This window comes from Triticum urartu, chromosome 1A, assembly GCF_056163025.1.
Source record: "Triticum urartu cultivar PI428250 chromosome 1A, HENAU_Tu73, whole genome shotgun sequence".
Classification (NCBI taxonomy): Eukaryota; Viridiplantae; Streptophyta; class Magnoliopsida; order Poales; family Poaceae; genus Triticum; species Triticum urartu.
The window spans coordinates 499,887,636-499,959,724 of NC_141873.1; positions in this window are offsets into that span (position 1 = coordinate 499,887,636).

The following is a 72,089-nucleotide window of genomic DNA, read 5'->3' on the forward strand; positions in this document are numbered from 1 at the left end:
GTCCTAAAGAGGAACAAGTTCAGAAAGAAAAGCAAATGAGACACAAGACAAACAGCAAGAATTGAAGAACTGCAAGTACAGCAAGAGAAGCTTACTCTTCTTCTTCTTCTTCCTCGTCGGAGCTGAACGCGGAGAAGTCGAAGTCCCGCGTGCGCCCGGCGCGAGGAGGCGGAGGAGAAGCTTCCCTTGGCCTCTTGGCGGGAGCAGTGGTGGCGGTCCGAGACGACTCCTCCCCGGCTGCCGACGCGGCGTGAGCAGCGGCAGGGACTGAAGCGGTGGTCTGGCTAGACCCCGCTCCAGTTGCCGTCGCAGCATGGGGCGCTCCCGCGGCAATGGTGCTTTCCGCGGTGGAGCGTGTCACGCGGCGTGGCGACTGTTGACCCGCTTGCCGCTCCGCCATGTCACCGGCCTTGCGGAGACGCCTTCTTAGCGGAGATGGAGGCCCTGCTTGCGGCGAGCTGTCTGAAGACGAGGTGGAAGAGGAGTTGATTTCCAGCGAGCCACTCGTGTCCTTGGCGGGCTTGCTCGGCTCGGCATCACGCCCGACAAGTTCCTTCTTGCCGGCGGGCTCCCCTCGCTCGGCACGGCTTGCCGCTTCTGCTGCATCTGCCTCCTCCACGGTGAATCCAAACTCGCCCGCGGCTGCGGCTGCGGCTGCCTCTTCCAGCCTAGTGGCGATGAGCGCTATCTCTGCATCGGTGGTGTCGCGGGTGAGGCTGTCCTTCTCGTCGGAGCGGATCGGCACTTCCACCGAGTCATCGAAGAACTGCTGCACGACGTCGTCTGCAGGCTCCTGCCAAGTTGGCACAATTCCATGCGAGTCGCACTCCGGCATCATTGCACGGATGCGGTCGAGCGCGGAATTGTTGCACAACGGAACAACACCCCCCGGCAACCTGAAGACTTCGGGATGTTGGGGGTCATACTTGAAGAGCTCCTGAAGCATCGCGTTGAGCTCCAGGACTGTGAAGTTGAAGTTGAGGCCCGGCCGCAGCCTCATGATGTCTGCCGCATTCTTGAACTCCCAAGTGGGCCTCCCCCGTTCCTGCAGGGGGGCGATGCGGCGGCGAAGGAAATCCGCGCCAACAGCGCCTACAGTGAGCCCGGCAAGCCTGAGGCGCAGGATCCGGGTGACAGCAATCTTCAGCCTGTCGTCTTCCGGGGCCACGTCACTCCAATCGCTGCCGCGTGCTACTGGGGTTTGGCGCCGGGTGGTGAATGGCTGTGGGTTCTCCTCGTCAATCCAGCATCAGTCTGCTCTCCACTCCTCCCACTTGCCGCGGAATTCTCCCTCCAGATACGTTTCCTTCTTGCCGGCCCTTGAGATCCAGGCGATTCCGCCGGATAGAGGCCCTCCTCTCTCTACTCGGGGTATGAAGAAATGGCGAAAGAGGGCTACGCTGGGGTGGACTCCGACAAAGTTTTCGCAGAGATGTGCGAAAACTGCCATGGTCAGAACGGCGTTGGGGGTGAAGTCAAGGAGGTGGAAACCGTAGGTATTTATGATGTCGCAGAAGAATTCAGAGAAAGGCGGGCAGAGCCCGCAGTAGAAGAACAATGCGAAGAAGGGGTATCCATTTGGGGCCTTCTTCCAAGCGGCGGCGGGGAGTACCTTCGTGCGCGGGTGCGCTCGCGTCTCCGTCGACCAGAAGAGGTAGTAGTTCTCCCTCAGCTCCTTCATGGCAAGCTTGGGGGGGAAGACCGCTCGCTTCTTCCGCAGCGCCGCAAGCCGCTGCGCCTCGGTCGACTTCACGACCTTCCCCTTGTCGGCTTTTGGAGCCATGGCGGAAGTAGTGGAGGAGGTCGACGGCGTTGGTGGGGCTGGAGGCGATGGGGGGCGGAGCGCTGCTCTCTGTCTTTCGGCTTTGGGAAGACAAGGGAGCGGCGAAGATTTCTGAGATTGGAACAGCAACGGACGAATGGGCAAACTGCCCCTGTTTCCCCTGCTTATAAAGAGGGAGGGGGTGGACGTTCCGCATTTCCAAATAAAGTAACCACCCACGATCTCTCCCACGACGCCGCATTCAACACGTGCCGTTCGGGGAGGGCGCGGTGGATACGGAGAGAGATACGGCGTAACCTAGGCCGCGCGTGCCCGTGCCCTGTTTTGGGCCTGGCCCAACAGCGCTCGGCACCGTGTATGGCCCAGGCCCGGGGGCTCCTGTCGGTGTACTAGAGTAGGGGTACCCTAGTATCCCGAACTTGTGCACGGGCAGTCGCAGCGTCCCGTGGCAAGGCTTGCCGGGTGACCGCCAAGGTCCTCCGTGGTTCCTTTGCAGCCATTCAAGAACAAAGTATCCAAGTCAAGGAGACAAGACCCCGGCAAGAGGAGCTTGCCGGGAAGGCCAACAAAGGCATCTCAAGACCCCGGCAAGAGGAGCTTGCCGGGAAGGCCTACCAAGGCACTTCAAGGAACTTGCCGCGGCACGTCGCGTGCCCCGGCAAGGCCCGGTGAGCGACAAGCTCCCGGGCGCGACAAGACAACAACCGTGGCAAGGCGCTTGCCGTGGCAAGACACCACTGTGTCCGCGCTCCAGCACATCCACCAACGTGTCGCTCTGGGACCCCTCCAGGCGTACGTGGCGGGAGGCTGTGTAGCTCGCGGTGCGCGGTGGCAAGCGGCGCTGACAAGATCGCCATCGTGGCGAGCGGTGGCGTCCCAGACGGTCCCTTTTGCACTGTTTAGGCGACACAGACGGGCATTTAATACCCTTGTCCCCTGCCGTCAGGGTTAGGTATGATACACTGTAACAGGTAGCTGTACCTACCACAGCACCTTTCCACTTTTACCCTTGTCTATGTTGCCACCTGTCGGTGACCCCTTGAGCATATAAAAGGAGGCCCATGTGCAACGTAGAGGGGGTTAGCTAGCTCAGAAAACACTCACGCTCGGTCCTGTTAGCTGCTGGTGTGTACTGTAGCACTCCGTGCTCCCGAGCAATAACTCAATACAAACCACAAGGCAGGAGTAGGGTTTTACGCATCCGTGCGGCCCGAACCTGGGTAAACCGCTCGCGTGCTTCGCCTCGATCCGCTCTTTGCACGATCTCCGCCCCCGCCGAACCGAAAGGGACCCGGTCCGCCGGTCCCATAGGTGCTCGTGGATCAGTACCCCGGCAATCACCATGATCTTGCGTGTGCGTAGGAATTTTTTTTAAATTACTACGTTCTCCAACATAACAAAGCCATAAATGTTGCACACAAGTAAGATGAGGGTACAACCTATCGGGCTGCCATCCATAGGAGTGAGCATCATGTGCTGACTTGTCGATGGCCCTGCAGTTGTTGTGGCTGTGCATGTCGGGCACGCGCATTCAATGCAGGGAACTGTTGAGTGAGGACTATAGCTCCCTTCTGGTGTATGCTTCCCTTGTTGGAGCAGCTGCGGTGAGTCCGAAGACGGTGTGTCTGAAGATGCAGATAACGCATAATGTTAAGAACGACATATCTCTTTGATCTGAAGAAATACACTAAGAGATCAACAGCAAGGTACGAGAGTGGTCACACGTCTGTTGACTGAAGACTAAATTGGGGTAACACGATTTTATTTTATTTTGGTACTATCCGATCTACGCCGGATGGCATGCCATCTTGTGCCTCCCGGCCGACACTGTTCGGAATCTTCCCCGAAGAGCCAGCGACCAACGGCAGAGCAGCCTGCCTCCGCCGTTCGTGGCCCCGGCCAAAACCCCGCTCCCCGCCCCACCGCACTACCGTGGTTGCGCCGCCCCCGGGCCAATCCACAAAGACTCCCCGTCATCCAGATCCGGCGACGGCAGTACCTTCAACCCATACAACTCTAAAAGATAGCCATCTAAGCGCTTCTTCCGCGGCGAACTTGCGGCCCCGCACCCTTACATTAGACACCAGCCAACCGGCAGCCTAGGAGCTCTGCCGCCTCGTGGGGTGCTGCTTCCCATTGCAAATCGATTGGCCCAGAATAAAAATTCAGACAACTGACGCCTAAATAAAGTGATTTGAGATGAGGGTGCGACCTATCTGGCGGCATGGTGAAGTAGGCAGGTCCAGCTGCCAAGTCGGTGAGGCCGGCGCGGTTGCGGTGGTGACCGACGGCAGGGAAAGAGCGATGGCGCGACGGTCGACGGCTACGCCAAAGCAGCGCCAGGACTCTGGATGGATCCGAAGTTGGAGCCGCTCCGGCGTCGTGAACAACGACGGGGGTGAATCGGCTCCGGTACGGTTCATGTGGCCGTCGTCGAGGCAGCACCCGCAGCACGGAGTAAGAGGCACACGGCCCAGTGCACGACGGCAAATGGATAGCGTCTCCGGCATTAGGGAGGAGGGCAGCTGTGAAATTGGTGCAGTGGGGGGCGCCATGGAGGTGGGCCTGAGGTTTCGTGGCCCGGGAGAAGGGAGCTTCCCAGGGAGAAGGTGATTTGGCGCCCACGAGGTATGAATGGGGGCGGGCGGGGGGGGGGGGGGGAATTGGGAGGGGAGTGGAACCATGTCTTACGGACGCATTTGTCTGAAATGTGAGGGGGAGTTATAGTTCTACCCTTGCCTATAGGCTTCTCGGCTTGGGTCTGTGTACTGAGGGTGGGGATAGTAGAGTAACTTTGCTTCTCCCCAAATAGTGGGCGGGAGCGATTTCGGGCGAGGAGGGCGTTTTTTGAACTATAGTGGGCGCGAGCGATTTCGGGCGTGGAGAGCGTGTTTTGAAATAGTGGGCGCGAGCTATTTCAGGTGAGGAGAGCGTGTTTTGCCGACCATGGTTTATGAATTATTCGGCACATGTCATTTCGGTCGAGGAGAAGGCGCGCTTGGATGAAGTTACGAACCTACCCTCGATGTACAACGGGCCAATTGATGCGTGTCCCACATAGGACGGTAATTTCGCGTCTCCCATTTATTTGCTCGGGCGAATTCCACCGAGCAGAGAGGATGTTTAACGGTTCGTTCAAATTTTGGGAGAACGAGCATCCACCTCTACCTTACCAAGTCGATTCGGATCAAATTTTGAAATATTAGCTTTCCACTTCTTGTTTAGGTGGAGAGATGATGCTCGGGAGTAATGTGTTTTTACATGCTCGTTGCTAGCGATTTACTATATGACAAATAGTTGACCCACTCAAAAATGCGAATCAAACCCAAAATGAAATATCTCGATTCAATGAAATAGCTCGTTCAGTAGGTCAAAATAGTGAACTAAATCCAAAATTGAACACCTCAATCGAGTAGCATGTTGTACAGTATTATAGTACTCCATGAACATGTTGAAAGTCAAATTAATGAACTTGTTTGATATATGCATATATCCGTTCATGTGTGGATTGCAGACAACATGTTCTCCAATTTAAATATTTGAATGCAAGTTTATATCGAAACATGGTATATATCAGTCTTTCATGCATAAAACGCGACCTCCCCCTCTCCCGGACTCCTGTTCTCTCTCTCTGTCTCTCTCGCCGACAATCTTCAATTCTGTCGCACGCATCCGACACAAAAACCTTGTTGGTCCCTCTCCCTTTCTCTCCATCTCTCTCTCTCTCCCTCTCTTTGTGTGTGTGTGGGGGGGAGGGTCTTTCTAGTTCGCATGCATATATACACCATCTATAGGTCTCTCTCGCACACTATGTATGATACTCTAGCTAGTCCAAGCTAGATATCTTGGGTGCACTCATCGTACGCACACAGATTCCTTGGCTCTTTGCCTGTAACTCTCTCACGCACCTCTATGTCGTCTCGGAGCTCTTCCCCCCTCTCTCAAACTCTCCATCCACCTGGGTCACACATACACATGCATATCTCACTCGCACTCGATAGGCCCATCTAAAACTCTATCTCTCCTCCTCGTTCTCTCTCCATCTCACACGCGCACACACACAATCTCATGCCCAGCTAGCCAAGTATGATGGTCTCTCACTCAATTGTAGGCACACGCAGTCCCCCCTATATGTATATGACTAGCTAATCTTAGTCTCCACCACAAACATGTGCATGGTCTATCTCGATTTCTCTAGGGGCATCTTTCTATCGCGCACGCACTCCCTCGATCTCCCACCCATATAGTCCCCTCATGATCTCGACGGGATCTCTCTATCACAAACACACCCTCTCTCCCTCCCCATGCGTCCATGCCATCCATGTGTCCCTCTCGACCTTTGTTCCTTGTTGGCCACACCTCTATTAGACATGTGCTACAGGGGTGTCTCTCTCCGTTGCAAACAATCACACACTAGCTATCTTCGTGTATCTCCTCGCCTCGCTTTTCCATCTCGGAGATGCATGCGTGATATGTTCGCATAAGAAACGAAAAAACACTCTCTCTTTCTAATTTATCGTTTGTTGTCACTTTCTATTTCACACGCATACTCTTTTTGCACACTTACTCATTCTCCTTCACAAGCACTTGATCTGTCTCGACTGAGGCACTCTCCTCCGTCCACAGCATACAGATTTATTGAAAAGTCAAACATCAGAAAGTTTGACCATGTACGTGGAGAAAAAGAATTACATCTAGTACGGCAAACATATACCATTAGATTCACCATGAGATGTAGTTTTGTATGATGTATCTTTGGTATTGTAGATATAAATAACATTTGCGTAAACCTGATCAAAGTTTCCAAAGTTTGACTTCTAAAAAAAATTACATGCACTGCATTATCGAGCAGATGGAATATCTCTTTCCCCCTCTCAGCTATCTGACGCACCACTCAGCCTTATCGGGGCTCCTCAATCTCTCTCAAACTTTATTGGTCAGTTTGGTTCGTGACCTGACCCTCATGCCTTGATGGCCGGTACTACCTGGTGTGGACGTGAGATGTAAAATATTTCTACCTGGCCAGGCTTGTGTGGTGCTGAAGCATTTGGTTCATGCCTGGGCCAGACAAAGCATCAATGTCCCATCAATCAATCCATGCATTAGTTATTTAATGCTAATATCCATCCATGTTGCTGTTAGCCTCGTGGCCACACGACTAGGCACGGCCAGGCGTTCGAAATCGGTCGCCTGGGCCAGGCTACTTGCAGTGTCTAGAGTTCAGCCAGGCTAATTAAAGTGCAAGGGAACCCAGGCCAGGCGGGCTTTCTTTTTCACAGGGTAGCAACCAAACAAGCGTGCATGAAATCCAGCCACAACCCTAGGCCAGGCAAAAGATGCTCAGGACGCAAGCCAAACTGGCCTTATATCTCCCCGATTCACACATACACATGTCTCGCTCGCGCTATACATATAGACCCATCCGACACTCTCCGCCCTTGTTCTCTCTCCATGTGACATGCACCCCCCCTAAGTACCATAATCCCTCAGTCCATCATAGGCGCAAGCACTCCCCCCCTCGATCCTAAGTATGATTATCTCTTACTAGCCATCAGGAACACACGTATTGTCTCCTTCCATCCATACGTCTATCTTGATATCTCTCGGGGCATCTTCTATCGCGCACACACCTTGTCACTCGATCTCCCACCCATGTAGTCCCATCACGATCTCCAAGGGATCTCTCTATGACAAACATACACTCACTCCTCCCCATGTCTGCATTTTCTCCGTACGTCTCTCTCGACCTCTCTCCCTTGTTTGTCAGACCCCTCTTGGCCACGTGCTAGGGGTCTTGCTCTCTCGGTTCCAAACAACCACACACTATCTCCTCACCTTGCCTCCGTTGTCGAGATTCATGTGTGATATGTTTGCATAAGACACGCACGCTTTTTCTCTACTTTTATCGTGTGTTGTCCATGTCTCTTTCACACACGCACACACACTTTTTTCACTCACTCTCTCTCTCTCTCTCTCTCTTTCTCTTGTTAGGGACTCTGTCACGTCCATAAGCATATGGATGTTTTGAAAAGTCAAACCTCAGAAAAGTTTTAACAGGTATATGTGGAGAAAAACATTTACATCTGGAACGATCATTAGATTCATCACAACATGTACTTACTTCATACTATCATTTATCTTTGGCATTGTAGATATAAGTAATTTGTTTATAAACTTGGTCAAAGTTTCAAAAGTTTGACTTAAAAAAATGTTGGAACTACATTATCGAACGGAGGGAGTAGCTCTTTCTCTCTCTCTCTGCTATCTCTCACGGGCCTCCCCTCTCACTCGAACTCTCTATACCGATGGATTATACGCTCACTGTGTCAGCGTATAGCTCCGTATATTGTTTAGTTGACCGGTCAACCAATCCACATGCTGCCTTGTCAGCTCGTGTTCTGTATATTCGTGTGCTGGCCCATGTGGCAGTGGGTGAAAATAAGTAAACTAGAGTCCCATCTGACACACAGTGAAGTAAAAAAAGTTGAAACCACTCGGGGTAGCACCCCGCACGCTAGTAAATTGAGGGCGCATTGAGGACAAACTTCTTGCGCGGGAAGGACGCACTCGCGCACAATTCACCACTGCGCGGCGGCATGCATAGAAGGACGCACTCGCGCACACCCAGCACACGTGTACACCGGCGTCGCCGCCGGTTGAGATGGACGGCGAGGCAGCCAACAAGCGGAGGCGGCTCGAGCCAAAACCGCATCCGGCGAGCCTGGACTTCATCAGCAGCCTCCCCGACGACACGCTGCTCGTCATCATCGGCCTCCTCCCCACCAAATCTGTCGTGCGGACCGCCCTGCTCTCCCGGCGGTGGCGCCCCCTCTGGCGCTGCGTCCCCCTCAACCTCACCGTCGACAGTTGCCTCTACGACGGGGATTGCAAACGCATGGCCGCAGTCTCCAAGATCCTTTCATCGCACCCTGGGCCAGCCAAACGCCTTGACATCCTCATGTTTAGTACCAACTGCAAGGTCCAACCCAAGTTCGATGAGTGGTTCTTATCTCCCGCCCTAGATCAACTTGAGGGGCTCAGCTTTGAAGCTGGACGATGTCGCTCTCTGCCGCCGTCCGCGCTCTGCCTCACGCCAACGCTGCGCCACGCCAGCTTCAGCTCCTGCTATCTTCCCCAGATTAATGCCGCGCCCACTCTTCTTCTCCCTCAACTCAAGCAGCTCGACCTCTTTGACGTTGTCATCTCGAAGAAGGCTATGGAGCACCTGCTCCACAGCTATACTGCGCTCGAGTACCGTCGTCTTGAGCAGACCCATGGGTTCACTAGCCTCCACATCGCCTCGACGAATCTCCGATGGATTTATGTGTCTTGCTGGCCCCGCAACAAGACATCAATTGGGAAGAGATCACTCCAGCTGTTCCACGTTATGGTCATTGAGAATGCGCCTTTCCTTGAGAGATTGCTTGTATCGGATCTAGAAGGTCCAACAAAAATCAGGGTCATTGACCTGCCGAAATTGATAGCATTGGTGTACTCGTCTGCCAAATTCTCCGAACTCTTTATTGGATCCGTAATCGTTCAGGTACAACACTCATCTTCTTCTTCATCTTCTTGAAATTCACATTTTTAAATTTCTTCTTGATGTATTTACGACCGTCTTCTAGAAAATGATTCCCACAAGCTTGACCCAGTCCATGCGCACAGTGAAGATCTTAGCACTAAAATCATCGGGCCCAATCTGGATCAAGTTGTTGGATTCCTTACATGCTTTCCGTGCACGGAGAAGCTACTCATCGAGGTGAAACTTCTTTCCTATAAGTAAACGGTAATCACAACATAGCTCATTTTTTCGTAATTTTCCCAAATTACGATGACAAGTGTAGTGTTCAAAACTGCATCTACGCACTACACCGAAAGAAATGTTTTTAGTATTTTTTCTCACGTGATCACCTGCATCGTTTTTATGCTGTACTACTATAGTAGCCTAGGCTAGTCATAGTGGAAAGTAACTTATGGTTACCCTACGAGCAAGTACTACCTCCGTCCTGGTTTACTCTTCCAATTTTGTAGTATCAAAATTTGACCATAGATTTAACTGACAAAATGTTAATGCATGTCACTAAGAACTATATCGTTGGATTCGTATTTGAACATAATTTCAAATGGTGTAATTTTTAGTGACATGCATTGGCATTTTCTTAGGTAAATCTATGGTCAAAATTATACTAAATACGAGGTAGTATTACAAAAGTGGGCTATGTAGGCCAAAACATGTGCCAAATTCACTTGTGATGCATTTGGCATCGATGCCCCTCCATTGCTCACCTGGTGTCCCAATCTGGATCACCTACTTTGCTCCGGTGCCAAATTAACTCACGCAATGAAAAAACACTGCGTGGGAGAGAGAGAGGACTGAGGCAATAAAAAAACACTTGTTTGGGAGAGTGAGAGGCTGGTGTAGTTGGTTTGATTGATTTGTTTATACATGTGGGTCTGTGTGCACAGCGGTGCCAACTCTCTCACATCGCGAGAGCGGTGCCAAAATCTTTTTGATTTGACATCGATGCGTGTTATGTGGCATACTTTTGCGAAATATGGCATCGGCCACATAGTGGAAGGCAACAAATGCCCAAGCTCTTCACGTGCTCCTAGTTAAATGAGAGGAAACAGAAAGAGAGAGAGAGAGAGTGAAAAAATATCTCTAGCCAGCCAACCCTATCATATGAGAGAATGATATTGGTACCTCTTGATGACACGGCAATCTTATGCAGCCAGCTGCTCTAATATGTTCTCTTCTTTTGAGATAAAAAAAGACCCGAAAGTTAAAAATGTGCTGCACTATAACAATCTCATCGAATGCCTTGATCTCCATCTTACAGAAATTGATTTGATCAACTACCGAGGCAGCACATCTGAGATTAAATTGGCCAGGTTCTTTGTTCTGGAGGCAAGTGTGCTCAAGGTAATGAGGTTTGGCGTTCTCTGGCGCAACAATGAATGGCGTGCTGATCACCGCAAGCGTCTAAGCCTAAATGACAAAGTCTCCGCAGAAGCTGAATTTGTTTTTGAAACATCAAGTGGCCAGAGACTCAAAAACTTATTTGCCCATTAGTGACTTGTCAGGGCGGTGGATTTTAGTTTGTACGATAATGCTGCATCCACCTAAAGTAACGAAAGTTCTTACGTAAACTTCCTAGTAATTCCCTCTTCGTAGGTGCAGCATTACTCCTAACATTTGTAATATCAGTTTGAAACTTGTAATATTGCCGTGTCCTATTCCTGCGTTTTCAAAATCCTGCGAATCAAATAGGTCCTAAGTTGGTGATGATGTTGTGCCTCCCATCTTTCACCAATAGCCATCGGATCTAGATCTGACGCACACAAACCAAGCTTCTCCATTTTTGCAAAAAGATGCCCGCACTTGTTCCCTATTTACAAATAACTCCTTGTCTCTCACAATCAGCCTCATCTCCTCCCCACCACATCTAGGAGTAGTAGGCCGTGGAAAAATCTGGCGCGATGGCCACTGCCGGAGCCGTCCACCCGCAATCTTGGTGTTCCGTGCAATGCACGGGCATCTACGCACGGGAAATTATGTCGAACAGGGCTAGTTGTAAGCAGGCTAGCTCTACAGCCATGATGATAGTGACTGCAGATGGTGAGGCTGACTATGGTATGCCAAACACGGTGCCTATACTCAGGTGTCATCTCCGGCGCAGGGTCTTGTCACTTCACTGTGAGTAGCAGCACGTAATAATTTGACCAACGGGTAGTACAGTGCTAGTACTCCTACTACTACATCGGTAGTACTACTACTAGTACTAGTAGCACCACCGTCTGGATTTAGGAGTACTACCACGTCCATCTTGATTTTAGTATTTGACTAGCAATATCTAGTAATGCATGTCACCAAAAATGTACTACTCCCTCTGTAAATAAATACATGGTATTTTATTCCTATCGGCGAGAGAACTTAATGTTTTTTGCTAACTAGAGTACTGTAATAGGATTACATGCAATGAACTAAACACTGCATGTCATGTTTGGTACTAGTCTCAAGTCATTGAAAGCATGCACGGCCCACATCTCTCATTGGTTGATATGTCACGAAATAAGAAACAAGGAGGGAGTTAATGCACCGTGCCTAAGTATTTTGGGATTATTTGGTTTTCGTAAGGTGACTTACACAACATTTTTGTTTACATGCATTAACATTTTATTAGTTAAATCAAAGGTCAAAACTTGGCGCAAAATGCAAAGGGGACCAATAAACCAGTAAACATCAAACTTCTCTCGTTTGGCCCCAACTAGAGGTCTGGTGAGATGACTATACTGCACAGGCACGGAGGGGGACGCAGCTTCATTGACTTACGGCAACTACCTTTGGGTGAATGACACGTGGCCCCAGGGGGTGGCTGGCCCACCTATCATACAGCCAAAGGCAGGTGCAGTAGAGGGCCGAGGAGTAGTACGAAATCCTACACACCTACGCACACTAACCAAGGGCTGAGTGATCACTCGAATTGCAAGATCAGTTGACCAGAAGCTACGCTAGACCCATGGAGGCGATGAGCGCGAGCATCAGCCGGCTGTGCCAGATGGTCCACGACGCCGGCCTGCGGCCCGACAGGTAGTATTGCTTGAGGCCGCCAGCGCCAGGGGCTGCTTGGACGACAACTTCGTCTCCTTGTTCGACGAGGTCCTCGTCGGGTTCCTCGACAAGTTCACCGTCATCAAGAAGCTTGCGGATGACTTTGACGTAAGCCTCCAGCCGACGCGCCCAGGCTCTGCGATGCCCGCCACCCGCAACGGCCACTATGGTAACAACCTCTTCGACGCACTGGTGGCCCTGCGACTGCCCGCCGTCGCGCTGGAGAATGTCCACCTCGAGGTCGCGCTCGCCGCGCAGCGCCTGGCGCAGCAAGACACCATCGACATAATCACCCACGTCTACGCGCAAATCGTCCACAAGGACTACTACATGCAAGAGGAGGACGATAGGACGCTGGCCTTCTTGGAGCGCAGGGCAACCTTGGACGGCACTATTCAGAAGCACATTGAGCTCGCCGCCAACGCCGATGCTCCTCACACGTCGGTTGGTGACCCGGCGGACTAGGGCGTGAGGATGTCGTTGAACGTTGATGGATCCATATGTATTTTTATCCTTCCGTCAAATCCATGTAGTAGTATATGATACTACAATAATTATCTTACCTTCCGCATCAACTTCATAATTTTCGTACGTACTCCATGCATGAACGGCGCCAGAACCAAACTTCTCATTACTCTAGGAAAAATCATTATTTTCTATCTATCGGTCGCGCCATGGAGCAGAACCAAATTTTACAAGTTACGAGTTCAAAAGGAAAAGCCTGCCGTGTTCGCATCGCACCCCCACACGGTTGGTCCGGCACGCCGCTCAAGCGGGAATGCGTGCGGTGTTGCATTTTCACTTACAAGTGGGACCGCAGTTGGGCAAACCGACTATCGACAAACCCCCACCCCGCCCACCTTGCGATGGCTGAGAAAAGATGACAGGAGGGAGAAGAGATGGCTGTAGCACGGACTCCAAGAAAATTGGTGTCGGATGGGACTCGTGTGGGTGGCGTGTGCCGTACTGCTAGACGTGAATGCTAGTTATGGCCCATGCCACCCCACTATATCAAGCCTATATCGAGGTACGTAGAACAAATTTCCTGTAGTCCGTGCTCAGCCCTCCTCTATCTCTCTTCTTAGCCAGCCAGCAGACGCATGGAGCCCATCGTATGTTAGCTCACATGCGGCCCCACATGTTAGTGAAAACGCAAGAGGACCCACTGAACCTGCACATCTTTCACCTCGACGTGCTGGTGATGAAAAAGAAATCCAATAAAGATCTTCGGTGGCCGCTTTTGGAGTTACTCAAGAGTAGTAAGATTCTATCTATAGTTTAACCCAAGATGCACATCTCGTGGCTTCAACTACCACTCTATTTTCTTTCATGACACGACCTAGATGCTGGATGTCCCACGTGTCGGGAAAAGGAGGAAGAACCCGACCAAATCTTCGGTTCTGCTCTCGGATTAGACTAGTTGTGCTAACTTAAAAAATTTATTGTGTACTCCCTTTGTTCCAAAATACTTGACTTCCATTTGTCCAAAAATGGATGTACCTATATACTAAGACATGTCTAGATACATATATTTTTTGACATATAGAAGGCATGTATTGTGCAACGGAGGGAGTAGAATGGATGTACCTATATACTAAGACATGTCTAGATACATATATATTTTGACAAATAGAAGGCATGTAGTATTGTGCAACGGAGGGAGTAGAATGGATGCAAGTTTTTGTATTGGGAAGAAGAGTACATCCATATATTGATAGAGCGCAATTTAGTAGATGTTCTATCACTTTTAGCTAGTATAGAATATAGGCTAGACATGAGACTAGATGCGAGGAAGCAACGTCTACTTCTTTACACTCGAAGAAGAAAGAAGCACGCTAGATCGAGCCTCCGCAGATCAACAATGAATGCATCAAGAAGGTACTAATCCAACTTACAGGAGTAGTAAAATGTATTCTTATGGTTCTTGTTTTCTTTGCTCTTGCTTTTATAGTCAAAATTACCGTTGGAGTTCGTGCAAAACGAAGGTCCGTTTGGGGTCGTGCGTTGGAGTTGGCCTTACAAGTGGGACCGCAGTTAAGGAAACCGACTATCGGCAAACCCCACCTCGCCTGCTGCGCGATGGCTGAAGTTAGAGAAACGACGATGTTGAAGAGATTGCTCTCGCACGGACTCCAAGAAATAATATGGTGTCAGATGGATGTCGTGGTGGTGGCGTGTGCCGTACTCCTGGACATGAATGCTTGTTCTGGCCCATGCCACCCTACTACTCCTACTACTTACTCCTACTATATAGTATACTACTAGTATATCGAGGATTCGAGGTGCTGGTTACGTACAACGAACACATTAACATATGGCTACAGTAAAAACACCCACCCGACGCGCGAAGCATGTGAAGCTAGTACAAATAGTGTACTACTATTGTTGATTGGCCTCATCCGATAACCTGTTGCAATGCACGTACAATTATGTATTCAGAAAATATTTTTTTGCCTCGTCGCACCACTCACTCAGAGAAGCAACTCGAAAGCCATTCATAAATTTAGTAAGCTTATCACAGGCATATCATTTTATTACATAGAACAACAGGTCATCAACCCACATCGACAACGAGGATACATTATAAATACTAAAGTTTTCACCCCACAACAAATAACAAGCAATGAAATGAACTTCAACTCAACCATTCCTCGATGTTGGAAACGCTTGCTTTGAACCACAAGTGATTCTCTGGGATGGGCCATGCATTGTCGATCTAGAGACCAACACAGGACTGATCATCCAGGCTGAAGCGGCCTACTATATCAGTACCAGGGTAGGGAACCATGCAAATGTCCGAGGTATAGACACAGTTGCTTCTCATAAATGTGTCAGCAGCGGTTGGATCACCTTTCACCATCATCGGATAGTTTTGTCCAAGGAAGAGCGAGTTTTCTCCAAGACTATCAATTCTGTGCCAGGGAGAAGGAGTTGGCGCTAGCACACTAGTATCCATCCCGAATACCATGCAACGGGTGTTGGAATAGGTCCGGAGAGTGCGACCATGGGAGACTACACCTGCTTCCTTAGCAGTAACATCATCAGTGGGCTGTATACACACAAGAAGAGGTGATCCATCGGAATTAGTTGCCAGGCGCCACAGAGTATATCGGCGCTGCTCGTCCTCATGCTCGTGATCATCACCATCGTCATCTCCCCCTTGGTTATAAAAATCTTCAAGTATAGGTGGTGGGATGTCCACAGGACCTTGGAAACACAAGAAGAAGGTTAATTAGTAAAGGGAAAGTTGCTAACCCGCATGCATGTGGATGAAACAATTATAATTACGGTGGAAGACAAATGTACCGAAAAAACGAGGATCCCATGCAGATATAGTGCCACGAGAGGTGGCAGCAAACACAAGATCCTCGTATTCAATTGCATCATAGTACACATCCGTGTATAGAAACTGATTTTTGAGTAATATCCATCCAGTCGAACCACGAAAGACGGCAACTAGCTTGTCGAAGATAGCAACAACTTGATAGTTCTTGTAATTCCAAGAGCGGTTGGGAACTCGACAAATTGCTATCTTCAGTACACGACAGTCACCATGATCGTATTTGAACGTACGTAGATCATCTGTGTGCTCAACCTCAGGGCACTTGGAGATTTTTGGAAGTGGAATCCGCTGACGAGTGTAAACATTCACAAGTTCCCACTCACAATTGTACCCAATATAAACAACCCAATCTCCATTTGCGCCAGCCCAGGACTTACCCTTAGGCGATGGCATCTTGACATCACACGTATCATTATCAAGCGGCATCAACTTGCACAAGGCGAGGTCTCCGTCATCCGCTCGCCAGCGAGCAGGGTCATGGCGAAGAAGATAGGGGAGATCAAACTGCTCCTGGACCCTTGGGTTCCTTGCAATGATGTTATTAGTTGAGTCGAGAATGGGCTTGAACGAACCTGCCATGCTAGCCGAGGTTATGACGTCGCACCGATCAATGAGTTCCTCCACCACGTCATCTTTCAGATCGGGGCAAGAATAACGGGGTCGTTTCCGGCCTGTTCCCTCCATGGAGAAGACGATCGAACAATGGCAGAAGAAAGGGTGAAGGGCTGAAGGAAAATGGAGGAGGGAGAGGAAGAGCGTGCGACAGCAGTTCCAAATCGAGAGGGAAAGGTGAAGAGTCAGTGGACAGTTGCGAGTTTGCCACGGTTCACGAAGAGGCGCCCCGACCTACACGTCCGTTCGGAAATACTCCTACTACTCGCCGTCGTCTCACTGATATGTTGGAACGGGACCACATGTCAACGAAACATGGTGTGTAATTTCTCGTGAAAAATGCGATCTGGCCGCGTTGGCCCGAGGTGCCGCATTAGTTATCGACCTTTATTTTTTTAATGGCGTGCCGATCAGTTTTGAAGCACGACTAACTGGTACTGTACGCAGAGAAAATATAAACTACTCTACCACTACCCCACCTCCAGTACTAGTAGTATAAAAAAGATATATAGGCTGGAGCTTCAGCGCTTTCTTGCTAAGGGCTGCCCACTTGCTTCTCACACTACCACCCTCTCTCCATATCTAAAAAAGACGGCCCCTCTCTCCCTCCTCACCGGTGGTCACAGATCCACCGGGGAAGAGAAGGACGTGCAGCGTTGACGCACTCGTCATCGGCGAGCGAGGTCACGCACTGACGACAAGGCCGTCCTCTCAGACCTAGCGCCCGCGCGGGATGGCCTCTGTCCCCAAGCTTGCTGCCGTAGTGTGTGCGGAGGACGACGACCGCGAGCGAAGCCACTTCCCGCCGACCCTCAGGTATGCTACCTCTTTTTGAGCCATAACCTTGTTCTATTGCCCCATCTGCTATGTCGTTGCATGTGGATCTTTTTCCACTCCACCATCTTCCCAATTTGCTATCCTCTACTCTGCTGGCGACGCAGACGAAAACTATAATTTGCACTATTAAAGGAAACCCTACTTCATGCAGACTAATCCATGTCTGGGTTGAATAAGGAAAGGAAGGGAGACTGTACTGTCCAAGGGAGTAGGCATCGAACCCGCATCTAGGTTGAAAAGGGGAAAATCAGTAGCTAAGGAACGAGTCTCATGTCTCTTGGTTGAAGAAGGGTAGAAAGGCATGACAATGCAATAGAGAATGACCAGGTCGATCGGTTTGTTGTCCTCGCATAGGAAAAAGGTGGCTAAAGAGAACAAAAATGGGACCGTAATCCACATATGTTGCCTAAATATTTGTTGCTCTGGGCAACCATACCTCCCTCACCACTCTGCGTCCGTGGAGGTACATCGTACTGGAGCGCCAACTGTCCGAATGGGCCTCCCATGCTCTTATTGCCACTTTTTTTGCTGTTAGTATAACGCCAACAGTCAAGTCAAGCAATGCTACTGCTAAAGTGATGCCACATTTAACTAATGCCGCTCTCAGTCTAATGCCACCCATAAATTTAAGCAATGCCATTTAATGTCACTGGATTATTTCAGGGTTAGCTGTTGATTGTGGATGTATTAAAGATTTTTCAGCTAAGGCATTCTAATGCTGTTGCACAGCCAGTATACCAACGATGAAACTTGTTACTCCCGTCAGATTTTTGCACTGTTAATGCTTATAGATTACATACCTCACTTTCATGAGATAAGTTAATTTTTTGTACAGTGTCACCAAAATGCCAAGGCGCTGATGTCATTTTATTTTGGTTAAACTGCACAGACAATTATGAAGACAAAGAGGAAAGGTCAAGAGCGGGCACCTCCTCCTCCGGCTGTTCTCTTGAGGAGGTCTGTATGTTTGTCTCTAATGTCTGTCGACTACATACCTGACATCATGATGTAATGTTAAGTCATTTCCTTTTGTACAGTGTCACTGAATTGTCAAGGCAGTGATGGCATTTTATTTTAGTAGAACTACACAAAATTTGCTTAAAAGAAGAGGAAAGGTCAGGAATGGCTCACTTTTCCAAAAAAACTATGTATGCCTTCCTCACATCAGCCGTTGTTGCTTTATTTATTCCTTCGAACAAGTGGTTAGAAACAGTCTTGCTACCTTTTCCCATTAAGAAATTGGAATGCTTATATCTGTGACTCTATGCTTCAACTAGTGCCACTTTTAGAGTAATCACACTTTCAATATCTATGCAAACAGGGATGCTCGATTTGAGTGGAACTGCACAAAAATACCAACTGGTTCAACATTAGGAGCATGTTTTTTTCCCAACCTTTATATCCAATTGGTGGCACTATGAGCTGTTCATTACGAAGGTACATGGTTTGCTACTATCTTGCTACTCTTTTTGTGCTGTCATTAGATAGTAATACTAGTGGTTTGCATGTGAATTTATTAGCAGGGTGGACCTACATTGGAGGTGCAGGACAGGATTCAATGATTGGATGCTCAATTTCGGTTGTATCGATTTCACCTCTTCCATCACTACGAACATGGATATCCTTGGTCTGATGAAGAATAGGTGCTATATTTCTGCTCTGAACCAGCAAATCAATTCAGTATGAAATTGTCTAGGGCAAAACATAACTGTATCAGATTGTCCAGTGTAGAACATGACAGATGCTAAGCGGAAGAGACATGTTTAAACCGAAAATACAAGGTGTGGTATATGTTTACTAGCTGCTTGATATTTGTGCAGACAGAGATGTCTGCCCGTTGCTATTTGGCAAACAAACAAAGTGCCCACAATTTTGGTTGAACTGCACAAGAGAATAGTATAGTCACTGCATGCAGTGCCATTTGAAAATAGACACAGAAAGATTGGATAGTCACTTCATGGACTGCAGAAAAGTAGTACTGTACTATTTATTGGCCAACACTAGGTGCTTCATTGCTTTGGTCTGATTATACAATGGGCATCATTTTGCCTAAGTTAAAGTTTGTATTCCGAAAATAGTCTCGCAGTGTGATCGAGGGAAGACCAAATCATATTGCAGTGCATGTTCCTCCATCATGTCTAGTTCATTCTCATGGTTCCAGCTGTTGGTGAAACCACTTACGTTTGCAAGAGGAATTGTAGACTTCACAAACAAATTTTTCTTTTAGTCTGTACTGAATGTTGGCCAATAGAAGCATCCATGTTAGTAGGAAGAATAGATGTTTTTTCTAGATCTTTGCTTTTGGAGCTACATATTTGTATATGATCTGTGAGTCATTGAGATGCATTAACATGTTGATCTTATGTATGGGAATCGTACTAGTTAGTTTTAGTTGCGAGGCAAGATCTGAAGTGGCTGATCTTTGCTTTTGGAGCTACATATTTGTATATGATCTGTGAATCATTGAGATGCATTAACAGTTACTTATTTTTGTTCGCTCAGTGTTTACAAGATACTGATCGATCACTAGCCAGCCTACAAATGCGCTCCTGGCAGATTTATTTGCGACGCAAGATGCGAAGTGGCAGTTTTTTGAATAAAAATGCCTACCTCTGAAGAAACTGACAAGCTACACTATCGATCCTACATGGATAAAAATGCCTACCTCTGAAGAAACTGACAAGCCACACTATCGATCCTACACGGATAAATAGCGGATCACGCACGTACTACCTCCTTTCCGGTTTGCAGGGCTCAATTCAAGAAACGACCTAGTCGATCCTACACGAATAAATAGCGGATCACGCACGTACTAGTACCTCCTTTCCGGTTTGCAGGGCTTAATTCAAACCTCTCACCAACCAAGGTACTCCCTCCGTCCGGGTTTATTAGTCCCATGAGCAAAGCAGCAAGACCAAGGCATGGCAATAATTAACTGCATGCAGAAGTTTAAGCCTAATAAATTCCAGCGATTTAAGTGGTTGCATGTGTGCCCTCGGCATGCAGAAGTTTAAGCCTAATTAATTCCAGCGATTTAAGTGGCTGCATGCTGCTTCGCGTACTGCCTGCGAGCGATTCTGAGTGCCTACATGCAGCCGGCCGTAATTAAGGCAGCTAACTGATGCGAAAAAAGATACGCTTTAAATCCGTGGAATCATTATTGACAAGGAGGGAGATGATTCGAGTGCACTCGTTTGACCGCCATGCCGGCGTGCGACCCAGACGGGACGGGACGGCACAGTCATAATTTCAGTTTCTCTAGTTTTCCACGGCAATTAAGCTGACGCGCTAAGCCATTATGCATTGAATTCCGATGAGCGTCGCGCTACCTTCCGCCTATAAGTACTGTTTCCCGGCCTTCTCAGGTGCCACCGTGACCCAACTCGCCATATCCTCATAAGCCCCCACCGGCCCAACGTCGCTCGCCACGTCCGCCATGCCCCCGCCCGTCCGCGGTAGGCGACGCCGGAGGCGGTCATCGCCGGAACTAGTGTTCGGGTTTTCACCGGAAGGCAGACGGAGGGAGGAGGCATTCTATCTATCTTTAGATGGCAATGCGGAGATCGAGGAGTTGTTAGAGCGCGTCCGCATGGCGGAGGAGCAGGAGTTGTTGGAGCGCGACCGCCTAGCAGAGGAGCAGCGTATCGCCGATTTGCGCCACCAGCGGGACATGGAGCAGCAGCGCACCGACGCTCTGAGTCGCGAGCAGAGCGCCCGCAACTGGGCCGACTACATGGAGGCCGGCGCCCGGCAAATAGCCCTGGAGGCTATCGGGCACGCACGCCTTCGCGACGCCGATTTTTACTACCAGCTCGTCAAGTGGGTTTCCCGCTTGGAAGCCGAAGCTTCGGTGGACCACGCCGACATGGAAAGGGCCAACACGCGCGAGCAACGCGCCCTATCGCACCTCAGGCAAGTCTGAGGCGAGGCAGAGGACGCCGGTGCCGGTGTTTAGCATGGACAGCAGATGGCAGCCGGCATCGTCTAGTTAGCTAAGAGTAAGTTAGTACTTGTATGCTACTAGAGTGTTAGTGGGAGTAGATTGTTCACTTGGCTATGATAGTTGTCAACGTGGATGTCCAGTACTCTATATGTGGATCAGACCTGTTACTTTGCTCTGAATGTTGAACTTTCTGTTTGAACGTATGGAATGGGCTGATATTTTTTTAAATGGGTTGTATTTGTCCTCCACGGTTTAGAGGCTGACTTGTGGGCCTAGCAAGTTGACGTGTACACAATCAGGAGATGATTGTATGTGGAGAGGATGACAGCAGGGACCCGCCAAGGTCATGGCAGTACGCAAGCAAGTGCCTCGTTATTTCAAGCCAATAAAAAATGGCTCCTCCTAGTGGATTTCTGACATCTGGGTCCCATGCCATTGTCAACGTAGTCAATAAATGAGAGAATTGCACAACCAGCGGCTGACACCAGGGACCCAGCAGCTCGCCTAGTTATTTTTGTTTTGGGTTAATTTGATAAATGCCACTCCAAATCTGGTGTATCCGAGAAATGCCACTGCAATTTCCAAACTTTGAAAAATGCCATTTCATGCCATTTCTAGTGGCATTTTTCGAAGTCTGGAGTGGCGTTTTTCAAAGTTTGCAAACTGCAGTGGCGTTTTTCAAAGTTTGCAAAAATTGCAGTGGCATTTTTCAAAGTTTGGAAATTGCAGTGGCATTTTTATGAATCGCCATAATTGCAGTGGCATTTATCTAATTTGGTTTTGAGATGGAAGCAGGGTGTCAACTGGGCTGTGCGGGACACTCTGGCCTGTCTAGACAGCCTTTTCTTTTATGTTTACCATAGACCAGCCCAGTAGTTTTTTCTTTCTAAAAATGGCTAGCCCAGTTTTTTTTTGTGATTTTTCAAGTAAGTCGCTTTATCGGGCCTGTTGGGCTGCAAATTTTTCAAGACGAGGAGAGTGGCCTATCGGTAATGAGAAATGGGCTGTACATTTTTAAAACACATCAAACCGGCAATTATTTTCAAATATCTTTTTCCATTTCGAGATTTTAAATTGCATTGATTTTTATGTGTGGACAATTTATTGGATTTTATATTGATATACATTTATTTTTAAAATCAGTCCGAATGTGACTCGAAATTTCGGGATTAAAAACAATTCAGATCGCACCGACATAAGCAAAATTTCGTATAATTTTTTAACCGTGGCCACAATATGGCTGTAATGCTAACATAAAGAATATGGGCTCCAAAATAACCCGTAAGAATTAGCAAATGGGCTGTAAATTATTTGAAATAATGGCAGATGGGCTGTATGCTGTTTTCCACAGATTTGAGGCTTTCCACAGATGGCCTGTATACTGTTGGATGTCCATCCAACGGCCGTCGTGCTTCTTGAATCTCTGCTCTTCCTGCTCCAGCCGCTCAAACAAGCGCCGGCGAGACTGCCTGCTCCCTCCTCCCCGCGGCTGGCTGTGCTGCCGCGTAGGCCTCACCGCCCCATCGTACTCCCATTGCTGGCCTAGCCATCCCTCTACTCACCCACACCTGCTGTTATTCTCCGGCGACGGCAGATAAACCAGTAAACCCTCGTATAGTCGTACTCCCCTCCGCATGGGAAACAAAAACAACGGCCGAGTCTTCCCTGCCTCCGTGTCGTTCCCTTCCTAGGCCTCGCCGTCGTCCACCGCCCTGGTGCTCTCGGCGTGGCGTGGTCAGCGTGGTCAACGACCGACATGCATCTGAAGTGGACTGTACGTGGAGAGGCTGACAGCTGGGTCCACGGCCACACACAAGGAAATGCCTCCTTATTACGCGCAAAATAATGATTTCCTCCACCTGACATCTGGGACCCACCGAAACGGCCTTTGTATTTCGCGAAAAAAACGTTACCGCCGCTGACAGCTCGGACCCACCAGCTATATCTTCGCACGGAAGGAAGTGCCTCCTTATTACGCACAAAAAAATGAATACTCCCCTTGCTAGCTGGGGCCCACTATAGTGGGCCTACTAAGTTGACGGGGACGAAGGGCTTTGTCAACTTAGTCAATATGCACGATTCTAGCTCGACTGGCCGTACGATGTCCATCCAACGGCCGTAGTGCTTCTTCAACCTCTGGTCTTCTTGCTCAAGCAGCCCAAACCAGCGCCGGTCATGCCGCCTGCTCCTGCCTCCCATGGCCGGCTGTGCTGCCCCGGAGGCCTCACCGCCCCCATACTACTCCCACCGCTGGCCAGGCCATCCCTCCACTCCACTCACCGAAACCCCCTGTTATTCTGCGGCGACGGCAGCGCAACCGAACCAGTGAACCCTCGTACTCCTCTCCGCGTGGGCATCCACTGCCACGTCTTCCCCGGCTCCGCGTCGTACCCTTCCTAGGCCTCGCCGTCGTCCACCGCCGTGGTGCTGTCGGCGCGCCGTGGTCAATGTGATCAACGACCGAATTCCATCGGAAGAATACTGTACGTGGAGAGGCTGACAGCTGGGTCCACGGCAGCCGCAAGGAAGTGCCTCCTTATTACGCGGAGAATAATTATTCCTCCACCTGACAACAGGGACCCACCGGACGCCCACCAATATATCACGAAAAAAACGTTTGCCCCTGACTGCTGGGACCCACCCGATGGGCCACCGTATTTCGCGAAAAAAATGTTCCCCCTGCTGTTAGCTCGGACCCACCTGAAGTGCCTCATTATTACGCACAAAAAAATGAATACCCCTGCTAGCTGGGACCCACCTTGGTGGGTGGCCGACTTGTGGGCCTACTAAGTTGATGGGGACGGAGGGCTTTGTCAACTTAGTCAATATGCATGATTCTAGCTCCAGTGACCGTACGATGTCCATCCAACGGCCGTAGTGCTTCTTCAACCTCTGGTATTCTTGCTCCAGCCGCCCAAACCAGCGCCGGTCGTGCCTCGTGCTCCTGCCTCCCATGGCCGGCTGCGATGCGGCGGAGGCCTCACCGCCCCCTACTACTCCCACCGCTGGCCAGGCCATCCCTCTACTCACCCACACCCCTGTTAGTCTGCGGCGATGGCAGCCTCACACCACAGCGAACCAGTGAACCCTCGTACTCCTCTATGCGTGGGCATCCACTGTCGCGTCTTCCCCGGCTCCGCGTCGTCCCCTTCCTAGGCCTCGCCGTCATCCACCGCCCTGGTGCGCTCGGTGCGGCGTGGTCAACATGGTCAAGGAACGGCTTCCATCGGACGTGGACTGTACATGGAGAGGCTGACAACTGGGTCCACGGCCGCAACAAGGAAGTGCCTCCTTATTACATGCAAAATAATTATTCCTCCACCTGACAGCGGGGACCCACCGGACGGGCCACCGTATTCCGCCCGCCTGACTGCTGGGACCCACCAGCTACATCTTCGCACGCAAGGAAGTGCCTGACAGTCGGGACCCACCTGGTCGAAGCATACGTAGCGTTGTCATTCTGGTCGCGAACGTGTACGTACATATATACTGGTCGATGTAGAGGCACGCACGTGTCGTAGTAGAGGCGCGCACGTAGCATGTACACGTACGTACAGCGGCCAGGGTGCAAGAAAGAAAATACGGCCACGTATGTGTACATACGGGCGGGGTCTCAAACGCCTACTCGCGCATACATACGGCGAGGGCTCGTGTACATTGCTGGGTCGGAACGGAGAAACAGCATCGTCGTCGTGTTCATGGGGAGGCAACAGAATGCGTCGTGTTCATGAGGAGGCAACAGAATGCATCGTGTTCATCGGGAGGCAACGGAATGCGTGGTCGTGTTCATCGGGAGGTCTTGGATGGAACAAGCGATGGAAACGAGGCCTGGCGTACCGCAGAACGGAGGAACCAGCCTTGTGTTCGACCGGCCACGTTTGAAACGGGATCCTGTTCACCGGGAGGGGTCTGGCGTACCGCAAAACGGAGGAAACGGACCTCCTACGGTCGAAACGGGGGTCCTGTTGATCAGGAGGGGTGTGGCGTATCGCAAAACGGAGGAAATGGACCTCCTACGGTCGAAACGGGGGTCCTGTTGATCGGGAGGGGTGTGGCGTACCACAAAACAGAGGAAACGGACTTGTGTTGGAGCGCTACGGTCGAAACGGGGGTCCTGTTCATCGGGAGGGGTGTGGCGTACCGCAAAACGGAACTCCACGGGATACTGTTCATCTCCATCGTCGACCCCCTCCAGCCTCCATGAGCTACTGTTCATCCACCGTCGACCTCCTCCAGCCTCCACGGGCTCCTGTTCATCCAGCCTCCACCGCGCGCTACTCCACCGGCTACTGTTCAACCACCCCTCCACCATCTACTATTCATCCAGCCCACCACACCACGGGGTCCTGTTCAACCACCCCTCCACGGGCACCCCTCCACCGTCTACTGTTCATCCTGCCCTCCACGGGGTGGTCCTGTTCATCCAGCCCTCCACGGGGTCCTGTTCATCCAGCCCCAACCGGCTCGATCGATCGGGGTCCTGTTCATCCACCCCATCGGGAACTGTTCATCCACCCCCCCCCCCCCGCAACGCTCACTGTTCATCCAGAGGCAACATCGATCGGCTTCAGTTAGCAGCAGTAGCGAAGGAATCGCTCGATCGGGTTCAGTTAACAGCCATCGATCGATCGTTCGGGTTCAGTAACGTGTAGCCTGCAGTGCAATCGCTCGGGTTTAGTTAGAGCCCAACGCCTCGCTCGGGTTTAGTTAGAGACAATGTCTCGCACACACGCGCGTACGTGTACGAGAGAAACGTGCATCGCTCGGCCCTGACCTCCCACCGTAACAGGGAACTCCCCAAAATTTTCCTCCCCCTCGCTTCTACCACGGTTTTTTCCGTCATGGACGGCCCAAAGAATGTCATGCAGCTGCGTCTCCGGCCCGCCCAGGACGAAAAGCCCATTTTCTGTCATGATTTTTTGTCATAGAAGTAGGAGCCCACCACATCTATGATGATACCGGGTTTCGTCACAATTATCGTCATAGAAGTGTCATATGTATGACAGAAAAAATTTGTTCGGCCCAAAATGTCACAGATGTGTCTTTTTTTTGTAGTGCCTTCAACATATATAAGGAGGGGCATGGCACCCCAAGTGGGAAGGGGAAATAATCTTAAGGGTTAGACATAACTAGGAGAGCCGGTTTACGGTGACTCCCTCGTGATGATAATGAGACCTAGCCACAAACAGCATGTAGGGTTGTTACGAGATGATGTTTCCCGGGGGCCGAAGCTGTCTAAACCGTTGTCTTGTGTTGCGTCTCTCGATTCCGATCAACCCCTCTCAAGCTACCAAATAAATGCGTTGGCCTCACGACTAAGTCCTCACACTAGGACATCTGTTGTGACAAATCCACGACAATACTCGTAATAGAAGATCAGACAGTTAACCAAACCAAGCATGCTTAACAACTTAGAAATATTGCACCCTGAAGAATTGAACATCACATTTCTATAATTGAACCAAGCAGCTAACTGAACACCACATTGCACGACATATAGAACATATACACTATAGCAGAAGATTGAATGGTAAAAGTAGATAGCACAATTCACTAGAATTTGTGAAGGAAAGGCAGTAGCTAGCAAAAGATGGCCTCGAGAAAACGCCACGAACTATCATTTAAAGCAGCTAACCGTGTCGCGGTGTCAGCGCGCGAGGAGTCAACGATGGCCTCGATGGTGAGGTGCTCCTCCAAGATCTGGGGGTCGGCACGAATGGCAGCCATTGCGACCTCATCCGCGCGTGCGGCCGCGGTTTGCTTCTCTGCTGCCAAATGCTCCTTGAGTTCCTGGCTATACTGCGTGCACCATGGCTTAGGGGTCGGTAATTTGGGTGGAAGGTGTCGCGCTCGCACCGGCTGTCGGGGCATGTGGGATGTGGAAGGAGGAGGATGGGGGTCGGGTGTGGATTACCTGCCTGGATAGACAAGGCCGAGCAGCGTGAAGCAGGGTCGCCGATGAGGAGGCAGCGCTGCAAGCAAGAGTGAAGGTTTCAACTTGGAAAGGAAGTCGGAAAGAGGGGGAAATGTGGCTTTTGGTAAGGGGGAGGGGGTGGGAAGTTAGATATTTCCATGGAAGCCAAAAAATTGGAATCGCTTCAGCCAAAAAACTGGCACGCAAAGTGTCATCAGACACGGTCCCTTATTCAGAACTGTGTACGATATGTGGACATCAGAAATGATTCAGATAGCTTAACCCATGTGTGATGAGTTTGTATGTCAAAAGTTTTGGTTCGAATTTCCATGGTTACAGTGGTCATCCACGTCATTGCATAATTTGGGTACACAAAGGAGACTACAGCACACCCACACTTCTTAATCGAGCAAGTTCAGCAATTAAACAGAGCTAGCTGACCTAAACATTACTCTAACAAATTAAAGACTGGCGCTCTTAATTAAACAAAACAAAGAGTACTACTACAGCTGGTGCTCGTCGATCTCCACCGCCGCCTCCATGTCCAACTCGCGCCCGACGGTCTCCTAGGGAAGGGGCTCCATGGCATCCATCGCACCATACTCGACAAGCATCTCGCCAGCCGTGTCCGCCATCTCTTTGGAATAGGCCGCCACGAGCAGGGCGTGGGCGGCCGCGATCTGGGCTTTGGCCGGCTCCGTCGTGGCAAGGTATGCCGCGTAGGAACGGATGGCTGCTCAAACTCTCTCGGAGATTGCCACCTCTTTGACCGTGGGTTACCAACCGTTGTCAGAGAAGATTCCTTTGATTTGTGCGGTGAGCGCCACGAGCTGGGCGTGGATGGCCTCGACATGATGGCGGGCGGCCTCCATTAGGGCTAAGGCCGCGGTTGCAGAAAGGGCAGCTACTGTGCCGCTTGCGCCAGTTGCTATCCCCGAGGTAGATGCTGCTGCCGCCTGAGAAGGAACATCGGCTGTTTGGGCTGCCTTGGCCGCCCGGACGCAGATTGCGGTCGCCCTCATGAAGCTTGTTAGCATGCGCCTGGCGGCTGTGGCCGCGCTCTCGCCGGAATGGGCCGTCGAAGTTGCCCTCACGACGCGGGTCCACGTCCCCATCTTTCACCGGTGATGATTGAACAGTGAAATGATATTTGGGGAGTGAGCTAGTGTGCTTGAGACGCCGGCTATGGACTGTAGCCGACGCACCTTCTTGCGTAAGCCATAGGCGTACTATACACCGACGGTGCTCCAGGATATTTTGTGCTGCATCTCACACGGTTGCCGATGATAAACTGTGTGCAGTCTACCTGATTTTTCATCTTGATTTGAATTACATAATGGGGTCACAGCAGCAATGGACGGTGTTTGAATTGCTAGACCTTTTATCTGGAGTGAACACGCAACTATATGCGTGTCGTCAAAAAAATTGGAATTATTCAGGGTTTGTTTGGACATTTTTATACAATAACTTGGTTTTGTAGGCATTTCAGGTGCATAATTCAAATTTGAACTACATGCACATGCTCCAGTGCATATAAACTGGTTGAAAAATCAAATTTGTGTCCTTGGTTGCATGCTTAGGTCCCATGCGAAATGGGAATGAATGTTAAACACCCAGCCACCGTCACTCGGCTGCAAACATTGAGATACTTGGTTTTCAAATTCTAGTAAATCCAAAACTCGTCTGATATTCATGAAACTTGGCATGCTATCATGGAGCGGCATCAACATGTCGTGGTAAAATATTTGTCCCATTTGGAGCAGGTTTGGGTATAAGCTTCTCACAAACTAGAGCTTCTCACAACAAGCATGATGGTTTCGGTAGGGAACGCCCCACCTTTGGGGACGAAACGATATCTGTTGCCTCTTATTGCTTCCAAAAAATTTCTCGTGTCAACATAGAACAACAGGAGTGTTGTGTTATTTTTTGTGATTTTTCGGGGTTCGTTTGGACATTTTTATGCATTAAGTGAATTTTCAATGCATTTATGTGCATAATTCAAATTTGAACTACCTGCACATGCTCAAGTGCATATAAATTGGTTGAAAAATCAAATTTGTGTCCTTCGGTGCATGCTTAGATCATGCAAGAAATGGGAATGAATTTCAAACACCTTACCACCGTCACTCGTCCGCAAACATTGCGATACCTAGTTTTTAAATTCTAGTAAATCCAAAACTCGTCTGAAATTCATGAAACTTGGCATGCTATCATGGAGCGGCATCAACATGCCGTGGTAAAAATGTCCCATTTGGGGCAGGTTTGGGTATAAGCTTCTCACAAACCAGAGCTTCTGACAACAAGTGTGATGGTTTCGGTAGGGAACGTGCCACCTTTGGGGACGAAACGATATCCGTTGCCTCTTATTGCTTTAAAAATGTTTTGAGTGTCAACATAGAACAACAGGAGTGTTGTGTTCAAATTTGGAATTTTTCAGGGTTCCTTTGGACATTTTTATACATTAACTGGGTTTTCCAGGCATTTTATGCGCATAATCCAAAATTTGAACTACATGCACATTCTCTAGTGCATATAAACTGGTTGAAAAATCAAATTTGTGTCCTTGATTCCATGTTTAGGTCCCATGCAAGAAATGGGAATGAATTTTAAACACCCTGCCACCGTCACTCGGCCGCAAACATTGAGATACATGGATTTTAAATTCTAGTAAATCCAAAACTCGTCTGAAATTCATGAAACTTGGCATGCTATCATGGAGCAACATCAACATGTCGTGGTAAATTTTGTGTTCCATTTGGGGCAGGCTTGGGTATAAGCTTCTCACAAACCTTAGCTTCTTACAACAAGCGTGATGGTTTCGGTAGGGAACCTGCCACCTTTGGGGAAGAAACGATATCTGTTGCCTCTTATTGCTTTCAAAAAATTTCTAGTGTCAACATAGAACAACAGGAGTGTTGTGTTTACTTTTGGAATTTTTCGGGGTTCGGTTGGACATTTTTATACATTAACTGGATTTTCTAGGCATTTCATGTGCATAATTCAAATTTGAACTACATGTCCAAGCTCCAGTGCATATAAATTGGTTAAAAAAAATCAAATATGTGTCCTTCGGGGCATGCTTAGGTCCCATGCAAGAAATGGGAATGAATTTCAAACACCAGGGCACTGTTGATTGCCGGCAAAACGTTGAGATACTTTGTTTTTAAATTCTAGTAAATCCAAAACTTGTCTGAAATTCATGAAACTTAGCATGCTATAATGGAATGGCACCGGACATGCTGTGGTATTTTTCATGACCATTTTGAGAGAAGGTGCACTCGAATAACAGCCAACAAAGGCATTTTGAAACAAATAGCTGCCACTGTAACATCTCAAACTTTTTGTATAATTTAAATTGTGTGTGTTCTGTTAACCATTCACGTGACACCACGCCTCACTCTTTTAATGGTTAGGAGGTGCCGTGCGGACAGGTGCTTGAGTGCTTGACTAAACGAAAGGTGTGTGAGCTGTACTCCAATGCAGAGGCTCAACAGGAAGCGTGCGAGTTGTACGCCGCACAGGCTCACCGGGAAGTGAGCCCTTTGACTTCCATGGCCGCCCGCCTTTCTCGCATCCTCTCCATTAATGGCGCCCAAGCCGCAGTTTAATTTAGTTTTTAAATATAAAACACTCATCGCAAACGTTTTAGTTAGAACACCCATATGCAAACCGACAACTTCCCCAGGAAGCCAAGGGAAAATGTGCCGAGCAGGATTTGTGCAGCTCTTGATCACAAATGTTTTAGATAGAACACCGGTATGCAAAGTGAGAGCAGTGCAGGATTTGTGCATCCCTTCAACGCAAACGATTGTTTTGGATGACCCGTGTGCAACCACGTACAAACAATTTGGTAAGATTTGCATCTGTCATATTGGGTATGTTGTCATTTATCAAACTGGAAAGATTTACATTTGTTGATCTGGTAATGTTGCTATTTGTCAATCCTTGTAACACTGCGATTTGCAAAATATGCAGCTAGAAATCACTAGCACCATCTAATTTTTGCAACTAAAATTCAGTAATTAAGCATAGATTTCATTCATAGATTAAGTAGTCGTTCTTAATTTATACAAACAATTCAACTCGACAGCTGAAGCGACCAAACTTTTCCCCAATTGTTGCCAACCACGTACTGAAATAGCTAGTTCAACTATATATACTAGCTAATTTTAAGTACGTTGTACAGTTCAACCACACATCTATAGTCAGATGAACTGAACAAAATAGCCCCTAAATACTACTACTACCACGGAGGGGTTTTGTGATACTTCCGACAGCCTTTCCTTTGCCGAGCGCGCTCAGTGAGAGGCAGAGGAGGAGGAGGAGCCTACCGATGTGCCGGAGAAATGCAATATGGTGCCTGCCGCTTTTGCACGTTCAGCGACGCTCGCCAGCACGAACGCCCAGTGTTGCTCCAGACGATCCCTCTTCAAGCGGCCGGACTGCTCGTAGATCTCCTGATTCCTCGCCTCTGCGTCGGTGTGTGTTGCGGCCACTGCTGCGGTAAGGCTCTTTGCGTGCTCGATGAGGTGCTCCTCCTCCTCCCGCAGGAACTCGATGTAGCGTGCAAGGTCGCTGACGCACGTGTGGGCCTCCACCTCTGCCTCCCTCCTTCAAGTGGCGGTGACAGAGCAGGTGATGATCCCGGCGGTCGATGGTGGGCTGGCGGTGATGACCCACAAGTATAGGGGGTCTATCGTAGTCCTTTCGATAAGTAAGAGTGCCGAACCCAATGAGGAGTAGAAGGAAATGAGTGGTAACAGATAGTTTTGTGACAAGACAAATTGTAACGAGCAACAAGTAACAAAAGTAAATAAAGTGCAGGAAGGTGGCCCAATCCTTTTTGTAGCAAAGGACAAGACGGAACAAACTCTTATAATAGGAAAAGCGCTCCCGAGGACACATGGGAATATCGTCAAGCTAGTTTTCATCACGTTCATATGATTCGCGTTCGGTACTTTGATAATTTGATATGTGGGTGGACCAGTGCTTGGGTGCTGTTCCTACTTGAACAAGCATCCCACTTATGATTAACCTCTATTGCAAGCATCCGCAACTACAACAAAAGTATTAAGGTAAACCTAACCATAGCATGAAACATATGGATCCAAATCAGCCCCTTACGAAGCAACGCATAAACTAGGGTTTAAGCTTCTGTCACTCTAGCAACCCATCATCTACTTATTACTGTCAGGACCCCGATTCCAAGTCACATCGATCTAGCCGGTAACACCTCATATCACTTTGCGGCCTCACGCACGGTATCCCACGGGTGTCGCCTTACCATGGCCCAGGACCGTTTGCGCCTTTTGGCTCACGTATATGATAGTGTCGCTAGCATCCATATGACAGAGAACCCGGGCCGACATGGCTAGTCGTGAACCCAAAGCGGCACAGACCTATGGAGACAGGCATACATGAATCACATCGAACATGTCGGTCATCAACGAGTGATTCCGGGCTGTAGCACTGGGCTAACAGGACTCCGGGGAACCCCGGGCTATAGCAGGCTAGGCAGGACTCCGGAAGTCACCGTGTGACATTTCCCCGAAGGGACAGACATAGGGACGAAGTGAAACACATGCCGGCCAGTCAAGTGTCCTGAACAGTAGTGCTGGACTAGCAGGACTCCGGTGAACCGGGCTGTAGCGGACTACTATGGCTCGAGGAACACTAGACTACATTTCCCCATAAGAAAGGCTGCCAAGGATAAACAACTAGATTGTCGGATCCCACTCATACCAAGCATTTCAATCATACACACAATATGCCCGATATGAGTACATACAACATGGCATCACAACAAAACTCTACAACTCAAGTACTTTATTTAAAGGCTCCAGAGAGCCATACATAACATGTTCATACAGATAGGGGTCACATGACCCGACACTCAAGTCATACAAACATACAAGCACATGTGGAAGCAACTAGTCTGAGTACAGACTCTAGAAAGAAAGAAGGCTTCTCGAAGCCTGTCTATCTACATAGGGCCCTCCATGGCCAGGATCACCACCTGGGTGGCTAGTCACTCGTCGACATCAAGGTCTACATAAAACCCATCGGAGGGGGCAGTGTTGTCGTCTGAAAACAATAAATAAGCAAACATGAGTACAAAGGTACTCAGCAAGTCTTACATCAGAACCTACTATACATGCTTATTCTCAAGAAGGCGGTGGGGTTGATGCAGCAAGCCAGCTTTGACTCTTGGCTAAGCTATCCTACGGAACTCCACCAGTAAAATAGTTTTCGCACACGAGTCCACTACTCACCAACACAATACTCCACCGGGGATCCTCCCTCGTCATCCTACGAGAGGGCCATCCTCGGTACTCACACTTATCTTGAGTCTTTTAGTAGTATCCATTAACTTGTCTATGAACTGTATAGGAAACCAAGTAGTCCTTTACCACGGACGCGGCTATTCGAATAGTTTATACCCTGCAGGGGTGTACTTCGTCATACACGCTTTCACCACTTACCGCCGTTTACACGACATGTACTCGGCAACCTTCAAGCGGAAGCCCAGCGAGGGTGTCGGCCACGGCCTACCTAAACACTTAAGTCTCTAGTCCAGGTTTATCGCCTATCCAGGTTCCATCCGCAGGGAGTCCGGCCGAGGTTTCCACATACGGCCCCGAACGATGTGAACAGGGTTCCCGAGACACCAAACGGGTGACTCGGTACACCGTGCCACGGTGTATCTACCGCAACATAGCCCACCCCTAGGGTCAGCGCTACGCACGGCCGCCAACACATAACCTACAAACACCAGAAACTAATTGCAACTCCTGGACAGAGTACTAGGGTGATTAAGAAGCCGAGAGGGTCCATTGGTTTCGGGCCCAATGTACGGTAGTAACTACATCTTAAATCACACATACATATCTCAGTTCTTATGGACGGCCTCAATGAAACAACCCACCATGTACTCCTACATGGCCTCTCATCAATACCTTTACCAAAACATGTTCAATACATCCCTCATATTACTGACATAAGCATTTCACTCTAGCTCATCACCCAGATGAACCAGACCTGACTCAACTCTAAGCATAGCAGGCATAGCAAGGTAGGAATCACATACATGGCTCAATCAACTCCTACACATGCTAGTGGGTTTCATCTAGTTACTGTGGCAATGACAGGTCATGCAGAGGATAAGGGTTCAACTACCGTAGCACACAGCAGTTTGAATCGCGATGTCTTAATGCAGTAAACAAGAGCAGGAGCGAGAACATGGGTTGTATCGGAATGATCAATGGTTGCTTGCCTGATGGAGTGGTAACGGGATACTGCCCTTCAGTTGGATACTCGTGAATATCCTCGGAGGCAGAACCTACCACGAAGAACACATCGGAACACAATCAACACATGACGATATGCAACAATATGATGCATGCTATGACATGGCAATATGATTGTGTCTTGGCCTAATGCAAGCTAAAATAGGAAGGGATGAACCCATTTGAATCAAAGATTCAAATATTAGCTCATTAAACATGGCATTTATAGTGCATTTCCTTATTCTGCTTAAACAGCAAGGTAAACTTGTTTTGTCATGCATGAAACCATTACAGATGGATAGATTGAATTTTTCTGATAATTTTTCATATATAATTTATCTCATTTGGAGCTATGGTTGAATTTCTATGAATTTTTGAAGTTTGAACTATTTTCTGGAATTTCCTGAATAAGAATAAATCCAGAAAATCAATTACTGCGTCAGCAACGCGTCAGGGTGACGTCAGCAGGTGAAAGGCGCCAGTCCAGGTCAAACCTGACTGGTGGGGTCCACTGGTCAGTGTCTCTGTGCACTAACTATGTTTAGTTAGCCTAATTGACTGGCAGGGCCCACTAGTCAGTGACTATACTAATTAACTAACCTATTTAGTTAGCACTAACAGAGTAATTAGTCGGGCGGGGCCTGCATGTCGGTGAGAGAGAGGGGGGAGGTCAACCCACGTCAGCAGGTCAACCTCGCCGGTCAGCGGGTCAAAACCTGCCGGCGTTTAGCCGCCGGCGAGGCCAGACGCGGTGGCGCGCTACGGAAATCGCCCACAGGGCACCAATTGATGCGCGGAGAGCGGCTACAGGTAGCTGGGAACGAACCGCGGCATTTGGTGGTGGTGGTTGGGCTCGGGGTGGCCGGAAACGTCGCCGGCGATGAGCCTTGCGGTCGCCGGAGTCGGGCGAAAGTGAGCCCGAGGCTACGGGGCATAGCGAGGCGTGTGCTGAGGTGCGTTGTGCCCCTAGGGATGCAGTGAAGTAGTTAGACTAGGTGGCGTGGCCGGTGTTTGGCTGGAGACACGTCGGCGACGAGCTCCACGGCGGCGTGTGCGGGTGAGTTTCGTGTGCTCGTTGTGGTGCACGAGAAGAAGAACGGGGAGGATGGGGAGGTGCAGCAGCTCACGGCGATCACGTAGAGGCAGACGACGCGGTCGAGGACGAGTCGATGCGGCGGCGACGTCTAAAGGGATCTCCGGCGATGCTCGATGAAGATGAGGTCGAAGAAGACGTTGCAGAGCGTGTGAGCGCTCGGGGCTCAGCTGCTCGACGGAGTCGACGATGGCGGAGAGGATGGACACGGTGGTGCAACACGGGGACGATGGTGGACGCGGTTTCACGGTGGCGCGAGCACGACAGTGTCGGCCATGGCGGAGGAAGAGCGATGGAGAGGGACCAGGGGGAAAGTGCGGTGTCTGCGAGGTCGGGGGATGCAAGGGAGTTCGTCCCACGTCGACAGGTCGACGAGGGGAGCGGCGAGGCGGCGGCAGCTGTGTGGCGCGCATGCGGTGCTCGCCGTTGAGCACCTGCCTGCTTGGCCAAGCCAAGCTGCTCGCTGGCGGGGTGGCTGGGCTGGGCCGGCAGGTGGGCCTGGTAGGTGGCGCCAGGTAAGTTTTTCTGTTTTTTTGTTTTCTTTTCTATTTTTTTCTGTAGCTTTAGGGCTTTATTTAAAATACCTAGGCACTTTCTAAAATCCTGAAAATAATTGTGGGCTCTGTTGGGATTATTCCTAACAGCCCTGACTTAATTCCAGAATTATTTGAACATTTAAAATATTTATTAGCATTTAAATGTCCAAAGGCAACATACATATGATTTAATCCAGTGACCTTTTGTTGACCTAGAAAATTGTGCACCTATTTTGCCAGAGGTTCTAACCCAAGGCAAAGAGGGTGAACATTTTAGAAGGGCATTTCAGGTTCATTGAAATTATTTTTAGTAAACCCTAGTTGATTTCAAGAGGGGTGCTGGGGGTTCTGCCTTCCCCATTTCAAGTTTCTGATGAAAAATAAACATGATGCACACTCTAATGCATGGACTAGCTAGGGTGTGACAACTCACCCCCACTCAAAAGAATCTCGTCCCGAGATTTAGGATCCTCTAGGAAGAAGGTGGGGTACTCGAGTCGAAGACGATCCTCCCTTTCCCAAGTGGCTTCTTCCTCGGAATGATGTGACCATTGAACCTTGAGAAACTTGATATTATGACGTCGAGTGGTACGCTCGGCTTGATCAAGGATACGAACGGGATATTCCCGATAAGAGAGGTTATCTTGTAGATCAAGCGTTTCGTGGTCCACTCCACGGATAGGATCCGCGAAGCAACGCCTGAGTTGTGAAACGTGGAAGACATCGTGAACTCTGGAAAGATGCGGAGGTAGTTCCAATTGGTAGGCAACTTCTCCTCGTTTAGCAAGAATGTGAAAGGGTCCAATGTAACGAGGAGCCAATTTGCCTTTGATACCGAAACGATGGGTTCCCTTTAACGGGGTAACCCAAAGGTAAGCCTTTTCATTGACTTCATAAGTCATAGGCTTATGTTTATGATCATATTGACTCTTTTGACGAGATTGGGCTGTTTTCAATTTCTCACGAATAATGCGAACCTACTCTTCTTCTTCCTGAATCATATCCGGGCCAAAGTGTTGTCTTTCCCCGGTTTCTGACCAGTTAAGAGGCGTTCGGCATTTTCATCCATAAAGAACTTCGAAAGGAGCTTTGCCCAGGCTAGCTTGATAACTATTGTTATAAGCAAACTCCGCGAATGGAAGGCATTTCTCCCAACTCATTCCGAACGAGATAACAGAAGCTCGGAGCATATCTTCCAGAATTTGATTGACTCGCTCTACTTGACAACTTGATTGGGGATGGAAGGCGGTACTAAAGGAGAGACGAGTTCCCATAGCATTTTGGAAACTTTCCCAAAATCGAGAGGTGAAGAGACTCCCACGGTCTGAGTTAATTTCCAATGGAACATCATGAAGAGACACTATTCGGGAGATGTATAACTCAGCTAGCTGGCTAGCGGTGATACTCTCACGAACAGGTAGAAAGTGGGCTACTTTGGAAAGTCGGTCGATCACAACGAAGATGGCATTATTCCCTCTCTTGGTCCTGGGAAACCCAGTGATGAAATCCATACTGATTTTATCCCATTTCCATTCAGGAATAGCCAAAGGTTGAAGGGTGCCAGCAGGCCGTTGATGCTCTGCTTTAACACGATGACAAACGTCGCAATTAGCAATGTATTGAGCGATTTCTCTCTTCATCCTAGTCCACCAAAACCTCTGGCGTAGGTCTTGATACATTTTGGTACTACCGGGATGAATGGTGAGAGGGGATTCATGAGCTTCCTTAAGGATCAGTCGCCTCAGGTTTCGCGCCTTTGGAACCACTAGGCAATTCCCAATGTATACGACACCTTGATCATCAATGGAGAAACAACTCGCGACTCCTTTCTTAATGTTTCTCTTAATACGGGAGATTCCCGGATCTACCTTCTGTGCCTTGATGATCTGATCCGTAAGGGTAGGTTCCGCCACCAGGGTGGATAGGAATCCTCGAGGAACAATGTGAAGGTTTAGCTTACAAAATTCCTCATGGAGAAGTGGTTGTCTTTGTTGTAACATCAGGTTGTTACAATAGGACTTACGGCTTAGCGCATCAGCCATGACATTGGCTTTGCCCGGGGTGTAAGTTATTCCTAAGTCGTAGTCCGAGATCAACTCGACCCAACGTCGTTGCCTGAGATTCAAATCTGGTTGGGTGAAGATATATTTCAAACTTTGGTGATCGGTGAAGATCTCGCAACGATTACCGAGAAGGTAATGTCGCCAGGTTTTAAGTGCATGGACTACAGCTGCAAGCTCTAGATCATGTGTAGGATAATTTTCCTCATGTGGGTGTAATTGGCGTGAAGCATAGGCAATTACCTGACGATCTTGCATGAGTATGCAACCTAGTCCTTGTCGCGAGGTGTCGCAATAGATAATAAAGTCCTTGGAGAAGTCTGTTGGTACCAGTACGGGGGCAGATGTCAGGCGTCTTTTCAGTTCTTGAAAACTGATCTCGCACTGTGGATTCCACTCGAACTTTTTATCTTTCTTGAGGAGTTCAGTTAGAGGTTTAGCAACCTTGGAGAAATTTTCGACGAAGCGGCGGCAATAGCTCGCTAAGCCAAGGAAGCTCCGAACTTGCTTGACCGTCTCAGGTGGAGTCCAATCAAGGACGGCTTGAACTCGCTCGGGATTGACAGCAATACCCTTACCAGAGATTACATGGCCTAGATAGGTCACTTCTGGCAACCAAAATTCACACTTGGAGAATTTGGCATAAAGGCGATGCTCTCAAAGTTTCATCAATACCAGCCTTAGATGTACGGCATGTTCCTCTTCATTCTTGGAGTAGATGAGTATGTCATCGAGGTATACTACGACGAATTTATCCAAGTACTCCATGAAGACCGAGTTCATTAACCGAGAGAAGGTAGCCGGGGCATTGGTTAAACAGAAGGACATGACGGTGTACTCGTATTGGCCATAACGAGTAACAAAGGCCGTTTTGGGAATGTCCCCGTTTCTGATTTTGATTTGATGGTAACCTAACCTCAAATCCATCTTGGAGAAGACTGAGGATCCAGCGAGCTGATCATACAGATCGTTGATCCTGGGAAGCGGATATTTGTTCTTGATGGTGACCAAGTTGACAGGTCGGTAATCCACAACCATTCGATCTGTTCCATCCTTCTTCTTAACGAAGAGGACGGGGCAAGCCCAAGGAGAGGAACTAGGACGGATGAAACCCTTGTTCAAGGACTCATCGAGTTGGTTCTTAAGCTCGCTAGTTCTAGGGGTGCCATCTTGTAAGGTCTTCTAGAAATTGGAACGGTTCCTGGAACAAGGTCTATCACAAACTCGACATCCCTGTCAGGTGGAACACCTGGCAGTTCTTCTGGAAAGACATCCGGAAAGTCTCGGACTACCGGAACATCTTCAAGGTCTGGAAGGGGGTTGGCATTTAGGGAGTAAAGTTGGCGCTTGGCCACTCGAGTTAAGACATTAACTGTCTTGCCCGAGGGGTGGGTAAGTTGAACGGTTCTAGTGGCACAATCGATCTTAGCATAATGAGCTGACATCCAGTCCATACCCAAGATGATATTTATGTCGGAGGACTTGAGAGCTATTAAGGATGCAAGGAAGACAAGTCTATCGACAAGAATTTCGTTCCCATGGCTTACTCTAGAAGTTTGCCATTTGGAACCCGGAGTTTGAATTACCATGGAAGTGGGCATGTCGCAGAATGTCGTGTTATGCAATCGAGCATAGTTCTCGGATATGAATGAATGAGATGCTCCAGTATCGAAAAGAACAGATGTCGGATGGCAGTTAACAAGGAGCGTACCAAGGACGATGTTAGGATCCTCATGAGCCTCCTCGGCTGAAACATAATTGACATGGCCACGTGCAGTGGTGGCCGGCTTGGCGTAGAAAGTCTTCCCCGCTGGCTTACCACGGCCAACGGACTTTCCAGTTTGATTGGGGTTGTTGTTCTGGGGACACTCTCGGCTATAGTGACCCGGCTCTCCACACTTGAAGCATGTCACCACATTGGGGCGTGGAGCAACATTAGCAGCGGGGCCACCATAGGGCTTGGGCGGTGCAAATTGTTGGTTGGGACGAGGCGCCTCAAAGGATGGCCTCGGAATGAACCTGGGTGGCAGTGCCGTGCTTGGAATCCACACCCGGTGCTTCTGAGCCCCAGAGCCGGATGAAGAGCCAAAATCACGGGAGTGCTTGCGTGAAGCGTCATAATCAGTCTGGCCTGTCTCAGCACTGATGGCTTTATTGACCAACTTCTGAAAGGATGTGCACTCGTGCAGACGGAGATCGCGGTGAAGCTCAGGGCTAAGTCCCTTGCGGAACCTTGCCTGCTTCTTAGCGTCAGTAGATACCTCTTCAGGAGCATAACGTGCCAGATTCCCAAATTCACGACTGTAAGCATCCACAGTCAGTCTTCCTTGGGTGAAGTTGCAGAACTCCTCCCTCTTGCGATCCATGAGACCTTCCGGAATGTGATGCTCACGGAAAGCCTCACTGAATTCATCCCAAGTAGTGATTTGACCGACCGGGCGCATAGCTTCAAAGTTTTCCCACCAAAGGCTAGCAGGGCCTTCGAGGTGATGGGCAGCATAAGTAACCTTGTCGGCTTCGGCTACGTTGGCAGAACGTAGCTTATGGGTGATGCTGCGAAGCCAGTCATCCGCGTCGAGGGGCTCGACGGAATGGTTGAACTTTGGTGGGTACAGCTTGATAAAGTCATTGATTGACACCAAGTCATTTCGCGGGTGGCGTGCAGTGTTCTGCTCAATCCGCTCTAGCAGGCGGTTAGTCTCACGCTTGTTTCTTTCCGCCTCTAGCATCACTTTGGCCAGAGAAGGCGGGTGAGGCAGATTTTCACCTCTAGCTGCACTGGCTTCCCCCTGCTCCGGGACAGCAGGGTTGCCGCGGGTGTTGACCATCCTAGGAGAAAACAAGACAATGGTTTAGACAAGGATGGCTCAAACTTAGCAAGGAAGTGCAGAATGTAATGGATAACACAGAATGCAGATATGTTCATCCGTATGTCATGGTAATATAAAACTGCCATATATATACCAACGGTCATACACATCATACATAGTTTAGTACAAGCCTAGGCTACAGTACAACTATGATGAAAGACGTTACATCTCATCGGAGGCATTCCAAGCTCCTATACATTATTTGTCTACACCTCCGGAATCGATTACACGCCAAGTCATATTCCACAAGTCACGCAGGACAGTGGAGATACAACTACTACAATACTAGTGGTATTACTACTAACTCAGACAGCTCCGTAGTAGTCCTCATAGAAGTCACCTCCATAGCCTGGAAGTTCAACGTGACCATCCAGAAACAGACGGTCCTGACGAGCCTGTGGACCATAGGGGCTAGGATGAGGTCTTGGACCAACAAACGGTGCCCTGCGGGGACCACGGGGTGGGGTGATGCCTCCCACATCACGCCAATCCACCATGTCTGGCAGAGCTGATCGCACAGGATACAGATCCCTTGTATCCATACATCCAGCTTGCACCGCAGGTGCAAACCGAGTCAATGTGGCCCAATGATCAGCACGGGTATTGAAAAGCTCCAACCTCAAGGCCCGATTCTCTCGGTCCTTATCTTCGAGCATCTCGGAAGTGGTACGAGTTAATGAGTCCTCCTGAGTGGAGTCAGCATAGATGGCCTGAAGATACCCTTGCGCTCCCGGAAGTGAAGCTGGCATGTAACGGAAGTCGGTGTTCCGAAGCAGGCCAGTCCGGACTCGCATGATGGTCATCATGGAATAGGCAGCATCCTGCACAGCCATCTCAACGGTAACCCCGAGTCCATAGGAACAGTGAAGGGGCTCGGTAGATCCAGGATAAGAAGGAAATATCCTGACGGTGCAGAAATACTGGCTTTGGTTAAAGTCGCGAAACTGCTCTTCGACAGTGTATTTGGAATACCAACGGTAACCTGTCTCGATCATGACCCGGACTAACATAGCAGTATGACCGGGCACGTCGAGGCACCTGGTCAGGCGAACCACTTGGTTTTGAGGACGGTTGGCCATCTGAAAGCACAACCACAATGCAAAGACATTAGAATTTCTAGGGAAAATTGGACAGCATAACGGCTGTAAATGCTCAGAAAAAGTTTTGAGACATCCACAACAGTTCACAATACCACTCAACAACATCATATCAAGGTTCTGATTCAATTAGCAACATACTAAGAATAGTAGAAACTGAACTGGGACTTGTAACAACAATCCTATAAGCTACTACAGATTAGTAACACGTGAACCTGATAGAGGAAGAGAGCCTAGTCCTTAACCCACGTTGAATGAGGAGAGAATGACTCATATCAGAGGCATAGGTAAAGGAGTAAAAGAACCTTACGTTCCCTCCCACAATCAATTCCCCTACATATAACTAGAGCATTTCTAGACTCGACATCGACCAGTTTGGCTCAACGAACCTACAGGCAGTCCGGCTCTGATGCCAACGCTGTCAGGACCCCGATTCCAAGCCACATCGATCTAGCCGGTAACACCTCATATCACTTTGCGGCCTCACGCACGGTATCCCACGGGTGTCGCCTTACCATGGCCCGGGACCGTTTGCGCCTTTTGGCTCACGTATATGATAGTGTCGCTAACATCCATATGACAGAGAACCCGGGCCGACATGGCTAGTCGTGAACCCAAAGCGGCACAGACCTATGGAGACAGGCATACATGAATCACATCGAACATGTCGGTCATCAACGAGTGATTCCGGGCTGTAGCACTGGGCTAACAGGACTCCGGGGAACCCCGGGCTATAGCAGGCTAGGCAGGACTCCGGAAGTCACCGTGTGACATTTCCCCGAAGGGACAGACATAGGGACGAAGTGAAACACATGCCGGCCAGTCAAGTGTCCTGAACAGTAGTGCTGGGCTAGCAGGACTCCGGTGAACTGGGCTGTAGCAGACTACTATGGCTCGAGGAACACTAGACTACATTTCCCCATAAGAAAGGTTGCCAAGGATAAACAACTAGATTGTCGGATCCCACTCATACCAAGCATTTCAATCATACACACAATATGCCCGATATGAGTACATACAACATGGCATCACAACAAAACTCTACAACTCAAGTACTTTATTTAAAGGCTCCAGAGAGCCATACATAACATGTTCATACAGATAGGGGTCACATGACCCGACACTCAAGTCATACAAACATACAAGCACATGCGGAAGCAACTAGTCTGAGTACAGACTCTAGAAAGAAAGAAGGCTTCTCGAAGCCTGTCTATCTACATAGGGCCCTCCATGGCCAGGATCACCACCTAGGTGGCTAGTCACTCATCGACGTCAAGGTCTACATAAAACCCATCGGAGGGGGCAGTGTTGTCATCTGAAAACAATAAATAAGCAAACATGAGTACAAAGGTACTCAGCAAGTCTTACATCAGAACCTACTATACATGCTTATTCTCAAGAAGGCGGTGGGGTTGATGCAGCAAGCCAGCTTTGACTCTTGGCTAAGCTATCCTACGGAACTCCACCAGTAAAATAGTTTTCGCACACGAGTCCACTACTCACCAACACAATACTCCACCGGGGATCCTCCCTCGTCATCCTACGAGAGGGCCATCCTCGATACTCACACTTATCTTGAGTCTTTTAGTAGTATCCATTAACTTGTCTATGAACTGTATAGGCAACCAAGTAGTCCTTTACCGCGGACGCGGCTATTTGAATAGTTTATACCCTGCAGGGGTGTACTTCGTCATACACGCTTTCACCACTTACCGTCGTTTACACGACATGTACTCGGCAACCTTCAAGCGGAAGCCCAGCGAGGGTGTCGGCCACGGCCTACCTAAACACTTAAGTCTCTAGTCCAGGTTTATCGCCTATCCAGGTTCCATCCGCAGGGAGTCCGGCCGAGGTTTCCACATACGGCCCCGAACGATGTGAACAGGGTTCCCGAGACACCAAACGGGTGACTCGGTACACCGTGCCACGGTGTATCTACCGCAACATAGCCCACCCCTAGGGTCAGCGCTACGCACGGCCGCCAACACATAACCTACAAACACCAGAAACTAATTGCAACTCCTGGACAGAGTACTAGGGTGATTAAGAAGCCGAGAGGGTCCATTGGTTTCGGGCCCAATGTACGGTAGTAACTACATCTTAAATCACACATACATATCTCAGTTCTTATGGACGGCCTCAATGAAACAACCCACCATGTACTCCTACATGGCCTCTCATCAATACCTTTACCAAAACATGTTCAATACATCCCTCATATTACTGACATAAGCATTTCACTCTAGCTCATCACCCAGATGAACCAGACCTGACTCAACTCTAAGCATAGCAGGCATAGCAAGGTAGGAATCACATACATGGCTCAATCAACTCCTACACATGCTAGTGGGTTTCATCTAGTTACTGTGGCAATGACAGGTCATGCAGAGGATAAGGGTTCAACTACCGTAGCACACAGCAGTTTGAATCGCGATGTCTTAATGCAGTAAACAAGAGCAGGAGCGAGAACATGGGTTGTATCGGAATGATCAATGGTTGCTTGCCTGATGGAGTGGTAACGGGATACTGCCCTTCAGTTGGATACTCGTGAATATCCTCGGAGGCAGAACCTACCACGAAGAACACATCGGAACACAATCAACACATGACGATATGCAACAATATGATGCATGCTATGACATGGCAATATGATTGTGTCTTGGCCTAATGCAAGCTAAAATAGGAAGGGATGAACCCATTTGAATCAAAGATTCAAATATTAGCTCATTAAACATGGCATTTATAGTGCATTTCCTTATTCTGCTTAAACAGCAAGGTAAACTTGTTTTGTCATGCATGAAACCATTACAGATGGATAGATTGAATTTTTCTGATAATTTTTCATATATAATTTATCTCATTTGGAGCTATGGTTGAATTTCTATGAATTTTTGAAGTTTGAACTATTTTCTGGAATTTCCTGAATAAGAATAAATCCAGAAAATCAATTACTGCGTCAGCAACGCGTCAGGGTGACATCAGCAGGTCAAAGGCGCCAGTCCAGGTCAAACCTGACTGGTGGGGTCCACTGGTCAGTGTCTCTGTGCACTAACTACGTTTAGTTAGCCTAATTGACTGGCAGGGCCCACTAGTCAGTGACTATACTAATTAACTAACCTTTTTAGTTAGCACTAACAGAGTAATTAGTCGGGCGGGGCCCGCATGTCGGTGAGAGAGAGGGGGGAGGTCAACCCACGTCAGCAGGTCAACCTCGCCGGTCAGCGGGTCAAAACCTGCCGGCGTTTAGCCGCCGACGAGGCCAGACGCGGTAGCGCGCTGTGGAAATCGCCCACAGGGCACCAATTGATGCGCGGAGAGCGGCTACGGGTAGCTGGGAACGAACCGCGGTGTTTGGTGGTGGTGGTTGGGCTCGGGGTGGCCGGAAACGTCGCCGGCGACGAGCCTTGCGGTCGCCGGAGTCGGGCGAAAGTGAGCCCGAGGCTACGGGGCACAGCGAGGCGTGTGGTGAGGTGCATTGTGCCCCTAAGGATGCAGTGAAGTAGTTAGACTAGGTGGCGTGGCCGGTGTTTGGCCGAAGACACGTCGGCGACGAGCTCCACGGCGGCGCGTGCGGGTGAGCTTCGTGTGCTCGTTGTGGTGCACGAGAAGAAGAACGGGGAGGATGGGGAGGTGCAGCAGCTCACGGCGATCACGTAGAGGCAGACGGCGCGGTCGAGGACGAGTCGATGCGGCGGTGACGTCGGAAGGGATCTCCAGCGATGCTCGGTGAAGATGAGGTCGAAGAAGACGTTGCAGAGCGTGTGAGCGCTCGGGGCTCAGCTGCTCGACGGAGTCGACGATGGCGGAGAGGATGGACACGGTGGTGCAACACGGGGACGACGGTGTACGCGGTTTCACGGTGGCGCGAGCACGACAGCGTCGGCCATGGCGGAGGAAGAGCGATGGAGAGGGACCAGGGGGAAAGTGCGGTGTCTGCGAGGTCGGGGGATGCAAGGGAGTTCGTCCCACGTCGACAGGTCAACGAGGGGAGCGGCGAGGCGGCGGCAGCTGCGTGGCGCGCATGCGGTGCTCGCCGTCGAGCACCTGCCTGCTTGGCCAAGCCAAGCTGCTCGCTGGCGGGGTGGCTGGGCTAGGCCGGCAGGTGGGCCTGGTAGGTGGCGCCAGGTAAGTTTTTCTGTTTTTTTTTGTTTTCTTTTCTATTTTTTTCTGTAGCTTTAGGGCTTTATTTAAAATACCTAGGCACTTTCTAAAATCCTGAAAATAATTGTGGGCTCTGTTGGGATTATTCCTAACAGCCCTGACTTAATTCCAGAATTATTTGAACATTTAAAATATTTATTAGCATTTAAATGTCCAAAGGCAACATACATATGATTTAATCCAGTGACCTTTTGTTGACCTAGAAAATTGTGCACCTATTTTGCCAGAGGTTCTAACCCAAGGAAAATAGGGTGAACATTTTAGAAGGGCATTTCAGGTTCATTGAAATTATTTTTAGTAAACCCTAGTTGATTTCAAGAGGGGTGATGGGGGTTCTGCCTTCCCCATTTCAAGTTTCTGATGAAAAATAAACATGATGCACACTCTAATGCATGGACTAGCTAGGGTGTGACAACTACTTCCCAATGCCTTCCTCTAGGCCCAAATAACGGTGAAGTGTTATGTAGTCGATGTTCACATAACACCACTAGAGGCTAGACAACATACATCTTATCAAAATATCAAACGAATACCAAATTCACATGACTACTAATAGCAAGACTTCTCCCTTGTCCTCAGGAACAAACGTAATTACTCACAAAGCATATTCATGTTCATAATCAGAGGGGTAATAATATGCATAAAGGATCTGAACATATTATCTTCCACCAAATAAACCAACTAGCATCAACTACAAGGAGTAATCAACACTACTAGCAACCTACTAGCATCAATCCCGGACTTTGAGACAAGAATTGGATACAAGAGATGAACTAGGGTTTGGAGATGAGATGGTGCTGGTGAAGATGTTGATGGAGATTGCCCTCTCCCGATGAGAGGAGCGTTGGTGATGACGATGGTGATGATTTCCCCCTCCCGGAGGGAAGTTTCCCCGGTAGAACAGCTCTGTCAGAGCTCTAGATTGGTTCCGCCTCGTGGCGGCGGAGTCTCATCCCGAAAGGTTGCTTGCTATTTTTTTCTCATCGAAAGACTTCATATAGCAGAAGATAGGCGTCGGAGAGCCACCAGGGGGCCCATGAGGTAGGGGGCGCGCCCTAGGAGGAGGGGCGCGCCCCCCACCCTCGTGAGCAGGGTGTGGGCCCCCTGGACTTCATCTTTGGTGAGGATTTTTCTTTATTTATTTTAAGATATTCCGTGGAGTTTCAGGACTTTTGGAGTTACGCAGAATAGGTCTCTAATATTTGATCCTTTTCCAGCCCATAATTCCAGCTGCCTGCATTCTCCCTTCTTATGTAAACCCTGTAAAATAAGAGAGAATAGCCATAAGTATTGTGACATAAAGTGAAATAACAGCCCATAATGCAATAAATATTGATATAAAAGCATGATGCAAAATGGACGTATCAACTCCCCAAGCTTGGACCTTGCTTGTCCCCAAGCGAAAAGCCGATAATAATAAATATGTCCTCATGTTTAGAGGTAGAGGCGTCGATAAAAATAAAATACGGTCTGACGCCCCGATTCAATTGTACACTAATCATGCACGCAAATGTGTACGATCAAGATTAGGGACTCACGGGAAGATATCACAACACAACTCTAAAACATAAATAAGTCATACAAGCATCATAATACAAGCCAGGGGCCTCGAGGGCTCGAATACAAGTGCTCGATCATAGACGAGTCAGCGGAAGCAACAATATCTAAGTACAGACATAAGTTAAACAAGTTGCCATAAGATGGCTAGCACAAACTGGGATACAGATCGGAAGAGGCGCAGGCCTCCTGCCTGGGATCCTCCTAACTACTCCTGGTCGTCATCAGCGGGATGCACATAGTAGTAGGCACCTCCGGTGTAGTAGGAGTCGTCGGCAATGGTGTCGTCTGGATCCTGGGCTCCAACATCTGGTTGCGACAACCAGGTAGAAGGGAAAGGGGGGAAAAGAGGGAGAAAAGCAACCGTGAGTACTCATCCAAAGTACTCGCAAGCAAGGAGCTACACTACATATGCATGGGGATACGTGTAAAGGGCCATATCGGTGGACTGAACTGCAGAATGCCAGAATAAGAGGGGGATAGCTAATCCTGTCGAAGACTACGCTTCTGGCCACCTCCGTCTTGTAGCATGTAGAAGAGAGTAGACTGAAGTCCTCCAAGTACCATCGCATAGCATAATCCTACCCGACGATCCTCTCCTCATTGCCCTGTTAGAGAGCGATCACCGGGTTATATCTGGCACTTGGAAGGGTGTCTTTTATTAAGTATCCGGTTCTAGTTGTCATAAGGTCAAGGTACAACTCCAAGTCGTCCTATTACCGAAGATCACGGCTATTCGAATGGATTAACTTCCCTGCAGGGGTGCACCACATAACCCAACACGCTCGATCCCATTTGGCCGGACACACTTTCCTGGGTCATGCCCGGCCACGAAAGATCAACACATCGCAGCCCCACCTAGGCACAACAGAGAGGTCAGCACGCCGGTCTAAACCTAAGCGCACAGGGTTCTGGGCCCATCGCCCTTAGCACACCTACACGTTGCGAACGTGGCCGGAAGCAGACCTAGCAACCTCCAGTACAACGGAAGTCACGTTACGCGGTCCAATCTGGCGCGTGTCGCTCAGTTGCTGATGTCACGAAGGCTTCGGCTGATACCACGACGTCGAGTGCCCATAACTTTCCCACGTAGTTTGTTAGTGCCTATAGACCAAATGGACAGACTCAGATCAAATACCAAGATCTCATTAAGCGTGTTAAGTATCCGCAAATGCCGACCAGGGCCAGGCCCACCTCTCTCCTAGGTGGTCTCAACCTGCCCTGTCGCTCCGCCACAAAGTAACAGTCGGGGTCCGTCGGGAACCCAAGCCCACCACTACCTGGGTGGAACCACCTACCCCTTCAGCCCCCATCTCTGAACAGTATCACAGGTAATGTAACAGTGTAAAGTATATAGTATATGCCCGTGATCACCTCCCGAAGTGATCACGGCCCAGTAGTATCGCATGGCAGACGGACAAGAGTGTATGGCCACTGATGGAACACTAGCATCCTATACTAAGCAGTAGGATAGCAGGTAAAGGTAACAACAGTAGTAGCAAGGACAGGCTATGCAGCAGTATAGGATTAACTGAAAGCAGTAACATGCTACACTACTCTAATGCAAGCAGTATAGCAAAGAATAGGCGATATCTGGTGATCAAGGGGGGGGGCTTGCCTGGTTGCTCCGACAAGAAGGAGGGGTCGTCGTCGACGTAGTTGAACACAGCGGCAGTCTCGGGGTCTACCGGAGAGAAGAGGGGGGAGAAACAGTAAATACATAGCAAGCAAGAGCATAACAGGACAACAGGCAGAGCTAGACGTGTTCTAACGCGGTGCTACACATTACCGGTGAAGGGGGATAACATCCGGGAATGTTTCCCCAGGTTTAGCATTTTCGGACAGATGAAACAGAGGGGAAAGTTGTGTGTTTGTTATGCTAGGGATGTGTGGCGGACGAACGGGCTGCGTATTCGGATTCGTCTCGTCGTTCTGAGCAACTTTCATGTACAACGTTTTTTTCATCGGAGTTATGGTTAATTTTCTATGATTTTCCAATGTTTTAAGTATTTTCTGAAATTTCTGGATTTATTATATTTAGTTTAATCCGAATTGACCAAGTCAATTTGACTAGTCAAAAGGGCATGTGTGGCCCACATGTCATAGACTATTTTCCTAAACAAATAAATAAACCTAACTTATCTAAATGAGGACCCACATGTCATCTACTACTAAAGTAACTTAGCACTAATAAAACTAGCTAAGGGGCAAAAATAATCCTAAAACTAATCCATCTAATTAAATTAGACCTAAACTAATTTTGGGGCAGACCGACACACATGGCACATCGGCCACACACACGCGCACACACACACAGTGCACGTAGCTAGGAGTTACTTCTGTTCCCTTTTAACAAAACAAAGCATTTTGCGATTTTGATATGATTTAATCCAGGCATCGAAAGGATTTGGTCCAGTGGAATGAAATGGAGTTTGTCATGTATACTTTCTATTCATATTAATTTTTCCCAAGTTCGTAGTTGGTTAGCCACCGTTTAGGGACTGTCTAGAGTGTTAGTCATTGTAAAACTAGAAAAGCTAGCTAGTAACTACAAAATACAGTAAGCAGCGGCAGTAGTAGGATGCAGCAGCAGCAGCGCCACGCGTGGGAGGGGAGGAGGAGCAGGGGGCGCGCTGGGGCAAGTGCAGCAGCAGAGCAAGCGGGCGGACGCGGGCAGGGCGCGAGCTGGGGGGCGCCAGCCACAGCGCTGTAGGCGGAGGCGGGGCATGTCGCGGCAGCTGTGGCGGCGGCAGCAGCAGTAGGCAGAGGCGAGCGGGGCGACGCGGCTGGGCGCGCGCGTGTTGGTCGCTGCCTGGGCGCGGGACACGCGGGGTAGGGGTGGCCAAAGAGGCTCGTGGGCAGCCAAGGGCACGAGGACGCGCGGCGAGCATGTGCTCGGGCGCGACGGGCGCGACTCCGAGCAGGGGAGATGGGACGGCGACCTACGGCGTCTACCACGAGTGGAAGAAAGGCGAAGGAAGGAGGGGAGGGTGAGCTCACCCACGAGCAGGGGAACAGGGGCGGCGAGGCTCGACGAGGCCGGTCGGGGAGGAGACGGAGACACGGCGGCGGGGAATGGGGAAGACGAGGATGGATCGGGCACCGCGGGGATCTCCAGCTCGAACGACTCCTCCAAGGCGACATAGTCGACGACGGCGCTTCCGCGGGACAGCCTCTCACGACACGCGGGCAATGGTCTCCATGGCGGCGGCGGTTTGGGTCCTTCCAGATCGAGGAGAGGGAGCAGGGAGAGGGGTGAATGGGGATCTAGGGTTCGTCGACAAGGCCGGGACGGTCTTATACGCACGGGGCAAACGGGGGAGAGGCGCGGGATGGCCGCCACGGCAACGTATCGAGGCCGTGTCGGGCATCAGAGGCATCCATGGTTCCCCCTCCCTGTAGTGAGGAAGAGGACAATGGGAGGGCAGCTACGCCACATGGGCTTTTCTCCTGGTGGGCTACGCGCGGGGAAAACAGGGGGGTTTTCCCTTTGTCTTATTTTCTGTTGTTTTTTTACAGTTTTAGTTTTCTTTTATTTTTGAAAAGAAATCAGCTTTATAAAATAAAGGAACAACATCTAAATTAGTTTTACTAATTATACCACTGCCACATCTAGCTTGAGGTGCAAATAAAATAGTTTAGTAAATTTTATAATTTAAAAAGCATTTAATAATTATTTTAGCCACTGCTATATTCACAATAGAGCATTAAAATACTTTACAAAAGTGTTGGGTCACCACCATAATTATCCATGGAATATTTCCCACACTGTTAACATTTTATTTTGCGTGTTTGAGAAATTTGAAAACTAGGCTTTAATTTGACTTTGAGATTGAACTAAGATTTGGACCAAGCGAGGATTAGCAACAGAAATGTGATGACTTGGCACCATTAGCAGGGGATTACTGGAGCTTAATTATCCGGGCGTTACAATTCTCCTCCACTATAAGAAATCTCGTCCCGAGATTTAAGAGGTAGTGTAAAGGGGAAAGGTTTGGTATCGAATCTATCGGGTCTTCTCGGTCTTGCTTGGTCTTCTCGAAGAAGTTGACCCCTTATGTTGATGTCTTCATTTCTCTGCTTCGGGTCATCATGATGAAGTCAGCCTCCTTCCTTCGGGAACTCCATCGTACTTACGAATAGGTAAGGGGCAGCTCGACAACGATAGAATGCTATAAGGGGTAATCATCTGGGGGTATCCCATGAATGAACAGATGAGTTTCTCTCGAGTTGAACAACTAAAAGACATTGAGAGCAAAGTAAGAAGGTACAATAAGGAGTTCCAAGTGGATAGACAATTGTTCAATGTCTGAAATAGAGTGAAAGGGGTTCAAAGCGTCGAAGAATGAATCTTGTGTCTAATACCAGAATAGATCAATAGGAAGGTGGCTCATGAATTAGATATGGAGCCAAGCGTGAGGAATATCTTTGGCGACATAGGTGTACAAGAGAGTCAGGTTTCGATCCTGTGGAACTATGGGTTATGGGCCCACCATGTAGGTTAAAAGTAGGGCGGGCATTGACGTCTTGCACGACCATGTAAGCAAGGCATGTTAGAGGATAGTCTGTGGATTATGTCGGCAACAACATCGGTACCAAGGGCGAGGGACGAAGAGAACTATTTTCCTGCTCGTCGAAACGAGGTGGACCAATAGGCAAAGTTCTCATCCATCGGTGGCTACTGGAATGTCATCAACAATAGTAACAGGGTCTTACTGACAGAGTTGTACACCCAGGTGTTTACATAAGCAGGAGAATATTACCGCTTAGATCTTATAGATCACAAGAAACGTTAAACCAACCAATGGAAAGGAAAATATGATTATCAGATTAAACTGAACAATGGAAAGGAAAATGTGTTTAAACACATACTTCAAGGGTATATTCTTCCCAAGGACAAGTAGAGTATGATATCCATGACAGGATATCACATAGAATACCATTTAGGTAATGGGAGAGGAATTTCATGACATTACCCATACAATGGTGTTTGGATAATTGAGCAAGAAGCATTCAGCATTGACCTCCAAATGTTCTTGTTGAAAATCGGAGTACCATAGACATGCTTCGAGATAGCATTGACAGGGCCTTCAAGCAAAGGCCAGACCTTGGATACACAAAGGATCAATCAGGAATAACTTGTAGAATAAGTCTTACGATTTCCTCATGGAAGAATGGATAACCTTACTGAAAGGAATCTATATCAATAGGGCCTCCGGCCAGGTGTGCTAGGCATGACATCACCTTATCGGTTTAAAGGCCAATGTTATAACTCTTGGGAATATGTCCCAACCATCATATCTGATCGAGATCCAGTTCTGATGGGTGTGAGGATACCTCAGACTCGGGATGAGAAGAAGAGGTGCAACACATTGACGGGATGGCGTTGCAAGATTCTCGGGAAATGAACTATGAAGGCAAGTCCCGAATCATGAGTTCACCATTTAACCAAGGAGAGGATGAAGGGGTGGCTGATGAACTCAGTGACAATTCATTGAGATTTCCAAAAGATGGATCTTCACAATTAGGTGAACAAGGGGATGACAATTGTCATATAAAATGATACAATGAGGTATGCTCGAGGAAACATACCCATTTAAACTTTGGTTGAAAGGTGCACCCGAAATATGGGCTGGGTCACACGAACAATGTTAAAATGGTGACTTAATGAACAAAGGATTAGAATGAAACTATCGATCATTCACTTCAAGCAATAGGGTTGCTAGAAATTTTGAATTCACACCTCAAAGTTCAATTGCCGGTATTCCGATTAGAATCGACACGGGGACCAAGAATGAATGGAGATGGCGAGAAGTAATACTATAACAAGAATCCTTAAGAGGTGGGGCATTCCCATGACATTCTCGACATAACAGATGGTAATACTCCAAGGTAGAACACAACATAAGCTGGATGGCAAGGAACCCAAGGTATAATACAAAACACGAACAAGTTTGTGTTGGAGGGAAGGCAATAATGTTGTCGATGATAACACACTTCATCGAGGGGCAAGGATGGTATGGCTCATCATGAATTCGATGGGTATTTTGAAAGAGCTCAAAATGTTGATGATGACCACGACACAATTGTCGAGAGATTTCATGAAGGTGTAATCGATCGGCGATGACATCAAGTCAAAGGAATGATGAAGCGAAAGGTTATTGGAACCACGGGTACGACACCAACTCGGAATCAAGATTGCTGTTTGAGGAGAATGAGAAGACAAGAAGATCGACGTAAGCTTAGCTCATCGTTGAAAGCTGTGATCTGGGAATACGGACCAGGTGGCACAGTTCAAAATTTAGCACAAGATGATAGCCATCAGGCTAGGATTGACATGCTCGAGTAAAAACTTGTGAGTAAAGGAGATTACTAAGAGTTGTTTAATCGTGGTGCGGACTCGATTCAGTTATCGGTGTCTTTGAGTGTTTAATAACTTAGAGCCCGTGAAAATTTGGAATCAGTGAGAATGTAGTACTTGATGAAGAACTCATAAGAAGTTATGCAGTTCCGTGATAATCTCGAGATACCAGGGGGGTAATACTCGACCATAGATCAAAGTAGAGGTTGGACTGGGGTATTGGTCCACAGAAGACAAGTGCTTAAACTTGATCGAGAAATGTGATCAAAGAAGAACAATATGGTCGGAACCATAGCTGCAAGGGATCCAATTTAATGACACCGGAAGAATTGCCCAAAGGATTAAATATTTTGCAAGAAGCTTCCATGATAAGTTCCACATCAGGTCCATGGGCATGAACACAAAGTTCAAGGTCGACTCCCACTTCTTTAATGCACAACCTGTCATTCACTTCTCGCGTTTAGAAAATGACACTAGTTGTTGAAAGTTTTACCTGGTGCAATACCAGATAAGTATGACCCATCAAATCTTTCGGGATCACACAGATTAGGGAAGGCATTGATTCAACCCGTCGGGCATCTTAGGAACCTATACCACAAATTACAGAGTAAATAATACAAGCTCGAAAGTAGAGCATGGTGGACAAAGCAGAGGATACAATTTACCAAAGGCATTTCATAGTAGCGGAAAGGCTCACAAGGTTATTGAATATGAAGGACATTGTCGGATAATAAATTCAACAAAGGATCTGAAAGTCCATAACAGAGATGATGTGAGCACCGACACACAATCAGAGGAAGAAAAACAATGCAAGGGCATTGGCTTATAGAAACAACTGAGTAATCCAAAGCTCAAACGCAAAGGAACTATGATTTCCAAATCAATGGATCAAAAGCAAACGCTCTGATTAAGGATGGATAAGTTGAGTAAGCATAGGGGGTACAATCGATGGCAATTGGATTGGTTGTGAACCAGCTCATGTTCAAAATGACATCTGAGCCGGAAAGATATTTAGAAGGGTCAATTGATGATTGTGTGCATTCGCACACATGTTGAATCAATAGGATCAAAATGACGGTGTCAAAAGATACTAATGAATATTGCTAGTCATATGGGAGCATCCATAATGTAAGCATACAAGTATTTGCAGAGCAATAGTTTTAAGAGGATCCTCAGAAGGTCGGACCGTATTTCAGAGTATCTTATGAAGCATACGAACAACTAGGGATGAATGGATGCTCGATAAGTGCGAGGAATTATATATATGGTATTTCGATGGTACGAGATTGCGAAGCGACGGGCATAGAGTCTAGAGAGAACTTCAGAGAGTATCTTCGAAATCTTCTGGTGAAGCAGTCGATCATCTGGAATGAAGGGGCTCTCCGGCGGGAAGTGGGTACGAGAACCTAGAGTTAGAGTTAGCAAAATCGTTTAACCCGAATGGAAGAGAGATCAGAGTCCCAGAGTATAGACAAGGAATAAAAGATCCTAATACCACCCAATGGCGACGTGGGCCCATAGGCCACACAGCCATGTTAGTAAAGGTTTTGCAATGACTAGACTCAACTTCGGCCAAGGAGTTGGAAAGGGGATTCCTATAGGCAGTCGGCTCTGATACCAACTTCTAACACCCCCGATTCAATCGTACACTAATCACGCATGCAAATGTGTACGATCAAGATCAGGGACTCACGGGAACATATCACAACACAACTCTAAAACATAAATAAGTCATACAAGCATCATAATACAAGACAGGGGCCTCAAGGGCTCGAATACAGGTGCTCGATCATAGACGAGTCAGCGGAAGCAACAATATCTGAGTACAGACATAAGTTAAACAAGTTGCCATAAGATGGCTAGCACAAACTGGGATACAGATCGAAAGAGGCGCAGGCCTCCTGCCTGGGATCCTCCTAACTACTCCTGGTCGTCATCAGCGGGCTGCACGTAGTAGTAGGCACCTCCGGTATAGTAGGAGTCGTCGGCAACGGTATCGTCTGGATCCTGGGCTCCAACATCTGGTTGCGACAACCAGGTAGAAGGGAAAGGGGGGAAAAGAGGGAGAAAAGCAACCGTGAGTACTCATCCAAAGTACTCGCAAGCAAGGAGCTACACTACATATACATGGGGATATCTGTAAAGGGCCATATCGGTGGACTGAACTGCAGAATGCCAGAATAAGAGGGGATAGCTAATCCTGTCGAAGACTACGCTTCTGGCCACCTCCGTCTTGCAGCATGTAGAAGAGAGTAGACTGAAGTCCTCCAAGTAGCATCGCATAGCATAATCCTACCCAACGATCCTCTCCTTGTTGCCCTATTAGAGAGCGATCACCGGGTTATATCTGGCACTTGGAAGGGTGTGTTTTATTAAGTATCCGGTTCTAGTTGTCATAAGGTCAAGGTACAACTCCAAGTCGTCCTGTTACCGAAGATCACGGCTATTCGAATATATTAACTTCCCTGTAGGGGTGCACCACATAACCCAACACGCTCGATCCCATTTGGCCGGACACACTTTCCTGAGTCATGCCCGGCCGCGGAAGATCAACACGTCGCAGCCCCACCTAGGCACAACAGAGAGGTCAGCACGCCGGTCTAAACCTAAGCGCACAGGGGTCTGGGCCCATTGCCCCTAGCACACCTGCACGTTGCGAACGCGGCCGGAAGCAGACCTAGCAACCTCCAGTACAACGGAAGTCACGTTACGCGGTCCAATCTGGCGCGCGCCGCTCAGTCGCTGACGTCACGAAGGCTTCGGCTGATACCACGACGTCGAGTGCCCATAACTTTCCCACGTAGTTGGTTAGTGCGTATAGACCAAATGGCCAGACTCAGATCAAATACCAAGATCTCGTTAAGCGTGTTAAGTATGCGCGAATGCCGACCAGGGCCAGGCCCACCTCTCTCCTAGGTGGTCTCAACCTTCCCTGTCGCTCCACCACAAAGTAACAGTCAGGGGCCGTCGGGAACCCAGGCCCATCACTACCTGGGTGGAACCACCTGCCCCTTCAGCCCCCATCTCTGAACAGTATCACCAGGTAATGTAACAGTGTAAAGTATATAGTATATGCCCGTGATCACCTCCCGAAGTGACCACGGCCCAGTAGTATAGCATGGCAGACGGACAAGAGTGTATGGCCACTGATGGAACACTAGCATCCTATACTAAGCAGTAGGATAGCAGGTAAAGGTAACAACAGTAGTAGCAAGGACAGGCTATGCAGCAGTATAGGATTAACTGAAAGCAGTAACATGCTACACTACTCTAATGCAAGCAGTATAGCAAAGAATAGGCCATATCTGGTGATCAAGGGGGGGGCTTGCCTGGTTGCTCCGACAAGAAGGAGGGGTCGTCATCGACGTAGTTGAACATGGCGGCAGTCTTGGGGTCTACCGAAGAGAAGAGGGGGGAGAAACAGTAAATACATAGCAAGCAAGAGCATAACAGGACAACATGCAGAGCAAGACGTGTTCTAACGCGGTGCTACACGTTACCGGCGAAGGGGGATAACATCCGGGAATGTTTCCCCAGGTTTAGCATTTTCGGACAGATGAAACGGAGGGGAAAGTTGCGTGTTTGCTATGCTAGGGATGTGTGGCGGACGAATGGGCTGCGTATTCGGATTCGTCTCATCGTTCTGAGCAACTTTCATGTACAAAGTTTTTTTCATCGGAGTTATGGTTAATTTTCTATGATTTTCCAATGTTTTAAGTATTTTCTGAAATTTCTGGATTTATTATATTTAGTTTAATCCAAATTGACCAAGTCAATTTGACTAGTCAAAAGGGCATGTGTGGCCCACATGTCATAGACTATTTTCCTAAACAAATAAATAAACCTAACTTATCTAGATGAGGACCCACATGTCATCTACTACTAAAGTAACTTAGCACTAATAAAACTAGCTAAGGGGCAAAAATAATCCTAAAACTAATCCATCTAATTAAATTAGACCTAAACTAATTTTGGGGCAGCCCCACACACATGGCACATGGGCCACACACACGTGCACACACACAGTGCACGTAGCTAGGAGTTACTTTTGTTCCCTTTTAACAAAACAAAGCATTTTGCGATTTTGATAGGATTTAATCCAGGCATCAAAAGGATTTGGTCCAGTGGAATGAAATGGAGTTTTTCATGTATACTTTCTATTCATATTAATTTTGCCCAAGTTCGTAGTTGGTTAGCCACCGTTTAGGGACTGTCTAGAGTGTTAGTCATTGTAAAACTAGAAAAGCTAGCTAGTAACTACAAAATACAGTAAGCAGCGGCAGTAGTAGGATGCAGCAGAAGCGCCACGCGTGGGAGGGGAGGAGGAGCAGGGGGCGCGCTGGGGCGAGTGCAGCAGCAGAGCAAGCGGGGGGACGCGGGCAGGGCGCGAGCTGGGGGGCGCTAGCCACAACGCTGCAGGCGGAGGTGGGGCATGTCGCGGCAGCTGTGGCGGCGGCAGCAGCAGTAGGCAGAGATGAGCGGGGTGACGCGGCTGGGCGCACGCGCGTTGGTCGCCACCTGGGCGCGGGACACGCGGGGTAGGGGCGGCCAGAGAGGCTCATGGGTAGCCAAGGGCACGAGGACGCGCGGCGAGCATGTGCTCGGGCGCGACGGGCGCGACTCCGAGCAGGGTAGATGGGACGGCGACCTACGGCGTCTACCACGAGTGGAAGAAAGGCGAACGAAGGAGGGGAGGGTGAGCTCACCCACGAGCAGGGGAACAGGGGCGGCGAGGCTCAACGAGGCCGGTCGGGGAGGAGACGGAGACGCGGCGGCGGGGGGCGGGGAAGACAAGGATAGATCGGGCACCGCGGGGATCTCCAGCTCGAACGACTCCTCCAAGGCGACGTAGTCGACGACGATGCTTCGCGGACAGCCTCTCACGACACGGGGGCAATGGTCTCCATGGCGGCGGCGGTTTGGGTCCTTCCAAATTGAGGAGAGGGAGCAGGGAGAGGGATGAATGGGGATCTAGGGTTCATCGACAAGGCCGCGACGGTCTTATATGCGCGGGGCAAACGGGGGAGAGGCACAGGATGGCCGCCACGGCGACGTACCAAGGCCGTGTCGGGCATCAGAGGCATCCACGGTTCCCCCTCCCTGTAGCGAGGAAGAGGACAACGGGAGGGCAGCTAGGCCACGTGGGCTTTTCTCCTGGTGGGCTACGCGCGGGGAAAACAGGGGGATTTTCCCTTTGTCTTATTTTCTGTTGTTTTTTTTACAGTTTTAGTTTTCTTTTATTTTTGAAAAGAAATCAGCTTTATAAAATAAAGGAACAACATCTAAATTAGTTTTACTAATTATACCACTGCCACATTTTGCTTGAGGTGCAAATAAAATAGTTTAGTAAATTTTATAATTTAGAAAGCATTTAATAATTATTTTAGCCACTGCTATATTCACAATAGAGCATTAAAATACTTTACGAAAGTGTTGGGTCACCACCATAATTATCCATGGAATATTTCCCACACTGTTAACATTTTATTTTGCGTGTTTGAGAAATTTGAAAACTAGGCTTTAATTTGACTTTGAGATTGAACTAAGATTTGGATCAAGCGAGGATTAGCAACAGAAATGTGATGACTTGGCATCATTAGCAGGGGATTACTGTAGCTTAATTATCCGGGCGTTACATACGGACATGAAGGCATCATGATTATTCTCATAACAGCAACATATATAGATTTTATCATATGATTACTTATGTTCAAGTGATGATCTATTCACAATTCAAAAGTATGAATCATAAATCTTATTGGGCTCCAACAAACTATAATCTCAGTCATTGAAGCAATTGCAATTTATCATAACATCGGAAAGAGTCTATGTCAGAGCTTAAAAGCAAGTCCACATACTCAACTATCATCTAGTCCTTCATAATTGCTAACACTCACGTGATACTTGTGGTTACGGAGTTTTAATTGGACACAGAGAAAGATAGGGGCTTATAGTTTTGCTCCACAACCTTTTACCTCAAAGGTAATGTCAACAATAATGGTTCATGCTCCCCTACATCCAATTAGATATATATATCATGTTCTTTCCAACATGCTAAGCTTGCCAAAGGATAAAAAGAAAAAAGAAAACGTGAAGATCACCATGACTCTTGCATAAGGTAGACGATAATAATAAAAGATAGGCCCTTCGCAGAGGGAAGCAGAGGTTGCCATGCGCTTTTATGGTTGGATGCACAAAATCTCAATGCATTAGAATGTCACTTTATATTGCCCCTTGTGATGTGAACCTATATTATGCAGTCCGTCACTTTTATTACTTCCATATCACAAGATCGTATAAAGCTTATTTCTCCCACACCAATCAATCATACATATTTAGAGAAAATTTTATTGCTTTGCACCGATGACAACTTACTTGAAGGATCTTACTCAATCCATAGGTAGATATGGTGGACTCTCATGGCAAAACTGGTTTAAGGGAATTTGGAAGCACAAGTAGTATTTCTACTTGGTGCTGAGAATTTGGCTAGCATGAGGGGGAAAGGCAAGCTCAACAAGTTAGAGGATCCATGACAACATACTTTATCTCAGATATAAGAAAGACATAACTCATTACACTGTCTTCCTTGTCCAACATCAACTCTTCAGCATGTCATATTTTAATGAGTGCTTCCAATCATAAAAGATGTCAATGATAATATATGTATATGTGAAACCTCTCTTTCCTTATTACTTCCTATTTGTCGGCGTTCTGGGAACGGGGGTCCCCAGACTTGCCTGTCTATGGCCGCGGCGTGGCTCAAAGGGGGGCCCAGCACAACCCATCTTCATCAACATAGACCCAAGACCCTCGCGAGGGGCCAAGCCTCGCGGGGCGGATGACACGGAGCTTCCTCAGGCACGGTCTCATCAGGCTGGCTCGCGAGGAGGCGGAGAGATCAAGGCGGGGTACCTCGCGAGGTGCCCGTGACGCAAGCCATGACGACCAAGGGCGCCAGGCGGGCGCCAGCCCCCGCAGTGTCCTCCTGTCCTCTTTGGTGCAAAGGGAGCAAGCGCAGGCGAGAGCATCAAGAAAAGGCACCCGTTTCGGTGCAACGAGACCAAGACCAGTCCAACGGCAGGGAGGAAGTCATTGTGGAGCCCAAGCCAGCATCACCACCAGAGCCTTTGGCAGGCGAGGACCAACTTTAGTCAGGATAAGTGTACCAGTTGTTCCCCTTCAAAATGGCCAATTGTTGGCACCCTTCCCGCTCAATATTTGGGAGGAGGCCCAGGGCCTTTGCCTATAAATAGGACTAGCCACCCCCAGGGTAGGGGCATCAAGGGATCAGATAGGATGACAGATAGAGCAATTAGAATCAGATGAGATAGAGGCAATTGGGATCAGATCTAGTAGCATCCAGAGAGAGAGAGAAGGGTGATTGAACTCCTCCTAGTAGTTCATCCCCTAGCCAAGGGCAGACCCTCGCGAGGCTGTTCTTCCTTGTATTGTTCATCATCATCAGCCCAAGAGGCAATCCACCACACCACACACTGGAGTAGGGTATTACACCACAACGATGGCCCGAACCAATATAAACCCTGTGTCTCTTGTGATGTTCTTTCCATAGCTTAGATCTTTGCGAGGCGGAGGGGTGCAGGTAGGTAGAAGGCGTAATCTCCGCGTGCACCCCAGTGTTCGAACCTCAAGGGTCTGCCGGAACCCGAAATCTGACATTTGGCGCGCCAGGTAGGGGTGCGCCGGAATTCGTCTTCCACCGCCCCGTTCTCCTCCAACCATCGCGTCCATGTCTGACGCTCATCGGGCCCGCGCCGAGCGCCGAGCCGCTCTCGCTTCCCGCGTCACCCAGATGGCTCCCGTTGGCGGGCGTCCTTGTCGTTCCCCATCACCTGCCGTCAACGCCGCCACCGGCCCGGCGGGGAACGACCAGCAAGCGTCATCTTAGCATCCGTCCGTGCGGCAAGACAGCCGCACCGCAACTCCCTCGCTCACCCCAGCTGGTTCTTCGTCCCATGCGCTCCGTGCACCCATGGAGGCTCGAGCTGTGCTCATCGCGGCAAACGAACTCCTGCGCTACCGTCCCGTCGACGACGTCTATGAAGAGTGGCTCGACCGCGTCGCCGAGCTCGTCCGCGCCGCAGGGGGCTCTCCTGCGCCGTCCGTTCCACTGCACCGCACCCCGCCCCGCATGGGCGACGAAGCTCCGGGGGCGCCCCAGCCGCCTCCTCATCAAGAAGACGCCATGGCTCCAAGGCGCGTGGCCCCTGGGCGGAACCCGCTCCGTTAGGTGCCAGCGCGGCAAGAGCAGAGCTGCCAAGAAGTCCCTCACCCGCAAGAAGCTGTCCGGGCGCTCCCTGCTCCCAGCTGCAGCGCGTGGGGACCTGCAAGACCAAGCTCTCCGTCACCCAAAGCCTCCCGTGGCCACAGCAGGCTGCCGTGCCTACACCATCGAGCTACGCAGCGTCGCGTGGCCTGGCAAGTTCAAGCCAGACCTGCCTCCTCGCTACGACGGCACGGCCGACCCTGCGGAGTTCCTCCAACTCTATGAGCTGGGCATCGAAGCTGCCAATGGAGACGAGAAGGTCATGGCGAACTGGTTTCCCATGGCGCTCAAGGACGGGGCCCGCACCTGGCTCCTGAACCTGGCTCCAGGCACAATCTCCTCCTGGGACCAGATGCGCACCCACTTCATCGCCAACTTCCAAGGTACTCGCGACCGGCCGCCCGCTGTGAGCGACATGCGCCGCATCAAGCAACAACCTGGAGAGACCCTGCAAAAGTACATCTAGTGCTTCAACAACGCACGCCTCAAGATTCCCAAGGTGTCCGAGGAGGCCATCATCTCAGCCTTCTCTGACGGCATGCGCGACGTCAAGATGAAGGAGGAGCTGGCGATGCATGAAGACCTGTGCACTTCCTTGGAGCTGTTCAACTTGGCGACCAAGTGCGCCAGGGCTAAGGAAGGGCGTCTCTCCCTCCTCGAGCTGCCTGCCGCAGACCCAGAAGAGAAGAAGCCCAAGGCCAAGGATGTGAAGCGCAAGGGGGCTGCTGTCCTCGCGGCAGAACCAGACACCAAGCGGGGCAGAGATCAGCCTGAATCTTCCAAGGGCAGTCGGTACTGTGTGTACCACGACCTCCACACCCACAACACCAACAAATGTCAAGAGCTCCGAGCCGTGCGAGAAGGAAGGATCGGCCGTCGCCCCGACCATGTCGACCGGGGCTACGGTCGAGGAGCAGGAAGAAACGCAGGACGCTGGCAAGACCGCTGCCCGCGCCAAGGGTGGCGCGATCGACCTCCCGAGGATCGCTGGCAAGACCCGCCTCGCGAGGGAGACTGGAGGGACCAGCCTCACGAGGATCGCCCGCAAGGCAACGCAGGCCTCCCCGCTGCCGCTGCAGCCAAGGAGAAACGAGGACCGCCATAAGGACGAAGGGGCTGGGGCTTCCAGGAGCCGCGCGCGATCGCCTGCATCCTGGGCGGGGCTCAAGCCCCAGCCTCTCACGCATCTTCAAGCAGTTCACCTGCGAAGTGAATGAAGTCCTCCCCAAGCTCGAAGCCACGCGCCCTCTCAGGTGGTCGGCGTGCGCCATCATGTTCAGCTCAGCGGATCAGCTCAAGTGTGCGGCCACAGCCGGAGTCCTCCCAATGCTTTGCTCCCCAATCATCAGCAACGTGGTGGTCACCAGGACCCTCATTGATGGCAGGGCAGGGCTCAACGTCCTGTCCGTGGAAACATTCAACAATCTCCAAGTGCCCTACAACCAGCTTCAGCCAACCAAGCCTTTCTTCGGAGTCACCGACGGCTCCACGGTCCCGATTGGGCAGGTCCGCCTCCCTGTCACCTTCGGGGCACGCGACAACTACCGCACCGAGCTCATCGACTTCGACATCGCTCACATTCGCCTGCCATACAACGCCATCCTTGGGTACCCAGCGTTGGCCAAGTTCATGGTCGTAACTCACCACGGCTACAACATCCTCAAGATGCCAGGAAGCGGCGGAGTCATCACGGCGCCCTGTGAAGAGAAGGAGGTGGTGTGTTCCCTGGAACAGGCCTTTCAGGCCGCATCACTGGAAGACCCGGATCGTGGAAGCAGGAGGCTTCCCGAGACCACCCCCAAGAAGAAGAAGACATCGTCCGGCCCGACCCCTCAGGAGGTAGGCCCCTCAGGGCCAGCGCCTGCCCAGGGGGAACCTCCTTCTATCGCATAGGAAAGCGCGCCCGGCGCCCTCCTCGGGCAGGGCTCGGGGGCTCTCCCCTGGAGGGCCACCGACCTGGCTAAGGTGGCGAGGGAGGCGCTTGGGCACCACATCGAGGCGTGTTTCGAAGCACGTTTCCCTCAAGAAGGAGCAAGGCAAGGAAGGTCAGGCCCTCAGGAGTTCGTCAGCAAGGCCATTCAGGAGCTACAGGAGTCAAGAGTCATGAGAGGCCGCCGCCGCCTACCAGTTGTGGCTCCCTGTCTAGGCGAGGATGGTGGGTTGCGCGTCTGCATCAACGTACCAAGGCTCAATCGAGTCGCCTCTCTGGAGCGCCTCTGGCCCTCGCGAGTGGGGCGCTGCGAAGGTCCACCCCACAGCTACGTTCGCATGCCTTACGGCTTTCCGAACGCGGCTGCCACATACCAGCGCCTCATGAGGGGCATCGTGGAGGCTCAAGAGGCCAGGCGTTCCGCATCCTTGGCAGAGATGGAGATGGTCCGCGAGGAGCCACCAGCGCCTCCGGAGCCTCCCGAGGCTCCTGGGCCTGGGGGCTTGTGAGGATTGGCTTCCGCAGCCCACCGAGTCTGCTACACCAACACTCCTTCATCCTCAACATCATCAGGTAACATCTTTCAAGTTTCATTTCCAGCAGGGAGCGCCCCCCAGGGCTGCATTATTCCCAGGCCGCGTGGGTCCGTCCCTGCGGCATGTATCCCTTCTATTTCATGTTGTTAGCTTACTTTGTTGGGGGCGCCCCTCGGGCTGCATCATCCCCAAGCTGCTCGGGCCTGACCCAGCGGCATGTATCCCCTTTGCGTTTATTTATGGCTATGCGTTCGACCCACCATGCTTGATTATTCGTTGCCGGTTCATGGCACCTCTTCTTCTCCATGCCGACCACTTTCATGTTAAAGGGGGGGTACCTGAGCATCGCGACTCAGGGCTCTTACTGGCTCTCCAGCCCTCACCCTCTGGCCTTGTCCACGGCATCGCGACCTGGCATACCAGCGACGGCTGAAACTAGCTCAAGGGCCGGGACCCGAGGACGTAGAGTGCCAGCATCTAACCAAATTTGCAGGAACACATCACAAGATAAGGCCCAGTGCCAGGCGCAACCCGTCTAGAGGTAGGGCCCCGTGAGTCCCGCGCTGGCTCATGGGTGCCTAGATACACCTCGCCAGGCCCTATCGTGCCAGCCACGTGTCAGGGCGGGGCTGTACACGCCCCGGGGGCTCCTCCTGGAGGGGAGCCCCCTCCCACATACCAGTGGAAGCACCATGCTCCGCGCTGGCTGACGACACTGCCGAGGGACGGCTATGCCCGTACACATACGGAAGCGCTATGCTCCGCGCTGGTGATAAAACACTGAGGGTGGCCCCCGGGCCGCATCAACCTCAGGGAGCCCAGAGCTCAGTGTCTAGCCTCATCGCAACGCCTCCCCCGGGAGTGCCGCACGAGGGGGCTGGGCACGGGGGTTGCGCCTGGGTCACGCCCAGACGCACGCCACCCAGCCAGGCCCCCCGGGCCTGGTTCGTCGCGCGTCTCTCCCCGAGTGGAGCCAAGGTATGAAGGCCGTTTGAGCGTCAAGGGGGACTCCTGAGCATCGCGACTCAGGAGCCTGATTGGTCACGTAGCCCCTCACTCCTTAGTTCCGAAAGGCTAACGCTGGGTGAGGTATGCGCGGGGCCGGGCTCTGCAGACGTAGAACGGTAGATCCACCCACATCTCACCTCCCTACTTGCTGTTCGTGCGCCAAGGGGGACTCCTGAGCATCGCGACTCAGGAGCCTAACTTGTCACGTAGCCCCTCACTCCTTGGTCCCGTCCTGGTTTCCGGTCGGGGCTAATGCTGGGAGAGGTATGCGCGGGGCCGGGCTCTGCCGGTGTAGAACATAAGCAAGTAGGAAGGAAAAGCGTAAAATTCAAGGAATTCAAAAGCAAATATTACAGTCCACATTGTTATCTCAATACCAAATGCAAGTTTAAACGCCTCCTCGAGGCATGATACATGTGCAGGAATTAAAAGCAGGACAAGAGCCACAACGGAGTCATTTGTCGGCGGTGGAGCAGCGCGGAGTGGGTTCGCCTCATGGAGCAGCAGGGTCGGCAGCGCCTTGCTTCGGCTTGGTGCTGAAGGCCCGGAACTTCCCCAGCAGAGCCTCCGCGCGACCCTTCACGACCTCGGCAGCAGCAGCGGCACGCTCGCCGCTTACTAGCTCCAGCAGGCTGTCGAGGTCGACGCTGGGATCGCGAAGGTAGATGTGGGTGAAGACCCGCGTCAGCTCTGCAGAAGACAGGGCACACGCCTCGGCCTCGGCCGTGGGGCCAAGGCCAAGGGCGACATCTTCAAGAGCACGAACCAGGAAGGGAAGCAGCTTGGCGGGGCCGTCCTCGGCGCCAGCCAGCGGGCTCTCCAGGCCGCTGGCGTAAAGCATCTTCAGCGAGGAGCGAGCCTTCGCCTCCATGTCCGCGAAGGCCACGCGGTCCTCGGCAAGAACCCGGGCCTTGTCGTCCAGCTCGACCTTCCTCGCCCCCAACTCCTGCTCCAGCGCACCCAGGCGGTCACGGCACTTCTTGAGCTTGGCCTCCCGCTCCTTGACGGCCGCCTCGCGAGCCTTCACGCCTTCTTCCTGCTCTTGGCGAAGGCGGGCCTCTTTCGTGAGCTGGTCCCGCAGGCCTTGCAGCTCGTCCTCCAGCACCTTGCAGCGACCACGGACGTCAACCACCTCCCCCAGGGCCGCGTCACGAGCAGCCTTCGTCTCAAGGACGGCCTGCCTCTCCTCATCGCAAGCCGTCAAGGCCTGGACCAGCGCCGCCCGAATCGAAGCGTTGGAGGGAATCCATCCTGAAGCCAGCTCCAAGCGCCCGGCCACCAAGCGAGGGTCGGCGCCAAGAAGATCCTGCTGCAGCTGGTCCAGCTCAGCAGCAGCACGATCCAGAACGGCAGGAGGAGTCGGAGAGACAGCAGTTGGTGGAGTAGGAGGAGAAGGCGGTAGCGCAACCCCAGCATCCTGAGGCGGAGCCTGCTGCGCCCCAATGGCTGTGGTGGCGGCAGCGGGCAAAGGCACCTCGGGAGTCACTTGGGCCATGGGGGCTGAGCTCGCCCCAGCCGGCTCAGCTAGGCCTCGCGAGGACGACCGGGCAGGAGAGGCCCGTGTGTCGCGGTCACCTTCCTTCGCGGGCGGAGGCGTTGCCCCGGATGGAACCTCAGGAGCCCCCTTCGGCTTCTTTGCTGCGGGCGCCAGCCTATCCAAGAGATGCGGACGTCAAGCCTCAGCAGCAGAACAAGAAATAAAGACAAGAATCAAGCGCTTACGGGTCGTCGCCAGCGAGCTCAAGCTGCCTCCGTCCAAATTTGAAGCCTGAAAGCCGGCTGGAAGGGTCAACCTCGGAAAGCTCAGAAGCGGAAGGCGCGTCTGCAGTCCGCCTTGGGGCAGGGGCAGACCCGCGGGAGATCAGCCCGGTCCTGTCCTTCTTTGGGATCGGGGGCAAGCTCCCGCCGCCCTGCTCGTCATCATCCTCGTCGTCATCACTCGGAGAGAGGCGGAGAGCGCGGGACCTGCGCCGGGGGAGGGGAGCCCTCGACTCTCCGTCAGTCGCCTCAGAGTCAGGCCCTTTCTCCCGCTCCCCTCCGTCCTCCTCTTCGCTGGAGTCGTCAGAGGACACGTCTACCGGATCCTCGGGAGCTTTCGTGGGCACGGGCCCGTCCCCGTTGAAGACGGGCATGGACTCCACCACCTGCTCCCAGTTATCGCGGAGGAACAAGGGCGTAGGAGCGCCCTCCAACCTCGCCACATCGCCCCCGACCAGAGATTGGAGGACCGCAGCCAGGTCTTCGCCGGCCAAGGCCGCGGGGCTCGGATGGGGCCTCCACATCGGAAGTGAGTACTGCCGAAGCGGAGCCAGCTGGTGCTCCAGGAATTCCCTCAGCAGTGACGCGCCGGTCAGCTTCGCCGCCGCCATGTTGGCCGGCCTCAGATCCGCGTCCATCTTCTCCAACACCGGCTTCGCGCGGGGGTCCGCGAGCTCCGCTCGACCCCAATCCCTGGAGCTCGTGGGTTGCTCCATGGGCAAGATCAGCCGAGGGTGGATGCGCCCAGCATCTGCCAAGACCCACTTGCTCCTAAAGCCCTCAATCCTTTTCCCGGGGCTCAAAATGGCAATGGCGCCACCGTACGTGATGAAGCTCACGCACGCGGAAGCAGGACCGCGAGAGGTCCGGAGGTAGAAGTAGTGGCGCAGCAAGGCCACTGAGGGCTGCACCCCTACGTGAGCCTCGCAGTAATAGGCGAAGATTGCCAGGAGAAGGACGGAGTTGGGGTGGAGATGCAGAGCCTGTAGCTTATAATGGCGGAGGACAGAGAGGAAGAACTCGGAGAAGGGAGGCACCAGGCCAGCAGCAATGGAGCTTACAAAGAGCGGATAAAAGGTGCTCCCTCGGCCCTCAGGGGTGGCGGAGCCGGCCCTGAACACCTTCGCCCCGTCGATGCCCTGCGTCGCCGCTATCCGGCGCAACCGGGCGAGGCTCGCCTCCGACACGTTCGGCGAATCCAGGGCGGACGAGTACCAAGCTCCGGCCGGGGACTGGCGAGGTGCCATGGCTTCCTAGGTCGCGCGGACCTAGTAGATCTGGAAATTTTGGAGGAAGGAAGGAGAGGCGCAAGAAAGGGGATCTGAGCAGCAACCGGAGAAAGCAGAAAAAGCAAAGCCTAGGCAGATGCCGCTCCTTTATCAACTCGCGCGGTTGCTGAGGTGCCCACGTCCAGTCAACCGCCACGCGGCGCCCAAGGCCGCAGGCTGTTAGGGCCCGCGGTGCTTCGCCCTTGCCCTTTCGCCTCCCTGCACGGCCAAGTCCGGGCGCGCCTCGGGCCCGGGGGCTACTGTCGGCGTTTTGGGAACGGGGGTCCCCAGACTTGCCTGCCTGCGGCCTGCGGCATGGCTCAAAGGGGGGCCCAGCATGGCCCATCTTCATCAACACAGACCCAAGACCCTCGCGAGGGGCCAAGCCTCGTGGGGCGGACGACACGAAGCTTCCTCAGGCACGGTCTCATCAGGCTGGCTCGCGAGGAGGCGGAGAGATCAAGGCGGGGTACCTCATGAGGTGCCCGTGACACAAGCCATGACGACCAAGGGCGCCAGGCGGGCGCCAGCCCGCGCAGTGTCCTCCTTTCCTCTTTGGTGCAAAGGGAGCAAGCGCAGGCGAGAGCATCAAGCAAAGGCACCCGTTTCGATGCAACGAGACCAAGACCAGTCCAACGGCAGGGAGGAAGTCACTGTGGAGCCCAAACCAGCGTCACCACCAGAGCCTTTGGCACGCGAGGACCAACTTTAGTCAGGATAAGTGTACCAGATGTTCCCCTTCAAAATGGACAATTGTTGGCGCCCTTCCCGCTCAATATTTGGGAGGAGGCCCAGGGCCTTTGCCTATAAATAGGACTAGCCACCCCCAGGGTAGGGGCATCGAGGGATCAGATAGGACGACAGATAGAGCAACTAGAATCAGATGAGATAGAGGCAATTGGGATCGGATCTAGTAGCATCCAGAGAGAGAGAGAAGGGTGATTGAACTCCTCCTAGCAGTTCATCCCCTAGCCAAGGGCAAACCCTCGCGAGGCTGTTCTTCCTTGTATTGTTCATCATCATCAGCCCAAGAGGCAATCCACCACACCACACACTGGAGTAGGGTATTACACCACAACGGTGGCCCGAACCAGTATAAACCCTGTGTCTCTTGTGCTGTTCTTTCCATAGCTTAGATCTTTGCGAGGTGGAGGGGTGTAGGTAGGTAGAAGGTGTAATCTCTGCGCGCACCCCAGTGTTCGAACCTCAAGGGTCTGCCGGAACCCGAAATCCGACACTATTAATTGCAACAATGACCAAAACTATGTCTGCCAACTCCCAACAACTTTTAATCATCATACTCTTTCTATGTGAAGTCATTACTCTCAATAAGATCAATATGAACTTTTTGTTTCTTTTTATTCTTTTTCTCTTTTCTTTTATTCACCCAAGATCATGGCAAAATAATCAGGCCCTTGACTCAACACTAATCTTTATTATATATAGCTCACGGACTCGATTACAAAGAGAGAACATAAAGCAAAACTCAAAACTAGATCATGCCATAAACTTTATTCTACTAGATCAAGATACTACTAATAGGATCGAACTAAGAAAAACGGTAAAGATAGGAGTTGTGATTGTGATACGATACCGGGGCACCTCCACCAAGCTTGGCAGTTGCCAAGGGGAGTGCCCATACCCATGTGATTATATCTCCTTCTTTGTTGTTGGTGAAGAAGGTGGTGGAGGTGTTGGTTAATCGCACATCGAGCGCAAGAGGTCCTCTAGCTTGCAGATAATGCCCTTGAGTGCGACAATATGCTCCTTCAACAAAATATTTTCTTGTGTGAGATACTTGTTATGTATACGAGCTAACTCAATCATCTTGAAAGCTTCGATCTCAGTTGGGGTAAGAAGGTTATGATCAAGTTGAAGGATGTCTTATGCTGCCGGAGCTTGATCCTCCGTGGCCTTCTTGATCCTTTCATCCTTGTTGGCCTTCATGGGTTCTTCCCTCTTCAGATCTATCTTCATTAGCCAAGCATCGTTGTCACCATTGTTGGAGGAGGGGGACAACATGATGCCTAGCCTTGAAAACCCTGACCGAAAACAGCTCGAAACAAGAACAGAGGAGATTTGCGTGATACGGGAGTCAAAACCTTCAGGAGGTTATATAATGAATTTTTACCGACCAAAATACGTAACATGCAAGAAAACGGAGTCCGGAGGGCACACGAGGTGCTCACAAGGTAGGGAGCGCGCCCAGAGGGGTAGGGCGCGCCCACCACCCTCGTGGGGCCCTCGTGTCCTTCCCGGACTGGTACTTATTTTTCTATTTTTCTAATATTCCAAAACAGAGAAATATTGCCTTGAAAATTGTTTTGGAGTCGGTTTACTTACCGTACCACATACCTATTCCTTTTCGGAGTCTGAAACATTCCGGAAAGTGTCCTTATGTATTCCTCCGGGGTTACGGTTTCAGTAATATTGGTTTAAATATTTATGGGATTACCTGAGATATAATGTTTGATTCTTTGACCGTTTACCACCTTCGGATTTGTGCCTTCGAAGTTGTTGATTTTTATGGCACCGGAACGATAGACCTCCTCGATAACATAGGGGCCTTCCCATTTAGAGAGAAGTTTTCCTGCAAAAAATCTTAAACGAGAGTTGTATAGCAATACATAATCACCTACATTAAACTCACACTTTTGTATCCTTTTGTCATGCCATCTTTTAACTTTTTCTTTAAATAACTTGGCATTTTCATAAGCTTGGGTCCTCCATTCATCAAGTGAGCTAATATCAAATAACCTCTTCTCACGGGCAAGTTTGAAATCATAGTTGAGCTCCTTAATAGCCCAATATGCCTTATGTTCTAGTTCGAGAGGTAAGTGACATGCTTTTCCATAATCCATTTTATATGGAGACATACCCATAGGATTTTTATATGCAGTTCTATAAGCCCACAATGCATCATCAAGTTTCTTAGACCAATTCTTTCTAGACCTATTAACGGTCTTTTGCAAAATTAATTTGAGCTCTCTATTGCTCAATTCTACTTGACCACTAGAGTGTGGGTGATAAGGAGACGCAATTCTATGATTAACATCATATTTAGCAAGCATTTTGCGGAAAGCACCATGAATAAAGTGTGAACCACCATCAGTCATTAAATATCTAGGGACTCCAAACCTCGGAAAAATAACTTCCTTAAGCATTTTAATAGAGGTGTTATGATCAGCACTACTAGTTGGAATAGCTTCTACCCACTTAGTAACGTAATCAACAACAACT